Below are 72,089 nucleotides of genomic sequence, written 5' to 3'. Positions count from 1 at the left end.
TTGTTGATGTTCATCCTATATCCTCCTTTCAAGACCCTGTCCATTCCGTTCAGCTGCTCTTCCTGGTCCTTTGCTGTCTCTGACAGAATTACAATGTCATCGGCGACGTTCAAAAGTTTTTATTTATTCTTCACAGATTTTAATTCCCACTCCGAATTTTTCTTTTGTTTCCTTGACTGCTTGCTCAATATACAAATTGAATAACGTCAGGGACAGGTTACAACACAGTCTCACTCCCTTCCCAACCGCTGCTTCCCTTTCATGCCCCTCGACTCTTGTAACTGCTGTCTGGCTTCTGTAAAAATTGTAAGTAGTCTTTCGCTCCCTGTATTTTACCCTTGACGTCTTCAGTATTTGAAAGTGAGTATTCCAGTCAACATTGTCAAAACTTTCTCTAAGTCTAAAATTGCTACAAACGTAGGTTTGCCTTTCCTTAATCTGTTCTCTAAGAAGAGTCGTAGGGTCGTATTGCCTGACGTGTTCCAACTTTTCTACGGAATTCAAACTGATGTTCCCTGAGGTCGGCTTCTACCAGTTTTTCCGTTCGTCTGTAAAGAATTCGTGTTAGTATTTTGCAGCCGTGGCCTATTAAACTGATAGTTCGGTAATATTCACATGTGTCAACCCCTGCTTTCTCTTTTTTTTTAAAAAAAAGGTACTGTAGGATCTGCGAGGTCAGCAGACCATGGTAAGAGAAACAATGAGCCGAACGCAACTCGCGTTCACCTATTGATTTCATGATGCTATAGGCAAAGTTTTTTTGTCCCAAAGAAAACTTTGCCTATAGCATGATGAAATCAATAGCTGAAAGCGAGTTGCGTTCGGCTCATTGTTTCTCTTTACCATGGTGTGCTGACCTCGCAGATCCTACAGTTTTTATTAAAAAAACATAATTATTGCACAAATTAATAACTCGGTGGAGAAATATTAGTTATAAATTATAATAAGGGCATAAACTATTTCTGATATGACGGCAAAGTTCACGGGTTTAACAGCCAGGTGTTAGTGTCCAAGGAACACAATATTTCGGCAAGTGACCACGTTGCCAACATCAGGGGCGCTGACGAACTGACCACCGAGTAGCCGGCGCCGGGCTCCTCCTCCCCCCCCCCCCATCCCCGCCTCCACATGATGCAAACGCGGTCCACGTCCAGACGTGGAGCGTCCAGCATCCTTTCCGTGCGCCGTCCACGCCCAGGGGTTCATGCTGGCGGCGTCTTCTTGTATCTCTGTCTGTTCTCGAAGTCAGTACGTGGTAGGATGTCTTCTTTCTCCTTTTCATCAGTTTCAAAGCGGGTACCCAGGCCTTACCAAGGAAGTAACCGCTATCTCGATTGATCAACAGTTCCCTTACTCGAATCTCGACGGATTCTTTAATGACACAGTCCCAGTATTTGGACGTCTGTCTCAGAACCTCAGTCTGGTCGTAATTCATTCTGTGTAATTCCGAATGGCAATGTTCAGGTACAGCATCTACCGAGATTCTAATACAGGAACCGTTGATCAATCGAGATAGCGGTTACATCCTTAGTAAGGCCTGGGAACCCGCCTTGAACTTGATTAAAAGGAGAAAGAAAGCACCCCACCACGAACTAACTTGGAGAACAGGCAGAGATTCTAAGAAACTGCCAACGGCGCGGACCGCATTCGGAACGCCTGGTCGGGGGGGGGGGGGGGGGGAGGTAAGAGATAAAAGCCAGGCGCCGCCTACTCGGCGGTTATTTCGCCAGCGCACCTGATGATGGTATCGATGGTATCAATCTAACGGCTAGTCAACTGGATGAGAACGCGCTCTCAGTCCTTAAGAGAGGACTCAACTTTGCACCAACTCCTAAACCCGCACCTATCACGGATATCGTCAGTGCAGTGGCACATGCAGTTGCCCGGCTTTCACCAGATTCAGCAGAAGAAGTACGTCGCGAAACCTGTCGTGCTCTCCGCAAACTAAACCTGTGAAACTGAAAATCTCTAGCAGGAAGAGGGCGGGAGCTACGAGAAGATCCAGACATCGTGACCTTATATACACTCCTGGAAATGGAAAAAAGAACACATTGACACCGGTGTGTCAGACCCACCATACTTGCTCCGGACACTGCGAGAGGGCTGTACAAGCAATGATCACACGCACGGCACAGCGGACACACCAGCAACCGCAGTGTCGGCCGTCGAATGGCGCTAGCTGCGCAGCATTTGTGCACCGCCGCCGTCAGTGTCAGCCAGTTTGCCGTGGCATACGGAGCTCCATCGCAGTCTTTAACACTGGTAGCGTGCCGCGACAGCGTGGACGTGAACCGTATGTGCAGTTGACGGACTTTGAGCGAGGGCGTATAGTGGGCATGCGGGAGGCCGGGTGGACGTACCGCCGAATTGCTCAACACGTGGGGCGTGAGGTCTCCACAGTACATCGATGTTGTCGCCAGTGGTCGGCGGAAGGTGCACGTGCCCGTCAACCTGGGACCGGACCGCAGAGACGGACGGATGCACGCCAAGACCGTAGGATCCTACGCAGTGCCGTAGGGGACCGCACCGCCACTTCCCAGCAAATTAGGGACACTGTTGCTCCTGGGGTATCGGCGAGGACCATTCGCAACCGTCTCCATGAAGCTGGGCTACGGTTCTGCACACCGTTAGGCCGTCTTCCGCTCACGCCCCAACATCGTGCAGCCCACCTCCAGTGGTGTCGCGACAGGCGTGAATGGAGGGACGAATGGAGACGTGTCGTCTTCAGCGATGAGAGTCGCTTCTGCCTTGGTGCCAATGATGGTCGTATGCGTGTTTGGCGCCGTGCAGGTGAGCGCCACAATCAGGACTGCATACGACCGAGGCACACAGGGCCAACACCCGGCATCATGGTGTGGGGAGCGATCTCCTACACTGGCCGTACACCACTGGTGATCGTCGAGGGGACACTGAATAGTGCACGGTACATCCAAACCGTCATCGAACCCATCGTTCTACCATTCCTAGACCGGCAAGAGAACTTGCAAGGGAACAACAGGACAATGCACGTCCGCATGTATCCCGTGCCACCCAACGTGCTCTAGAAGGTGTAAGTCAACTATCCTGGCCAGCAAGATCTCCGGATCTGTCCCCCATTGAGCATGTTTGGGACTGCATGAAGCGTCGTCTCACGCGGTCTGCACGTCCAGCACGAACGCTGGTCCAACTGAGGCGCCAGGTGGAAATGGCATGGCAAGCCGTTCCACAGGACTACATCCAGCATCTCTACGATCGTCTACATGGGAGAATAGCAGCCTGCATTGCTGCGAAAGGTGGATATACACTGTACTAGTGCCGACATTGTGCATGCTCTGTTGCCTGTGTCTATGTACCTGTGGTTCTGTCAGTGTGATCATGTGATGTTTCTGACCCCAGGAATATGTCAATAAAGTTTCCCCTTCCTGGGACAATGAATTCACGGTGTTCTCATTTCAATTTCCAGGAGTGTATATGTCTTATTGCCTTGTTGTCTTATACAGGGTGTTACAAAAAGGTACGGCCAATCTTTCAGGAAACATTCCTCACACACAAATAAAGAAAAGATGTTATGTGGACATGTGTCCGGAAACGCTTAATTTACATGTTAGTGTTCATTTTAGATTCGTCAATATGTACTGTACTTCCTCGATTCACCGCCAGTTGGCCCAATTGAAGGAAGGTAATGTTGACTTCGGTGCTTGTGTTGCCATGCGACTCATTGCTCTACAGTACAAGCATCAAGCACATCAGTACGTAGCATCAACAGGTTAGTGTTCATGACGAACGTGGTTTTGCAGTCAGTGCAATGTTTACAAATGCGGAGTTGGCAGATGCCCATTTGATGTATGGATTAGCACGGGGCAATAGCCGTGGCGCGGTACGTTTGTATCGAGACAGATTTCGAGAACGAAGGTGTCCCGACAGGAAGACGTTCGAAGCAATTGATCTGCGTCTTAGGGAGCACAGAACATTCCAGCATATGACTCGCAACTGGGGATGACCTAGAACGACGAGGACACCTGCAATGGACGAGGCAATTCTTCGTGCAGTTGACGATAACCCTAATGTCAGCGTCAGAGAAGTTGCTGCTGTACAAGGTAACGTTGACCACGTCACTGTATGGAGAGTGCTACGGGAGAACCAGTTGTTTCCGTACCATGTACAGCGTGTGCAGGCACTATCAGCAGCTGATTGGCCTCCACGGGTACACTTCTGCGAATGGTTCATCCAACAATGTGTCAATCCACATTTCAGTGCAAATGTTATCTTTACGGATGAGGCTTCGTTCCAACGTGATCAAATTGCAAGTTTTCACAATCAACATGTGTGGGCTGACGAGAATCCGCACGCAATTGTGCAATCACGTCATCAACACGGATTTTCTGTGAACTTTGGGCAGGCATTGTTGGTGATGTCTTGATTGGGTCCCATGTTCTTCCACCTACATTCAATGGAGCACGTTATCATGATTTCATACGGGATACTCTACCTGTGCTGCTAGAACATGTGCCTTTACAAGTACGACACAACATGTGGTTCATGCACGCTGGAGCTCCTGCACATTTCAGTCCAAGTGTTCGTAACCCTCTCAACAACAGATTCGGTGACTGATGGATTGGTAGAGGTGGACCAATTCCATAGAGGCGTACCAATTCCATGGCCTCCACGCTCTTCTGACCTCAACCTTCTTGACTTTCATTTATGGGGGCATTTGAAAGCTCTTGTCTACGCAACCCCGGTACCAAATGTGGAGACTCTTCGTGCTCGTATTGTGGACGACTGTGATACAATACGCCATTCTCCAGGGCTGCATCTGCGATTCCATGCGACGGAGGGTGGATGCATGTATCCTCGCTAACGGAGGACATTTTGAACATTTCCTGTAACAAAGTGTTTGAAGTCACGCTGGTACGTTCTATTGCTGTGTGTTTCCATTCCATGATTAATGTGATTTGAAGAGAAGTAATAAAATGAGCTCGAACATGGAAAGTAAGCGTTTCCGGACACATGTCCACATAACATATTTTCTTTCTTTGTGTGTAAGGAATGTTTCCAGAAAGTTTGGCCGTACCTTTTTGTAGCACCCTGTATATACACAGCTGGAAATGGGAAAAAGAACACATTGACACCGGTGTGTCAGACCCACCATACTTGCTCCAGACACTGCGAGAGGGCTGTACAAGCAATGATCACACGCACGGCACAGCGGACACAGCAGGAACCGCGGTGTTGGCCGTCGAATGGCGCTAGCTGCGCAGCATTTGTGCACCGCCGCCATCAGTGTCAGCCAGTTTACCGTGGCATACGGAGCTCCATCGCAGTCCTTAACACTGGTAGCATGCCGCGACAGCGTGGACGTGAACCGTATGTGCAGTTGACGGACTTTGAGCGAGGGCGTATAGTGGGCATGCGGGAGGCCGGGTGGACGTACCGCCGAATTGCTCAACACGTGGGGCGTGAGGTCTCCACAGTACATCGATGTTGTCGCCAGTGGTCGGCGGAAGGTGCACGTGCCCGTCGATCTGGGACCGGACCGCAGCGACGCACGGATGCACGCCAAGACCGTAGGATCCTACGCAGTGCCGTAGGGGACCGCACCGCCACTTCCCAGCAAATTAGGGACACTGTTGCTCCTGGGGTATCGGCGAGGACCATTCGCAACCATGAAGCTGGGCTACGGTCCCGCACACCGTTAGGCCGTCTTCCGCTCACGCCCCAACATCGTGCAGCCCGCCTCCAGTGTTGTCGCGACAGGCGTGAATGGAGGGACGAATGGAGACGTGTCGTCTTCAGCGATGAGAGTCGCTTCTGCCTTGGTGCCAATGATGGTCGTATGCGTGTTTGGCGCCGTGCAGGTGAGCGCCACAATCAGGACTGCATACGACCGAGGCACACAGGGCCAACACCCGGCATCATGGTGTGGGGAGCGATCTCCTACACTGGCCGTACACCACTGGTGATCGTCGAGGGGACACTGAATAGTGCACGGTACATCCAAACCGTCATCGAACCCATCGTTCTACCATTCCTAGACCGGCAAGGGAACTTGCTGTTCCGACAGGACAATGCACGTCCGCATGTATCCCGTGGCACCCAACGTGCTCTAGAAGGTGTAAGTCAACTACCCTGGCCAGCAAGATCTCCGGATCTGTCCCCCATTGAGCATGTTTGGGACTGGATGAAGCGTCGTCTCACGCGGTCTGCACGTCCAGCACGAACGCTGGTCCAACTGAGGCGCCAGGTGGAAATGGCATGGCAAGCCGTTCCACAGGACTACATCCAGCATCTCTACGATCGTCTCCATGGGAGAATAGCAGCCTGCATTGCTGCGAAAGGTGGATATACACTGTACTAGTGCCGACATTGTGCATGCTCTGTTGCCTGTGTCTATGTGCCTGTGGTTCTGTCAGTGTGATCATGTGATGTATCTGACCCCAGGAATGTGTCAATAAAGTTTCCCCTTCCTGGGACAATGAATTCACGGTGTTTTTATTTCAATTTCCAGGAGTGTACGTTCCCGACAGCAGCGCTGTACTCTGTCTGTTTACTCGTATCTGTATTTGAATACGCATGCCTATACCAATTTCTTTGGCGTTTCAGAGCATATCAACTACAGAGACACACAAAATACGTCTGCTCAGTTCAATGGAGGCAACAGAAGTGGGGAACCTTGAGATTTCTGACATAACTTTCGCCCCATTTTTTTTATTTTATTTTCCGAACACATGAAAATTCTCCAATTCGTCTCAGCCACAGGCTTATTTATGTGATACTGTTGATCTGAATTTGCAGTTCATATACGTTTTATTACACTTTTTCAGAGACAACTTGAAATATTTCTTTGATAAAAGAGCGCAAATTAGCGCAAGGAAATTACTTCGAAATAATTTATACATGAAAATTTGTGACATTCTTCAAGCAATGCCTCAGGCGCCAGGTGCATGCTGGCGTATTCGTACGCACCGAAGGGTATGCTCTAGACATGTTTAGGATTTTTTGATGAGTTATTCATAATAACCGTTTTCTGGTGATTAACACGTCATGACGAGTCAGGCAGCAGTTAGAATGCAGGTTTGGTAGGGTCATTTACTGTAAGTAATGTTTAATTAATTCTTAAAATATTATATGTTTCAAAAATTTGATGAACGTTTTTTACGTACTATCATCAAAATTGGAATCCGTCATTTCTGTTACTCTTCCGGATTTCAAGATGCTTGCTGATCAACAGAAATCGGTTATCTTGTTGCTATTGGACTGGATTGCCATCAAGAATGATACCATTTGCTATAAATAGTGCAGTCTGCTATGTCTGGGTCGGCCGGTGTGGCCGAGCGGTTCTAGGCGTTTCTACATCTACATCTAAATCTACATCCATACTCCGCAAGACACCTGACGGTGTGTGGCGGAGGGTACTTTGAGTACCTCTATCGGCTCTCCCTTCTATTCCAGTCTCGTATTGTTCGTGGAAAGAAAGATTGTCGGTATGCCTCTGTGTGGACTCTAATCTCTCTGATTTTGTCCTCATGGTCTCTTGGCGAGATATACGTAGGAGGGAGCAATATACTGCTTGACTCCTCGGTGAAGGTATGTTCTCGAAACTTCAACAGAAGCCCGTACCGAGCTACTGAGCGTCTCTCCTGGAAAGTCTTCCACTGGAGTTTGTCTATCATCTCCGTAACGCTTTCGTATGTCTGGAACCACGCAACCGCTAGGGTCGCAGGCTCGAATCCTGCCTCGGCCGTGAATGTGTATGATGTCCGTAGGTTAGTTAGGTCTAAGTAGTTCTAAGTTCTAGGGGACTTTAAGTCCCATAGTGGTCATATCAGTTTTTGCTGTGTCTGGTTCGAGAGGCAATGGCAGGCTCGGCAGGGAAGCGGTAATTAACGGAAAAGAATTGACACAGCATTTCAGGATGGATCCAAGAACGTTTGTATACGTAGAAATAACTGATCATAAATCGGACAGTTGCCATGTGAAGGTCTGGAGGAAGCTTCATGATTTACATAGATTATTTGAGGGTTTATTGTTACGTTGCTAATAGACATTATATGAGTGAAAGAAATTAAGCTACGGACAGTCTATGACTGTAACTTGTAGGTCAGAGATATATTTTATTAATAATTTTCCGTCCTCATTCACAATATTTTAGTTTCATTTAGTAACTGCGGTCCTACTCATTTTGGAGCTTCAGTGACTGTTTTGTTGTTTCTTACGGTAAGTCGATTTGCCAAGGTTTTTATGAATGTTACACAAATTACTCCAATGCACCACTAGCGACCGTAGGCGTTAGAAACGCCTAATGCAGTTCATTAACCCCGCATGTTTAACATGTGTCATAAGAGGAATAAGGTAGTGAATCATCGGGTGAAGTGATTACTAATAAATAGGGCACATTCAGTTCAATACAGATCCAACCAGGCAGAAGCGTCTTGTTGGCTGATGCAGTAGTGTATGGAGTGTGCTGTCCGGAACTTCGTGGGCGGCGACAGGTAACAAACAGCCGCGACTCTCGACATGAGTGGCACAGCACGTGCTTCAGCGAGCTGCGTGGGTGGCCCTCGTCAGCCTACACGCCCCCGCGGGAAGTCGCTGCGGACTTTGACCCCGGGTCTGCAGCAACGCTTGATGACGTTCGTGAGCGGCCCACTTACAGCACGTCTCCTACACCCCTCACAAATGTTCAGCTCTGCTACACAGCCTTGAGGCCATCGGAGAATAATGAAGATATTGCATTTCACTACGAAACAACTCAGCGAAAAGGAAATTTTTATGATGAAATCTGTTTTACAAAGTTCATTTATATCATTCAACTAAGATTGAATCATAAAGCTTAATTATCACCTCGAGAGCTGCTACGACCATGGAATTTTGCGGTGACACAAGCGGGGATGGACAAAAATATGGCAACACCACGAAAAATACATGTTTCAACATAAATGGAAATGTTAGCCCGGCCTGCAGGTTGCACTGTTGTATTTAACCACAGACGGCACCTGTGCAATTTCCTCAGTATGTTGCAAGTGTGAGTCATGGTCAGAAAAGTTTTCTGTTTGGTTGTGAGTGCATCATGTCGGAGACAAGTGAATTCGAATGTAGGCAAAGTATTGGTGCTTGTACGAGGGCAGTTCAATAAGTAATGCAACACATTTTTTTTCTAGGCCAATTTTGGTTGAAAAAACGGGAAATTTCTTGTGGAATATTTTCAAACATTCCCGCTTCGTCTCGTATAGTTTCATTGACTTCCAACAGGTGGCAGCGCTGTACGGACCTGTTAAAATGGCGTCTTAACGGATGTGCGTTGCAAACAACGGGCAGTGATCGAGTTTCTTTTGGCGGAAAACCAGGGCATCTCAGATATTCATAGGCACTTGCAGAATGTCTACGGTGATCTGGCAGTGGACAAAAGCACGGTGAGTCGTTGGGCAAAGCGTGTGTCATCATCGCCGCAAGGTCAAGCAAGACTGTCTGATCTCCCGCGTGCGGGCCGGCCGTGCACAGCTGTGACTCCTGCAATGGCGGAGCGTGCGAACACACTCGTTCGAGATGATCGACGGATCACCATCAAACAACTCAGTGCTCAACTTGACATCTCTATTGGTAGTGCTGTCACAATTGTTCACCAGTTGGGATATTCAAAGGTTTGTTCCCGCTGGGTCCCTCGTTGTCTAACCGAACACCATGAAGAGCAAAGGAGAACAATCTGTGCGTAATTGCTTGCTCGTCATGTGGCTGAGGGTGACAATTTCTTGTCAAAGATTGTTACAGGCGATGAAACATGGGTTCATCACTTCGAACCTGAAACAAAACGGCAATCAATGGAGTGGCGCCACACCCACTCCCCTACCAAGAAAAAGTTTAAAGCCATACCCTCAGCCGGTAAAGTCATGGTTACAGTCTTCTGGGACGCTGTTCGATGTCCTTCCCCATGGTCAAACGATCAACTCTGAAGTGTATTGTGCTACTCTTCAGAAATTGAGGAAACGACTTCAGCGTGTTCGTAGGCACAAAAATCTGAACGAACTTCTCCTTCTTCATGACAACACAAGACCTCACACAAGTCTTCACACCCGAGATGAGCTCACAAAATTTCAGTGGACTGTTCTTCCTCATGCACCCTACAGCCCCGATCTCGCACCGTCGGATTTCCATATGTTTGGCCCAATGAAGGACGCAATCCGTGGGAGGCACTACGCGGATGATGAAGAAGTTATTGATGCAGTACGACGTTGGCTCCGACATCGACCAGTGGAATGGTAGCGTGCAGGCATACAGGCCCTCATTTCAAGGTGGCGTAAGGCCGTAGCATTGAATGGAGATTACGTTGAAAAATAGTGTTGTGTAGCTAAAAGATTGGGGAATAACATTGTGTATTTCAATGCTGAATAAAACAACCCCTGTTTCAGAAAAAAAATGTGTTGCATTACTTATTGAACTGCCCTCGTATGATAGCCGAAGTATTTGGTGTTTCGTGTGGCAGCGTATCGAAGATTTATACCGCATACGGTGAACGTGGCAAAATACCATCTGCTATGTGTGTGTTAACGAAAGTGACAGACACTCATTGAGGAAGACTGGACGAAAAATAAGTGGTCGACAACTGCAAAAGTCACGGCAGAAGTGAACGCCATACTCGTGAAAGCACTCAGCAGCAAAACTATAGGAAGGGAACTCCAGAAGGAGATTACTGCAGGGCGAACTGGAATTCTAGGACCACTCACCTGTGAATCAAATGGCTGTGGAAGGAAAACGTTGTGCCGAAGCCATAAAACGTAGAGTACGGAGTAACTCCTCGCCGAGTTTACGTCCCAACACTGAAACTTGGCGAGTGCTCGATGACTATTTCCGCAGCCATATCGAGGTATTTCATGGTTACTTTGCAACATCGCATTACTGTCGAGGATTATGTGCTAATTTTGCAGCTCAGGTTCATCCCATGGTGAAATGTATGTTCCCATATGGTGATGCTATGTTCCAAGGCGATAGCGCACCCTGTTCACACAGCTCGCATCGTCCAGCTGGCCACAATACTCATCAGATCTCCATAGTATTGAGCCTTCGTGACCTACTTTAAAAATAAGGGTGAATGAACGCTGACCTTCTCCAACATTGTTACCTGAAGTGGCCAAGTTTTTCCGGGAAGAGTGGTATAAGATTCCCTTGGAAGCCATACAGGGCCTGTATTTATCCATTCCGAGACTACTGTAGAATGGATGACTTCGTGGCGGAGATCTTGCTTAATGAAGTCAGTATTTTGGCTGTTCGGGAAACTTTCCTAGTCGCAAATCAGTTCGCCGTTGTTAGAGAATTGCCTGACACACAATGATTTCCAAATCCGATGGAAAAGGGGGAAGTCACAGGACTCACCTACCTCTACATCTACATGGATACTATGCAAATCACTAACTGCCTGCCAGAGGGTTCATCGAACCACCTTCACAATTCTCTATTATTCCAATGTCGTATAGCGCGCGGAAAAAACGAACACCTATATCATTCCGCACGAGCACTGATTTCCCTTATTTTATAGTGGTGATCGTTCCTCCCTATGTAGGTCGGTGTCAACAAAATATTTTCGCATTCGCAGGAGAAAATTGGTGATTGGAATTTCGTGACAAGGTTCCGTCGTACGAAAAACGCCTTTATATGAAGGTAGTATCTGTTCCCGAAAGAACAGATACCTTTGATGACCGTGCAGCTTTTGCTAGAATGAAATGATAACTAAATCCGCACCCTAGCTGCAAACAGGCGTTGATATACATCATTGAGGACATGTTGAAAATGTGTGCCATGTAATCAGGAGATCCCGGGTTCGTGCCCCGGTCGGAGCACACATTTTCAACATGTCCCCAATGATGTATATCAACGCCTGTTTGCAGCTAGGGTGTCAATTTAATTATCATTTCAAAAACGCCTTTCTTTTAATGATGTTCAGCCAAAATCCTGCATTATTTCTGTGCCACCCCCTCCCATATTTTTCGATAATACAAAACGTGCTGCCCTTCTTTGAACTTCCTGGATGCACTCCGTCAGTCCTGTCTGGTAAGGATCCCACACCACGAGCGTAGTGTAGGCAGTCTCCTTGGTAGATCTGTTATATTTTCCAAGTGTCCTGCGAACAAAACGCAATCTCTGGTTATCCTTCCCGACAACATTTTCTATGTGTTCATTCCAATTTAAGTTGTTCGTAATTGTAATACTTAGGTATTTAGTTGAATTTATGGCTTTTAGATTAGGCTGATTTACCGTGTGACCGAAGTTTCACAAATTTCTTTTAGCTCTCACGCACTTCGCACTCTTCGTTATTTAGGTTCAACTGCCAATTTTCGCACTGTCGGGACAATACGGAGGAGAAATAAAATTTGGTTACTCAAAGAAGCTGCATGTCTCACTGTAAAGAAGGGTGGGCAGATCAGTGTTTAACGTCCGTCGTCATCGACGTCGTTAAGAAACGGAGCACAGGCGCGGATGGATGGGGAAGGAAATCCGCCGTGCCCTTTCAAAGGACGGCCGCTCGCGAATTTGAACCGCCATCCTCTGTAAAGCGAGTCCATTTTGCTAATCACTTCACTGCGTCGCTCGGTATGCATGACTGTGCCCTGCGAGGAAACACGTGGGTCGTTTTCGTTTGGACAGATTTTTCGCGATGGTTTATCATGATAGCCTCCCATCGCCTCGTCAGATTTCAGTACTGTGCTCCTGTTATGGTTTACCTCTTACCAGCATTTTTCGCTCGCGCCATAGCATGGCATGCATCAGCGTGCAGGATGAAGGTTAGGTATTCGACGTTTCTGCACTCGTCAATCCACATGCAGGGTCCAGTCACGTTAATGCGACCACAGCCTATGTTAGACGTGAACGTGCAACAACCACTCATTTACATTTACATCTACATCCATACCCCGCAAGCCACCTGACGTTGTGTGGCGGAGGGTACTTTGAGTACCTCTATCGGTTATCCCTTCTATTCCAGTCATGTACTGCTCGAGGAAAGAAATATTGTCGGTATGCTTCTGTGTGGGCTCTAATATCTCTGATTTTATCCTCATGGACTCTTCGCGAGGTATACATAGGAGAGAGCAATATACTGCTTGACTCCTCCGTGAACGAATGTTCTCCAAACTTCAACAAAAGCCCGTAGCGAGCTACTGAGCGTCTCTCCTGCTGAGTCTTCCACTGAAGTTTGTCTATCATCTCCGTAACGATTTCGCGATTACTAAATGATCCTGTAACGAAGCGCGCTGCTCACTGTTGGATCTTTTCTATCTCTTCTATCAAACCTATCTGGTACGGATCCCACACTGCTGAGCAATATTCAAGCAGTGGCGAACAAGTGTACTGTAACCTACTTCCTTTGTTTTCGGATTGCATTTTCTTAGCATTCTTCCAATGAATCTCAGTCTGGCATCTGCTTTATCGAAGATCAACTTTATATGATCATTCAGTTTTAAATCACTCCTAATGCCTACTCCCAGATAATTTATGGAATTAACTGCTTCCAGTTGCTGACCTGCTATATTGTAGCTAATTTATATAGGATCTTCCTTTCTATGTATTCGCAGCACATTACACTTGTCCACATTAGGATTCAATTTCTATTCCCTGCACCATGCGTGAATTCGTTGCATATCCTCCTGCATTTCAGCACAATTTTCCATTGTTACAACCTCTCGATATACTACAGCAACATCCGCAAAAAGCCTAAGTGAACTTCCGATGTTATCCACAAGGTCATTTATGTATGTTGTGAATAGCAACGGTCCTACGACATTCCCCTGCGGCACTCTTACTTTGGAAGACGCCTCTCCATTGAGATGACATGCTGCGTTCTGTTATCTAGGAACTCTTCAATCCAATCACATAATTGGTCTGATAGTCCATATGCTCTTACTTTGTTCAATAAACGACTGTGGGGAACTCTATCGAACGCCTTGCGGAAGTCAAGAAACAAGGCATCTACCTGGGAACCCGTGTCTATGGCCCTCTGAATCTCGTGGACGAATAGCGCGAGCTGGGTTTCACACGATCGTCTTTTTCGAAACCCATGCTGATTCCTACAGAGTAGATTTCTAGTCTCCCGAAAAGTCATTATACTCGAACGTGATACGTGTTCCAAAATTCTACAACTGATCGACGTTAGAGATATAGGTCTATAGTGCGGCACATCTGTTCGACGTCCCTTCTTGGAAACGGGGATGACCTGTGCCCTTTTCCAATCCTTTGGAACGCTACGGTCTTCTAGAGACCTACGGTACACCGCTGCAAGAAGGGGGGGGGGGGGACAAATTCCTTCACGTACTCTGTGTGAAATCGAACTGGTATTCCGTCAGGTCCAGCGGCCTTTCCTTTTTTGAGCGATTTTAAATGTTTTTATGTCCCTCTGTCATCGATTTCGATATCTACCATTTTGTCATCTGTGCGACAATCTAGAGAAGGAACTACAGTGCAGTCTCACAGGAGGTTGATGGCAGCGCTTGCAGGGGAGATACATAAAGCGTGTCATGGGGATGCGGAAAACAGTGCAGTCGTTGTCGTAATGCGAAAACAGAGCGATTTTTTTTTTGACGTGCAAATGGAGTGAACAGTTCCTTTCAGGCCAATGGTTGAAGCATTTCCGAAATGTGTAAGTTTGTAAACTGTTCGTGTACCGCCGTGGTTAAAACATACCGTGCAAGACGAAACGGCGATATCCAAGACCAGTGTCGAGACAGATGTGGTGCAGCACGGGCCACAGACGACAGGGACAGGCGACGCCTGCGGGTACGTGCGCGGGCGAACATAATTGCAGTTGTTGAGCAACTGAACGCCCAGTTGAACCAAGAAGCTACCTGCAGTGTCTCCTCATAGACCGCTCGTCGAACACTGCTGCGTATGGGATTCGGTAGCAGGTGCCAGGTTCGTGCAAACGTGCTGACTACTGTTCATCGGTGACGAACGCTGGAATAGGCACGCCAGTACAGCAAGTCGATGTCCATTGAGTGACGATGATGGAAGCACGTTTTATTCTCCATCATCGTGAAACGTCTGAAAGCAACCATCCTTCGACGCTCGTCAGAAGGGGCCAGCCGCGAGAAAGGAGCGTAATGGCCTGGAGAATGTTTTCGTCGTATTCCATGGATGATTTCGTCATGCTGGAAGTCACTAAGAATCAACACAGGAATGCATTTATCCTTGGGGACCATGTCCATCCCTATATACGGTTTGTATTTTCATCGGCACGATGGCACTTGTAACATCCCCCTCACTTATCGACCTTAATGACAGTGGAAAATTAAACCGCGTGCACCTAATGGAAATTTGGGAAAAGCAATCGTCACCGAAGCTAATATGTCGGTAAAGAGGGAGGAAAGGTTACATCTAAATGAAAGGAAAAATGCAAATGGAATTGGTGGAAATTAATTATGAGAAAGGGTCAAGTTAATAAAGAAAGTAAATTTACGGTGGTTACGTTAACAATTAACTGGCTTTAATCGGATGGTTGAGATTTGGGGAAAATTACGGTCGCCAGTCCTATGAACAACTACTATTATAACTGAAAAAGAAAGGTTAATGCACATATAATTACCACTAAATGCGTGTTGTGTGAAAACTGAATGTTTGTCAGAACTAATAAATTTAACTACACTCTGACTTCATTTAGCAAAAGAATTAATAAAATCGGAAAATTGAAAGTTAATTAAGTGACTGAATTTAATACTGAACTTCGTTTCTGAAGCACTACGAAATAAAATAAAATAAGGCTAGTCTTGGGCTGATTCAACAATCATCTCAAAAGCTACTTGAATGTACGCAATTTAGAAATAAGAGATTAAACTTTGAACTTGAATTAAATGATTTTGAACATTTCACAATAGTAAAATTTAGTACGTACCAAGCTGAGCTGCAGTCACAGATAAGCTAAAATATGGTAACAAAACTCGCACCCTTAATTCGTGCTTGTGTAATCTAAATATAATTCTGTTTGTTTATTGTAGCCAGCTATGAATACTTTAACTGAACTTTGAAATTAAAGCAGTGAAATGGAATGATATTGCTTTAATGCTGGCGTTTGAATTTCAACGACACTCGGGTTCATTTCGGAAAAGGAAGGGACCCTGCCTTGTTATGCAATTGGGACTGTCAACAACATAGGTTCATGCTACGTTGCTGTATTTTAGTGATGCAAATAGAACAGTTTTAAAAGCTGAGGTCTGTCAAACAGTTGTAAAACATTACGTGATTTCAGTCTTCCTTGTTGGTTACTTGAAGATTTGAAGTCGTCGATCGAGGAGGTGGCGACAGTCACTAATTGTCGGCCGTCACTGTTGCAGAAGGTGGATGTTGGCGCGCCTTCTTCTCGACAAGGTCAACGGGAGAAACGGGCTCTTGATGTGTGCCAGCTAATGTTTCCCGTCCGCGACACCGAGCCAGAAACTATCATAGCAAGTCGAGCGCAATTACATGCTGCCAAACCCCGAAAGCGCGGCAACTCGCGGGAGTGTCACACAACACACCTGCTCCACCGCCCTACTCCAGCCAGACTCTGCTCTGCCTGCGCTCCACGCGACAGAGTTAACATTACCAAAGATCCTAAACACTTTGGTTCTCCACACGACCTATCGATAGCATAGTTTTCCCTAGGCAAGACCCAGTGTAAAAATGCAAATAATATTTACAAATCAAACCAATTATAGATCGACATAAATGCATAAATATATTTATACAAATCGTAAAACAATTACAATATATAAACACACAGTCATATCTTCAGGTAGCAAAACAAGGGAAAAAATTATAGTACAATAGATGGAATTAGGTGGATATGCATTTCCGGCGTTACACACTTACCAGCAGCAAAATGCAATGTGTCACACAGCTCGTAGTGGAGACGTGAGGTTCTAAGAGCACCAGGTGGATCGTACCGTCCTCCCCTGGCAACCAAACACCCCGTATTTAAACCCAGTCGAGAATCTGTGGGAGCAACGTGTCATAGATCCTCAACCAAGAAACCTTGTGTGGTGTCACCGCTAGACACCACACTTGCTAGGTGGTAGCTTTTAAATCGGCCGCGGTCCGCTAGTATACGACGGACCCGCGTGTCGCCACTGTCAGTAATTGCAGACCGAGCGCCACCACACGGCAGGTCTAGAGAGACGTACTAGCACTCGCCCCAGTTGTACGGACGACTTTGCTAGCGACTACACTGACGAAGCCTTTTTCTCATTTGCCGAGAGATAGTTAGAATAGCCCTCAGCTAAGTCCATGGCTACGACCTAGCAAGGCGCCATTAACCATTTCTAGAGAGAGAGTCTTACTTGTATCATCAAGAATGCTGTATACAATTGATGGATTAAAGTTAAGTATTCCAGCAGCTACGTACTTTTATTTATAGCATTCATTACGTATCCTGTTTCAGACCTAACGCAAGCCTGCGTGACTTGACGCGTGCATTTCGTCCTCCTCTAAATTAGTGTGCGTTGTGTTGGCTAATCTGCCGACACAACACCTTGTGCAGCTGCCCACGACATGACTCCATGTCCCTGTCTGTACCTTTCAGAACCCCGCCGACTCTCTTCCTGCACATCTCTTGGTGGCCCGTGCTGCCAAAGGTGATCGGTGCTCACATTAGTGTGAGTGGACAGCTTATTTCTATTGTCTTCTTCGCTTCTTTGTCAAGGGTGTTATGACAATCGACCAAGTCATATGCACTGACCCGATGTAACCTCCGTTTCACTTTACTCGTTAAGGCCTGTGCTATGGTAAGTTAGCGGGATTCACCTTATGAGAAAGGATTTTCGCAAAGATATCGACCGCATGTACCTGAATGGTGGCAAATCAGACTCACATCCACTCTGTAATAACAATGATACGTCAAGTAAGTTCGAAATGCAGTCACACGTCAGGATGGATCAAAAGCAAACCAGAAGATGCTACCAGTGTGACAATAATATGGTCGCCAGCCTAATTGGGCATTAACTGAGTTTCTTCCCTGTACAAGTTCGTATATATTCATGCAAAACAACAAGTTGTAACACTGCATAATATAGTAGAGTTTTAGAACCAGAAAATGTATTGAACTGATAGTTTCACGTTTTGCACTGATATGGAAAATCCTGAATACATAACACTACACCATAATCTTTACTACAAAAATTTATACTGTCTATTAATCTGATTAAAGTCGGGCATAGGTTACCCTAGAAATTGTACTTTCATGCCACACACAAAATGTCAATATTGATAAAGATAAAACACTGATAAATTTTGACTTTTATATTGACTTTAACGTTTGCTGGTCAAACCAGTTTTGAACACTTCAGAATTCAAATGAATTAGGTGGGTGACCCTGAAACTGTTATGGTTGCTGTATTTAAAAAAAATGAATACTGAACTTACTATTCGTTTACGATTTCCAATATGTAAGTTACTACTCTTTTCATCTTATTTACTGTTCATTTAAATGCCTTTAAATCTGTCTCGAAATAATAAACTTCATTACTATATCAATACTAAAGTTATCTTTCGACTTCGTTAGACCTTCGCTATTCATTTATTGGTTCATTAACAAAACATTTCTTTAAACACCATTCTAATATAGCTAGTACTGCAAATAATTATTATTAACACAATTTTTAATTTTCGTTTCGGGACACTCGGATTGCACAACGTTTGGAAAGGACCCTGTCTAGGTTAGTTGTGAGGATAGTTAAATGATGGAAAAGTTGTGGTAAAATTTAGGTTATTATTGCACCAAACAAACACAGTTCACTATCTGATCCATACCAATACAGTACTAAAAGTTTCAACCTGCTAGTATCGATGCGGCGGTGGCGGACGGCAAGATGGCGAGGCACAGAGCACACATACAACCTCAGCTATGGCTCTTGATGTTCAGGCACTATAATTCTTCTTAGCGTCGCAATACTTTTCCATTTAGTGCCTATGGAATTTTGCCATGCTGTGTGGGCGTTGGAACGGCATACCCGAGGCTCAGTGAAGCTATGTCTTCCAGGAGAGCCTCCTCGCTCCAGAAGGTGTTGCTAAAACCAGTGCCAAACTCGAACTACTACTGAGCCCGTTGTGCCGTGCAGTGCCCGCGCGTATTTTCCCGCGCTCGCCTGCCATCCACCTATTACTGCTCCCTGACAGACCTGGTATTCACCCGAGGTCTTGCAATCTACATATCCTAACACATTGCCTACGTATGGACCACATGCACAGTTACAATTTTAAACATCTTACAACAGTTTCGACATTTGTTACATTTCAATTCTATTACAATATTACTTGACATTTGACATAAACATTAATATTTGCATTGAAACTTATTTACAGTTTTCTTAACATACTGGCATGAAACAAAAATAAATGAAATCAGAACATCAATTACACAAGTTTATCGTAAAACCAGATGAAAAGATTTAGTTATATGTACAATAGTACAGAGTCGTTGTTGTTACACCGAGACGGCTGCAACATTTCAGTTGTTGCCTCGGCTCGGCAAGCTTTCTGGATGGCTGTGAACAGTTCCTCGATCTAGCGGTCGGCAACCTGTTGTCGTCTCCCCACTTTCGTACAACATTTTGAAACCTGATCTGAGGTTGATTTCAGTTTTTCGCACTGACGCCATGTTTGTGGCACGCCGATCATCCAACACGAGAACCTTGACGTCTCAATAGATTCCACTTCGCACTTCGTTCTTCGTCCGCCAGACTTGCCATTTAACCACTGTGTCATATGATGGTACATTATTGCAGCACAGTCCACCAAATTAGCATGGACTGCTGCAGTGTTGTTTCTCCTCAAATGCAATAAATTATTATGAACCAATTGATTAACCGCCGCTGCCCCAGTATTTATTCACTGAAATGTTTGGTCAGTCTTCTTCTTCCCCGTATCTCTGTCCATCTTCTATGTTACTCCCCCCTGTGCCCGTCTCATGCTCCCCTTTTCTGTGTCCACTATTCACCTCCTCCACCCCTATTTTCTGTTCATCTCCTCCTGGCTCTCTCTCTCTCTCTCTCTCTTGTGCATGTTCTACTACTCCCTCTCTCTGTTCATTTCGTTCCTCTTACCATTCTATCTCCACTTCCTCTTCCCTTCTCCCAATCCGTCTTCTTTCTGTGTCCATCTCCTTCTCCTCCTCGCTCTCTGTGCCGTACAACATTTTTTAGGTACATTCAACGACATTTGTGGACATTGTGTCTTCAATGTGTTGCGAATAAAGGTAGTGTCAAAGGAGTAATATTCAAATCTCATGCACTATGCCGCAGTTTTCCACGTATCTCATCTGAACCAACTCCCGTAAAATGATATAATCTGGCACGTATATTCAGTGCGATATGTCAACACTGTGTGCAGAAATGTTGTCAATTCAGTTAGTAGTGAAGGAGTAATAAATTACAACGTCATGCCTGGTCCGAAAATGAACAGCGAGAATGTAGAAAGCGAGAAACTTCTTTATTTGATCATTAAGGAGTGGGAAGTGGGGGAGGGCGCGTCAGGGAGATAAAGTTCAATAAAAGTTTTAAATTACGTGTAAATTTTGCCATCATGTGCTCTCGTTCTCAAATACTGGATCAAGAGAAGCTGAGTATCCGTTCGTCGTGTCCTACACTTCTTTTTCAACACTATCCTTAACCCTTTGACAGGCAGGTTGCTGTTAACCACACAACGATTCTTTCCGGACAGTAAATGATACGTGTGGTTGAAACAGAACCAGTAATTTCGGAGGAGATATCGAATATACATAAATATATACATCTTTCTAATATGTATGATCACCCTTTTGTTGCTGATCCGACTCTGATTAAGTATAGCGTATACGGTGCCCCTAAGTACGCTGAAGTTAGCAGTGGAAACCTCATAAAAATCCGAACTCAAAGACAAACACAGGGACATGACGGTTTTACATGTTTATAGTTAGTATATTTGATATTCCACTTCATCATTGGCCTGTGCCACCTTGTTTTGGACCCTTTAGCACCGTGATATAGTTCTGTGGTGAGAGGATTTCCATGTGCACTGCAATAGTGTACCTGTAATGATAAAATATATTAAGTACTATCATTTCGTGGAAATGATAGTTAAAGTCCTATGTCTATCCGCCTTAGCACCAAATATATTCGATTTCTCATTTTTTATTAGCTTTGTCAACGCAGCGCGAACTGCAGGGTGTAATCTTAAGCTCCCACACATCACTATGAAAATTGTCTGTCTCTGCACATGTTTTGAGAGCTTCCAGAGGCGTAACATATACAAAAGAAAAACATTTTACTTATCTTCATTATCTAGTAGTTGTTGGCTGCAGTTCTTCCGTGTACGGGTACATTCTTGAGGCTGTAATTTTTATGACTTTGTGGGTTCCTGTTGAACTGAATAACTGATGAAATTCTTTCTGTTGGTATGACTTCCTTTCATTTTGTCCCATTCTTATATATCACATTCACTTCAGAATCTTCATTTTCATAAAACTATCAATTACATTGTTGTAGACAAAATAAAAAAACACGGGAATTTGCATCAGAGGTATGCCCACTACTACCTACATTCCCCAGTACTCACAGTCTTGCAAAGAGTTTACAAAACAAAAGAGTTTACAAACTTTCCTGAAAAAAGAATTTTCACCAGGTTATATCATTATCTTATAAATGAGTCCAGAAATAAATTTAATAATTATCGTTAGATTCTGCAAAATTAATAATGGGAATTTTTAAGTATGTCAGAAATTTCGTGATTTCAAATATTTCTAAAAGAACAGTAATTTTGAATGTATGTACATAGTACTACCAAATTAATTTCTTTTTGTACATTTTAGCCTGAAATATAATACATCGCATGAAAAACCAAATGAAATTCTGTCAGTGAAAGAGGCGAGAATCTTCATCTATACCAGATTCAGGATTAATCCTGGTATCGGCTACTTCTATTAAAAAAAAACTCATGTTAGAAAAGGCTGTCCCATTACAAGGGGAGGACAAAAATATGGAATCAGCGTACACGCAACACATTACCATGCTTAATGCGGTGCAGGAAAATCGCTGGCTTTAAATACGGCATGCAGTCGACTCGGATTGGACGAATAAACGACCTGTTATATATTCGAGCGAATCGTGTATCACTCTCCCTGCAAAATTGTGCCATGTTCAGGCAACGATTATGGAGGTGGATAGCGATCACAAATATTTTTCTACAAAGTAGACCACAAAGGTTCATTAGTATTGAGATCTAGTGAGTCCGGCGGCCAGAGGAGATGGACAATTCACCCATGTTCTCACAAAACGAGTCGTGGAAGATGAGACCTGTGTGAAACTGGCTGTATCGCCTTGGAACACAGTGTCAGCATTTGGGCACAAACTTTGTACCGTGGGGTGGATCTGATCATCCAATATGATCACGTAATCCCTGGCAGGAATGCCACCTTGCAGAGTAACCATGGGGCCCACGGAATATCGCGATATGGTTGCCCAAATCATCATTGAAGCATGGCCATTTTTCACTCTTGGGACGTCCTACGAGATGGGACTATTCCATTCTAGCGTCATTCACGTTTTATGTATTCGGTATCACGTTTCCCTGTAGCGACCATTTGCGTCGTTGGTGAGTGGTTTTGAAATTGCAGCTTGCTTTACAATTCCCTTCTTATGGAGCTCTGTTCTTATTGTTTTGGTGCTGATACGGCTGGCAACTGCGACATTCTGTTCTGCAGTGACTTTTTCAGCTGTGGTCATCTTAACTTTCAAAACAGACATCTTCAGTAATCCTCCGTCTCTATCATTCATCACTCTAAGGAAAATCAATGCGATACTCTGTATAGCAAAAGTACGTATTTTAACGCTTCTTTGATTGCCTTAGACGCAGTGGTTCCCAACAGGTGGTCCGTGGACCCCCTAGGTCCGTAGAGGGGCCTATATTAAATATATTTCGTATAATAACAGAGTTTTTGTTTTGCTCGCTTCCTGCATGAGCAGAGCTTTAGCGAACGCTAACTACTACGTCTAGCGTCTTCCTAGAGTGTAAACAGATCGGTAGTGAGCATCAGCAACTTCTTATTCATACGGAAGTAAGATGGCTTTCTTGAGGTAGGATCTTGTCAAGATTTTTTTTTAACTTAGAGACGAGGTTTGTGTCTTCCTTCTTGACACAAAGTAAGCGCATTTTCTCACTAACTTCTCTTGTCTTTGCCCAGTTACGCACTTAGCTGATGTGTTTGAACACCTAAATGTGTTAAACTTGAGTTTACAAGGAAAAAATGTAGACATTTTCAAAGTTGAGGATAAGATTAGTGCTATGGTTAAGAAGTGTCAGATCACAGCGTCAAGGCTAGAACAGGTGTCACTAACTAACTTTTCTACTTAAAAACAATTCTTGGAGTCATCAGAGGAGAGTTTGTCTGACCAGATCAAGATCAATGCAGCCGAGCATCTACGCAGCCTAGCCACCACTTTTAGAGTGTATTTCCCTGAACCTAACCCTGGCGACACATGGATTCGAAATCCCTTCAGATGAGAAGAAATGGACAAAATCCAAGGCATCACTGAAGAAGAGCAAGATCAACTTGTGGATCTGTCCAGCTGTGGTACGATGATAAACATTTTCATCGGTGATAAAATTACAGACTTCTGGGCAACAGCACGCAAGGACTACAAGAAACTTGGAGATAAGGCAATGAAAAAGATCATTCCATTTGCAACCACATATCAGTGTGAGCAACCATTTTCTTCCGTGTGTTTCATAAAAACAAATATAGGAATCGGATCGACATGTGGTCGGATTTCAGAGTGAATGTTTCAAAGTTTGGAACCTAATAGTTCAGAAATAATGGACTCAAAGCTCAGATTGAACTCATCTTATTAAGAACTGAAAATTAAAACTAACTGCATACTGATGGAGTACTCTGTTTTAACTGTATTTTTTTCAAATTAATAATACCTCGTATGAAATTAGTGTTTTCTTATTTTTCACACATGTCTACTCACTGCAATCTTAAGTGTAATACACTTGAAAGACCAATACACTCAGTTTTAATTTTTTCCTGTCATTTTCAGTTCATACTCAGTTTTTATTTTTTTAAGGATTTTGTTATACGAAACACCCATATTTGAAGACAAAGATTTTTAGCAATAATCAAAAATTTAACAATAACAATGATGGCTAAACTGAAAAAGTTTTAAGCTCAATATGTTTTCAATAATAAATATGTCAATGTTTTTTCTAAGTACCAAAAATAGAAAACGTATAAAAGGCTCATAATTTGGCTTTCTTACGTACTTGATACTGTGTTATGCCAAGGTACCAATCATGCTCGACGAGGGGGTTATCCAGAAAATTTTGTTGCGAACCCTGCCTAAGAATAATGTTGAAAAATCACGTTTTGGATAGTGTCACAAAACATACATTATTGATTAAATGACGGAGATGACTACAACAAGTTGCTATTATTTGATTCAATACACTGTCGCTTATCACGGAACTCTACCGGTTCGTCGCCGTCAACAAATTAACAATCAGCAAAAGTGATCAAAGTGACACGTACAGCATAGCGAATGAAACCCATACGGTACCTGGTGAAACACACCGGAAAATTAAAATCAGTTTGAGTCTATCGTTACGAAAACATTACGCGAGGTGCCAGGAACTCAGGACAAACATCACGCAAACAAATTTAAAAATTTAAGTATGGAAGGAATATAAACGTTGTCAACATTTAAATGGTGTTACGTATTTTGGCGTACTCCGACTGTGAGTTGTGTCATTATGGTACGATAAATTCCTTACAAATCGGTTACCTCATTAGCGTTGGATGAGCATTTTACAACACATGTACGCCTATGGTTAGACATGTTAGATAAGTACACAAAATTGAGCATCCCTACGGTTTATTTTGCGTCAGGCCCGGAATATGAAATTTTTCCAGCAGTGTGCAAGAGCAAGAGAAAGCTATTTGTCCACTGTCATTTGACTGTTAGATTTTCAAGAAACTTGTAAGTTCATAATTTGAAACCTCTCGCACACTAATATTCCACGACAAACATTTCCTTAGTACCGCGAGCTGTATCATATATCTTTTCTAAGACAGTATGCTTAGTATAATCTATCATTGTATCTGCAAAGAAGCATTATCCCCGCACTGTCTAGTACATAGTGTGAAATGAGTGAAGCAAATGTCCACGCAGGTGTCGTGTAGAATACACAGAAAAACAGGATGGTCTCCTATCACTGGTATTTATCACTTTCACCCTTTTCTTTCTAAAAAAATGAGTAAAACTTTTCTCTTTTCATAGTTTTCAATTAAAAAGTTATATCTTGACTTATGTATTTCATCTTTCCCCTACATGTGGCAGATATCAGTAATTACACTGATCTTGAAGCAGTTCACATCTCTTTTTGTTTATGCTAGGCGTTCGATCTCGGTTACACAGCCTATTTCAGGCTAGTTTACACAATTGCTTGATACGTAGTAGGGGTGCTGCCAACTATGGAACTTCACCTAGGACACTTCAGTCTAAAAATGGTTGTGTAAACGATAACAGTGATCAGGTACAAATAGAAAGCGATATCGACTGTTTTACATCAGTTTTTTATAATTGCCATTGTTCTCTAGTCGCCGTTTTCGGTGTAGTTGGAAGATCTATATCAACCAGAGACTAAAATTTCATAAAATGAATTATTTAAAGAATCCTTAATTGGCTAACACTGGCGAAACGCTGTTTCACTCTCAGAAAATAGTTTACTCTTGATGAAAATATTGGCCTTGGTATAACGTACGCACTGCGCATGTTGTGCAAAAGAGAAATGCAAAGGTATCGCTTAACTTTTTGCCAAAAAATATTAAACACAAAAAGTAAGCAAAAAATTTTCTTGAAGACGTGTGAAAAATCAAGTTCTTTCCCAGTCAGGTAATTAGGAACTTGTGGATAGTTGCACAAGGTGACATATCGACACACAGAAGATGCTGGAAAAAGCTGGATAATTCTGAATATTGTCATAAGTCTGCTCTAGTGCACACAGACATGGTAGAAATTGCGACTTCTCCTATGATTATTTGTGTTTTCTTTCAACTCGTGATTAAACAGATCTGAAGACGAGCGTTAAGTGATGGTACTAGTTGTCATGTGTGAAAAATTGCTGCTAAGATTCTTACAATAACTATGTCAAAAACTGCATAGTTGCAGCGTCTCTAATGACAATATATCATCTACTACTATAGAAAAGGATAGTGTCTTGAAAAGTAGTTAAAAGATGAATATTGATGAAAGTGAAACTAGGTAATGGAATGTAGACAGTTAAGTAATGTGATGGTGAGGCAATTAGACTGGAAAACGAGGCACTAAAGATAGTGAACAGGTCTTGTTACTTGGGTAGCAAACTGAACTGATGATGGACGAAAGGCCGACATAAAATACATACTGAATGCAGTAAGTAACGCGTTTCTGAATATCAGGCATTTGTTAATAACTAATATAGAATTAATATATATATATATATATATATATATATATATATATATATTAGGAAGTCTTTAGAGGAAGTACAAGTATTTTTTGGAGTATAGCCTCACCTGCCAGACAGGAAGATGTTTAAAAAGGTGGCGCGTTTGGGCAGAGCACTTTTCTTGCAAAGATTCTTGCTAGAGCGCTACCGACAATGGAAGATTGGTGAAGCCATCTACTGAGGACTCTCACAAATTTCAACGTACGGTGAACGTCTTAGCGCGAAGGATATGTGCTACGGTGAGTAAATTTTGTTACTGAGATACTGAAGCTCCCAGGGAGCACACCTTTCAGAATTGAGACTAGAGAAATACGTGTTCGTTTATAGGAGAGCATTCTACTTTACATGGTACATTCGTGTAATTATAACACCTTGAAATTACTACTCTAGTTCCGAAGCTAATTCAGACACTGCGATGGAGGAGATATACACATTTCTGTTGGGGCACGTTTACTCACTTTTTTAACCTAATGAACGTCAAGCAGGAAGAAGTAATTCTATGAGAACAAGGACTGATAAATGCAAGAAACATCCAAAAGTAACAACAAGGAAAAATGTGGATAGACCTACTTCTCATGTCATCATTACTGTTCTGCCCAAATGCAAGTTCCCACACGGTAGCTCTCCATGCTCTCCAGTTTCTGCCATCCTCTTCAGGCCCCTCTAATTTCAGCTTCCATTTATATCATCTATCGTCTTGCACCTACTCTTTGGTCTCAATCTCCTCTCAAAAACTAGTCGTTCCAAAGCATCAGTTAGCAAGCACTCGCTTCTTAACGAATGTCTCATCCAGTTCATCTTCTTTTCTCTAACGACCTGCAGCAGTCTGATGAAAAGGATGAAAACTGAAACGATACAAACACTCTAAAAAAACTCAAGAATTGGTCTAGTGCATTAGGTCTAAAAAGTGGGCTCACGACGACGGTGCTACAGGTATTTTACTGTTTGAATAAACTGCAACTTGGACAGTGGTGAGGAAGGGGCCTTTATTTAACACTAACTACATCCTGCGGTGTTATCCGCGGATAAACAGACGGCTGTAAGGGAACGTTAATGCCGAAACTTACTACCTACGCATATGCGCCATCACAAAATTTCTCATGGAGGCATTGTGGCGCGACTCACTCGCTTCACAGTGCAACGGTGGCAGACCACTGGTTCCTCAAAACTCACTCGTTTACTTAGGGACAAAATTTGTATGTGATCGAGCTGCAAAGTGCAAAATGCGCCAGGAAAGGATGTAAATAACTGCATGGCTGTTTGCATCATGGCTGGCACGGAAAATATCATAACTTTCTCGGTATGTATAGAGAGCCAGAAACAACGTTCGGAAACTTCTTATTTTTCGTGTATGTGTAAAGATCTCTGACTCGACGCGCGCGAACGGACAACGTAGAGCTGCCCGTGCGAGAAACACGGGCTGCCTGGATAAATACCGGCCACTTTTAAAGTTTGTTCTTGACTCTTATTTATAGTGATCCAGAAGGACACTTTCAATGGGAACTGCAAGCATTTAAACTGGAATAAGTAGTTCGTTCGCATGATAGGAATTCTTGGTATCAATACTCCCTCTTCCTTGGCTCGGCCGGTGATGAAAGTATGCACGATACGCCTTCTCAGATCCCTGATGCGTAACCTGGTGCCAATGCACAATCGTGGTGCATCCAGGTTACGCATCAATGAAGTGTTCTATTTCGACTAACAGGGGCATTCAACACAACATCAAATGACGCACTATGTGTCGTCATGGGAATCTTCCCCATAGATATCACCATCAGGTACCACGCAGCAATGTACTGGCTTAGGATGGGGAGAACAGACCAGGTTCGGCAGATCACTGGTGTACCGACTGAGACAACACGCCAACTCAGAGCATGGCGAGTGGATACCTGGCAGAGCGAGTGGGCCAACAGCAATGAGGGCCGCCGTGTATACTACTTCTTCCCTGACATCCGGGAAAGACTAAAACTAAAACATATTGATCCCAGCCGCGGTATGGTACATTTCATCACAGGACATGGCCCTTATCCCACGCACCTGTACCGCGTGAGTCTGCAGCAGACTAATAGATGCACATGCGGGGAAGAAGGTTCCCCTGAACATACTGTCTTCTTCTGCGGACAACGCACGAACATAAGACACACACTACACATAAATCGCCTGAACACACAGAACGAACTATATGCCATAATACGCGGCCCGGAAAAGTGGACTGAACTCAACAAACTAACGGACGAAATCTCGAAGATCCAACAAATAGAATACTTGCGCAACAGACCCTACCGAAGGCAAGTCGGTCCATACAGACGTCACGATGCCCAGGGGGACACAGATATGATTAGCACCACGAGTGATGAAGAAGAAACAGATACAGACCAGGGCATAGCCGGCCGAAGTGGCCGTGCGGTTAAAGGCGCTGCAGTCTGGAACCGCAAGACCGCTACGGTCACAGGTTCGAATCCTGCCTCGGGCATGGATGTTTGTGATGTCCTTAGGTTAGTTAGGTTTAACTAGTTCTAAGTTATAGGGGACTAATGACCTCAGCAGTTGAGTCCCATAGTGCTCAGAGCCATTTGAACCATTTAGACCAGGGCAACAACATAGATATTGAAGCGTCCAGCGCGGATGATCCATAATTTCAACCAAGTCAAATTGAAAGAACAGAGTGGAACAACCGACAAGAGGTGCAGATTCACACACAATCCTAAAAACAGATTGCACTTTATATGTAAATAGTTAACAGCATCTCTATGTCTAATAAGAGCTTAAAGCTAGGTACCTCTTCAAAGGACCTACGCCTTCCGTTAAGAGGCAGCGCACAGTCTGTATGGAAGGATCTTAATTGTGGTCCCTCTCTTTTGAGCCCAACCCGACGGATACCTATGGTAGATCGGGGAAAACCACCGTTCAGGCTGTGTTGCTGGCGGGGCCGGAAGGTGCTAACTGCCACACCACGTATCATTGTAAGTCTCATTGCCTCAGCGTGAACTGTTTGTACAACCAACCTACACAGCCTATACCTCAACCTCCACTACACTAATAACTTCTGATCTGAAGCTTCAAGTTAGGCACCTCTTCAAGGGACCTACGCCCCCTGGTAAGAGGCGGCGCACGTCCTGGATGGAAGGATCTTAATTGTGGTTCCTCTCTTTTGAGCCCAACCCGACGGATACCTAAGGTAGATCGGGGAAAACCACCGTTCAGGTCGTGTTGTCGGCGGGGCCGGGAGGTGCTTGCGCCTGATGTACTCTACTAGGAGCCTTGTAGGCTCAACACAAACCGTTAGCGTAATTACCTTATTACTTTTACTACGAGTACCCTTTCATTAGCAACTTTGAGCCAAGCACAAAATCAGTTACCTCTCTATTGTATATCGTAAATAGTTTAGCAGGCGGGACATGGAGGTCTTAGTCTTAGTTTCTAGCTTTAACGTACCCTAATCTCTTCTAGTTAAGTTAGTTTTTAGGATGGTAGATGTTAAAGGCATGGTGAGCGACGGCCAGCGTCTTGAAGGTCATTCCAAGACCCGGGCCGCCGCCCACAACCAGTTGACGGGCAATATTATACCTATCCCTTCTCTATTCAGTTCTCTCCCTTCCTTCTTTCTAAATATTTAATTACGTTTTGTTTATTAATATCTTACTTGATTTTGTATTAGTTATAAGTTTTTCTAATGCTGCACAAAAAAAGATATCAAATGGATCTAAACAAATAGAGCCCGCCTCCACGTGGCGGGACACGGGCAACGGTGTAAGTGGGGACGGGAGCCGGGGTGGCGTTACTTTCAGTCACTCCGAACCCCGGACCCAGTCACAGCGGCTAAGTGGCAACATACGACCCACCATAAGAAATTAGACGGTGGGTCATAAAATATAAGCAGCTAGTGAAAAAAAAAGTACGCATCAATGAAGACAGGCACACCCACCTTAAGCTCCAACTGTTGGGACGGCACCCCCGACAGCTCCAAAGAGTTTAGAAACTTTGCAGATTATGAAGTTGCGTTATCCCTTGTCGACACTGTATATATTGACGTGTGGATGATCACCTCACCAGGTATTTGGACAATAATGTTTTCACTGATGTTCCCTACGGATTCTTTCTCAGGCGCCAAGATAACTCTTTCACATAACCACTTCCCGTTGTTCATGTTTTCATGTAAGCTCGGAGAAAACTCATTAATTAGGGTATATTCCGAGCTTTCAACATTGCAGAGGCGGCTTTAAAAGTTTACTAGGCCTTCCGCGTCCATTACCACGCGGCCCCCGTCGATCTCGGGGAGGTACTGAGCAAAGAGCCGGTATTCTTGGTCGTTGTAGAGTTGGACTCTCTTTAGTTATCATCTGCAATCTTTCTACGTGTGCCCACAGTGGTGAGGATTTGAGACACACGTAGATCTCATCTGCCACAGTGTCTCGCTTCGTTCGGTGATCGATAGCGTCTGTTGGAAACCGCCTGCGAGTAATACAACGACTTCACTCATTAACATTCGGTTACCACGGATGTCTTGCACGCTTCGGTCGAACGTCTCGATCGTACGTTTGTGCGATATCCATTATTTAAGTTTGCACTGCTGCAACGGAGCAGCGCTACCACGTCTCTTGGTTATATCACAAGTGAGTTTTTCCTTACTTGCGAGGTTCAGGGGAAGCTTGCACAACGAGTGGGCAGTTCTTCCTCCGCTGAGAAAGGTCGCGGCTGTGGCAAGGAACGCAACAGCTAGCGCGACATTCCTGTCCTTGAGCAGACAACGTAGGGCTGTCCGTGCGAGAAACATCAGGGATGTCTTGTCAGTGCCCCCAGGCGGGATCAGGAAATGAAGACCCCCTTCTCCGTTCTCCACATGACTAAAATATTTACTGAAAACGTACCTTTGCGCTGGTAATGGCAGGGGGTCAGTTTGGGCGGTGTGGGCCTCCAAGGCTGCTGTATCGTAACTGGGTTCCCTGAGCAAATCAGTGGATAAATCTTCCGATCGTTGTGGGGTGGACGCGCCGAAATTAGACAGCCGTTTTCTCACCGTCGAGAAAACTCTGCTCTCAATAAGCTACAGCGCCTCGTTAAAATACAGGGTGTCCCAGCTATCTTGTCCACCCACAATATCTCTGGAACAATAACAGCTATTGGAAACGACTTTCACCGGTATCAATGTAGGGCTGGGGCCCATGAATGTACATATTTGGGAACATTCAAAAACGAAAGCATATGTGTCTTTTAACACAAACTTATGTTTTTTTTTTGTAATGGACCTCCTATACTTTTTCTTCAGCAATCCATAGCATGACAAAGCACATACACAATGGCCTTGATTGCATCGCAATATTCCCATTACATCCCGAGATATTGAGACGCGAAGTTGACGCTTGAAACACCCGACATGCGCTGCTGGCGCACGTCCTGAGGCTCAGGCGTGAACCCCATGCTGCCCGTAATCGCAGCAGACCGTATTATTCGTTTCGGACCTCTTGATAAGTATGGAAGTGTGATTACACATGTCAATCACATCGCGATTGCGGGCAGTATGGGGCTCACGCCTGAGCCTCAGGACGTGCGCCAGCAGCGCATGTCGGGTGTTTCAAGCGTCAATTTCGCGTCTCAATATCTCGGGATGTAATGGGAATATTGCGATGCAATCAAGGCCATTGTGTATGTGCTTTGTCATGCTATGGATTGCTCAATAAAAAGTATAGGAGGTCCATTACAAAAAAAACATAAGTTTGTGTTAAAAAACACATATGCTTTCGTTTTAGAATGTTTCCAAATATGTACATTCATGGGCCCCAGCCCTACATTGATACCGGTGAATGTCGTTTTCCAATAGCTGTTACTGTTCCAGAGATATTTTGGGTGGACAAAATAGCTGGGACACCCTGTATATGTCATCGCTAGCCTGTGCTGTCCTTTTGAACTGATACGCGATTTTTTCGGGTAATCCTGTTTTATATTTATTCCACAGTGCCATAGGGTTCGGCAGTCCGCAGATGTTCAACATGATAGCAAAGAGCTGTCTCAATTTGGCTAACGACCGGCACAATACGGCGTCCTCTCCTGTAGCGACCCACTGGCCATCATCTTCCAAAAGTTCAATCGCCTCACATGCTTCCTGGAACGTTGCTTTTTCTTCTCCATCGACTGTTTCCGAGGCCTGAAAACTGATGGTGCTCCGGACTCGGGACAGGAGCAACTGTACACAGTAACAGTCAAAGTGTGTTACATGCGTGATGTAAATTCTACCCGGGGCATCTGTCTCCTTCACACTTTGCCAGCCTTCGACCGGTGTGCCCTGCACAAAACGTTCCCATTCTTTCCGTGACGCGTTCCATGTGTAACATTTTGACACATCGGCGTACAGAAAAGTTCTGGCAAAGACGTCCATCTGGCACAGACGGAAAAACGCAGTGACGGTGTTAGTGGGCGGTGTCCTCAATGAAAAACATTGGCTCGCCGTTGGGGGGGGGGGGGGGGTGCACCTGTAATCTGTCACGGTCGGGTGCCTCTCGTGAAACGCGAATCATAATATCCGCCATGCAGCATTTCGTCTTTTGGATCAGAATTAGCATACAGTCCTCCTGTGGCACAATAAATACCGCCTGGTCACTGCCTTTGCTTATGCATTTGCAAATGTACAGTCCTGGAAATGGAAAAAAGAACACATTGAAACCGGTGTGTCAGACCCACCATACTTGCTCCGGACACTGCGAGAGGGCTGTACAAGCAATGATCACACGCACGGCACAGCGGACACAGCAGGAACCGCGGTGTTGGCCGTCGAATGGCGCTAGCTGCGCAGCATTTGTGCACCGCCGCCGTCAGTGTCAGCCAGTTTGCCGTGGCATACGGAGCTCCATCGCAGTCTTTAACACTGGTAGCATGCCGCGACAGCGTGGACGTGAACCGTATGTGCAGTTGACGGACTTTGAGCGAGGGCGTATAGTGGGCATGCGGGAGGCCGGGTGGACGTACCGCCGAATTGCTCAACACGTGGGGCGTGAGGTATCCACAGTACATCGATGTTGTCGCCAGTGGTCGGCGGAAGGTGCACGTGCCCGTCGACCTGGGACCGGACCGCAGCGACGCACGGATGCACGCCAAGACCGTAGGATCCTACGCAGTGCCGTAGGGGACCGCACCGCCACTTCCCAGCAAATTAGGGACACTGTTGCTCCTGGGGTATCGGCGAGGACCATTCGCAACCGTCTCCATGAAGCTGGGCTACGGTCCCGCACACCGTTAGGCCGTCTTCCGCTCACGCCCCAACATCGTGCAGCCCGCCTCCAGTGGTGTCGCGACAGGCGTGAATGGAGGGACGAATGGAGACGTGTCGTCTTCAGCGATGAGAGTCGCTTCTGCCTTGGTGCCAATGATGGTCGTATGCGTGTTTGGCGCCGTGCAGGTGAGCGCCACAATCTGGACTGCATACGACCGAGGCACACAGGGCCAACACCCGGCATCATGGTGTGGGGAGCGATCTCCTACACTGGCCGTACACCACTGGTGATCGTCGAGGGGACACTGAATAGTGCACGGTACATCCAAACCGTCATCGAACCCATCGTTCTACCATTCCTAGACCGGCAAGGGAACTTGCTGTTCCAACAGGACAGTGCACGTCCGCATTTATCCCGTGCCACCCAACGTGCTCTAGAAGGTGTAAGTCAACTACCCTGGCCAGCAAGATCTCCGGATCTGTCCCCCATTGAGCATGTTTGGGACTGGATGAAGCGTCGTCTCACGCGGTCTGCACGTCCAGCACGAACGCTGGTCCAACTGAGGCGCCAAGTGGAAATGGTATGGCAAGCCGTTCCACAGGACTACATCCAGCATCTCTCCGATCGTCTCCATGGGAGAATAGCAGCCTGCATTGCTGCGAAAGGTGGAAATACACTGTACTAGTGCCGACATTGTGCATGCTCTGTTGCCTGTGTCTATGTGCCTGTGGTTCTGTCAGTGTGATCATGTGATGTATCTGACCCCAGGAATGTGTCAATAAAGTTTCCCCTTCCTGGGACAATGAATTCACGGTGTTCTTATTTCAATTTCCAGGAGTGTATTTAACAGCCTTCAACGCGTAACAAAACTCCACTTTACTGTGGGCATTAAATACCGGGTGACCAAAAAGTCAGTATAAATTTTAAAACTTAATAAACCACGGAACAATGTAGATAGAGAGGTAAAAATTTGCACACATGCTTGGAATTACATGGGGCTTTATTAGAACAAAAAAGAAGAAAAGGTCACAAAATGTCCGACAGATGGCGCTGGACAGCAAAACGTCAGTGACTGCGCATGACAATCGTGTATAAAAGGAGCTTCAATGAGAGAGAGAATCCATCTCCGTCGGTAATTCGTTAGAATACCGCCCTTCGATTTGTGCTTTCACGGTACCAATCGAAGTGATAGGTGTTCCAGGTGCCAGCCAGCCAGCCAGCCAGCCAGCCCGTCAACGTGCAGAGGTCCAGCCAGCGTCGGTCCTCGCCAGCTGCGGTCACCGCCAGCACCCAGCAGCGGCTACGCCAGCAGCCAGCGGCGTCCCCGCCAGCGACACGCAGCGGTCTTCGCCGGCCCCGGCCAGCATCCAGCGGCTACCAGCGGTCCCCGCCGCCACCGGTCCCCGCCGCCACCGGTCGCAGCCAGCGGCCAGCTGTGGTCCTAGCTGCCCCCACCAGCCGCCAGCAGCAGCAGCAGCAGCAGCAGCAGAGGCGTCCCAGCCAGCCAGCCAGCGGCAGCAGAGTGGGGCTTAGGCCCCAGTCTCCATCGTCTTTCTCCGTCCCTTTCTCCTCTGTGTCTCTCGTCGCCCTGCCCGTCTCTCGTTTGCTCCTTTGTCTTGTACTGTGTTTTTTTTCCCCTTATCATAATGTCAACCCCCACCACCTCTTTTACAGCCACCACCACTGCCATTGTCTACACCTCCCCCTCCGCTGCTGCCACCACTATCGCGTGGTGTGCTGCTTCACTCCCCCCTCAGTCAATCCCACCACTCCTCACTCTCTCATCTCCCTCCCTATTTGTTGCCCCGTCCCCGGCTCCTCCCTCCCGCGCCTCCTCTGATCCTTTCCCTCCACTCCCTCCCTCTGCTCCTGCCGTTTCTGCGGCCCCCGCCAGGGTGGTAGCCCGGCGGGCCACGGCCCACGCTCCACTCTCCCCTTCATCGTCATCGTCTTCACCGTCACCTTCGCCATCGCCGCCTCCAGCCCCGGGACCTGCCACTCCTCGCCACATTCCAGTTGTTCCCATCCCCCACACCGCCTCCGCCGCCGTCAAGCACCCCAGTGGCACCCCTGCCTCCCCTGCTCCCAAAAAGGCTCCGCCTCGTCCCCCTTCCCCCACCCATGATGCCATGGATGTCTCCCTGCCCGTCCCTGCCCCCTCATCCTCCTCTACCCCCTCCTCCTACCGCTACCTCCTCTCCCGTCCTGATCCCTCCCTCCTTGAAGCCCGGAATCTCACCCTCTTCCTTCGCCAGCATTGTCCTGGTGCTCCCATCTCCCTCCTCACTCCTCGCCATGATTCGGTGCTCATCTCCTCCCCCAGCCCTACCCTCCACACAGACCTCCTTTCCCACATCCCTGTCACCCGCTTTGGCCCTCATGCCTCCCTCACCCTTGCTCCTTCCCCACCTCTCTCCCGCCAACCCCAACCCCCGCGTCACCCGCCGACCCTCACCGCCATGATCAGGAGGTGTTGGCGGAGCTTCAGGCCCATCCCCATCTGGAGGTGCGTGCGGTTCGTTGCATCCACAATGCTGCCGGCCCCACCCGCCTTATGCGGGTTTTTTCTGAGCACGCCCAATCCATAGACTGTCTCCTGAAGGAGGGTGCCCTCCTTTTTAACAAACGTTACAAAGTCGACCCCTCCTGTTCCCATCCTCAATCCCTCCGCTGCCAAAGGTGGTTGCGGTATAATGCGCACCCAACATCTGAGTGCCACGAGGCCCCCACCTGCCTGCACTGTAGGCAAGCCCACTTTTTATGGCAGTGCCCCAATCTCCAGTCCCCCCTCTCCTGTAATACCTGTAACCTCCCTCATCCCACCTACTCCCAGAAATGTAAGGCCCGACCCCCTCCTACCACTCCCAAACTCACCATTCCCGTCCGCCCTCTGGACGCCCCCACCCCTCCCGGCAACTCCTTTCGCCCACCCCCTACCGCTGAGGACATCATCAGATTCCTCACCATCGTCCTTCTGAATGTCCATCCTTTTCAGCGCCCGCACACCCTCCAACAGATCTCCCTCGCCGCCCGTTCCGTTTTCCACTTAAAAATGTATGCCACCTACTCCAACAACCAGGCCCATTTCACCTTCTCCCGTCTTGACACCCTCATTTAAATCCCTATCATGGCGCGACACCACCGTATCCTTTTCAACAACATAGGCTCCCTTCCCGCCAACAAGAACCTCTTCCTGCACACCCTTGCCACCCACAGCGTGGATGCCTTCCTCCTCAATGAAACCTTCCTGCAACCCCACAACACAGTCCACACTTCGCCCTACCTCCTCCACTGCTACGATAATCGCCTCCCGATTGCGCGTGGCGGAGTTGCCATTGGGCACCACCGCCAGGTCCCCGTTCGGCTCCAACCTCTCCTTCCCGACCCCACCGAACACCTGATCCATAGTCTCTTCTTCCCCGGCCTTACCGTTACCTGCGCCACCATCTATGTCCACCCCAATGCTCCTATTCCCTTCGACTTCCTCTCCCACATCGACCGTACCTTCTCCTCCTACGTGATCGCCGCTGACCTCAACATCCATAGTCGTTCCGCTGCCCAATTACGGCGGTGGCATCGGTTCCTCTCCACCCTTCAAGGCGACCTCATCCCCATCCCCCAGCACACCCGTCCCGAATCCTACTCCACTCCCGATGTTATTCTCTCCTCCCCAAACCTCCATGGTCGCATAACGGTGGATGTCCTGGAGCCTATTGGTAGTGACCATCTCCCTGTCCTCCTCACCATTTCAGATGGACGTCGCCCCCGACCCGACCCTCGTAATGACCCCCCCCTAAGTACGTCCATGACTATTCCCATGCCAACTCGAATGCCTACTGGGATACTCTCTCCACCCAGGTCGATAGCCACCCTTTCACCTACCACCACCCCGATGATGTCACCCATGCCGCCTCCTTTCTCCAGCAGACCTTGTCTGAGGCCGTGGAGGCCCACGTCCCTACTGTCGCCATCCACCCCCACCGTCCTACCTTACCGCCACAGGCCGTCCTCCTCCTCCATGAATCCCACCGTCTCTACCGTGCCTTCCTCCACATGCGTGACCCGGACACACTACGATGCCACCGGCAACTTCAGCGACACATTCGTAATTTGCTCACGGCTAAGAAACGCCGGGACTGTCGACAGACATGCACCCATTTAAATACTACCCTACCTATCAACTCGTCCAAGTTCTGGTCAGCCTTCCGTCACCTTACCGGAACTAAACCCTCCCCCTACTATCCTCTTCTCCATGATGATCACCCCTTCCCTGACGCCCTTCGTAAGGCCAATCACTGCCTCCTACCTGTCCGATGTGTTTTCCATCCCTGATGATCCCCAGTTCGATTACTCCCTCTTCCCGGATGTCCGCAATCGAATTGACACCTCTGTCCTTCCCCTCGCTCCTGGTTTCCAGTTCTTGGACAACATTGCACACACGGAACTCAATGCCCCTATCACTACACAGGATCTCATTGCTACACTCCACACAAAACGCACCACCGCTCCTGGTCACGATCATGTCACCTACCGTCACCTTCGTGAAGCTTCTGTTTCTTTCCTCTCCACCCTGGCCAGGCTCTACAATGTAGTCCTGGCCACCGGTTACTACCCCGACCTGTGGAAAACCTCCCGTCTCCTCATGTTCCTAAAACGTGGCAAACTGCCGTCCACCGTCTCCTCCTACCATCCCATCAGCCTTACCTCCGTCTTCAGCAAGGTCCTGGAATCTATCCTCACCCGACGCATCCACCAGCATCTCCGCCAGCACTGCCTCCTTCCCGTTACCCAGTGTGGCTTTCGGCCATCCTTCTCTTCCGACGACCTTCTCCTTCACCTCACTCCTCTCCTTTCCGACCAGCTTAATTCCCGTCGCTCCGCAATCTTCCTCTCCCTTGACCTCGAACGCGCTTATGACCGCGTATGGCATTCCGGTCTCCTCTTCAGGCTCCAAACTTTCGCCCTTCCCATCAACTACGTCCGTCTGATCGGCTCCTTCCTCTCCCGCCGTCCTTCCTATGTCACCATCCATAATACAGATTCCTACACCTTTTTCCCCTCTGCCGGTGTGCCCCAAGGCTCCGTCCTCTCCCCCCTTCTGTACCTTTTGTACACGGCGGACATGCCGCAGCCGTCACCCCCCATCCACCTTCTCCAGTTTGCCGATGACACCGCCTTCCTTGCCCTTGCCCCACCCTGCAGCACTCCCAACACCTTCTCCAATCCCATCTTGACCGGTTCACCGCTTGGTGCAACCAGTGGTTGCTCAAGGTCAATCCCTCCAAAACCCAGGCGATCATTGTAGGCAAAACCACCCCTTCCTTCCGCCTCCTTGATTTTTATCTCACCATCTATGGCCATCCTATCGCCCTCACTCCCACCCTTAAGTACCTTGGCGTCACCCTCAACCGTCGCCTCTCCTGGACTCCCCACCTCCGGACAATCCAAGCCAAGGCACGCTCCCGCCTCAGTCTCCTCAAGCTCCTCTCCGGCCATACGTTGGGTCTGGACCCCTCCACCATCCTCCACACCTATAAATCCCTCATCCGCCCTATCCTTTGTTATGCCCATCCGGCTTGGATCTCCACCCCCCCTACCTTTTACAAATCCTTCCAAATCCTAGAACGCCATGCTCTCCGCCTCACCTATCGCATCCGTCTCCCCTCCCCCACGTGGATCCTCTACGATCTCATCCCCTTCCCCCACCTTCTCCTTTTCCTTGAAAGGATACGGATCCTGTACACCTCCCATAAACTCGATCCTCCTCACCTGCTCGTCTCCCCGATCCTCTCCCACCCCCACCCACTGCCGCGCCTGTATTCCCACGTCCCACCCGGTCTCCATCTCTCCACCCTCCTTACCCTCTCCCAAGGTGGCTTCCGCCAGCTCCCCCCCCCCCCCCCGTGATGATTTCCTCCTCCCCTCCATCTACCCCTCCTATCAACTTTGACCCTCCCCCCCACTTCCTGTGTCCTTTCCTTTAGGCACCCTCCCTCCCTCCTTTCCCTTCCCTTCTCTTTCCTCTCCCCCCTTCCTCCTCCCCTCTTCCCCCAGGCTTCCCCTCCCCCTTCCTCCCTCACCCTCTCTCCTCTGCCCATGGCATCTCTTCTCTCTTCTCTCCCCTCTCCCATTCCCCTCTTCCTCCCCCTCCTCCTCCTCCATTCTTGGCAGGTCCCCGGACTCGTACACGCTCAGTGGACTTTCGCGCGCCGGAGATCATCGCCATCTGTGTGTTGTGTGTGTGCCTCGATTTGCGTTTAGTGTTCTGTCACCGTCGCGCCTCAACTGTTCACGTGTGCCGTCGCCGTCATCCGTGTTCTGTGCGCCGTGTCCCCAAGTGTTACTATTTTTTCGCATCCAGCGTGAATGGCTTCTTGTTTATTGTTTTTTGTATCTCCTTTTTTTGCTCGCCGTTTTACTGTATTGTCTGTATCACCTATATGTCATGTTATTGTTCCACTTAAGGCTGAAGAGCAGCGTACCATGCTGCTGCCAGCCCGCCTGTATCAGGTGATTAAAATTACAATAAAGGAAAAAAAAGAGAGAGAATCAGATGCGCCAGCAGTTGCAGAATGTTGACTTTACCTGTAAAGGCGCTTTTAGTGAAGCTGTATTATCGGAATGGGGAATGTGCTAGTTCAGCGTTACGATCCTATCGCCATTGGAAGGGGATTCGAACGGGTAAAGGTCCGTTGACCAATGCAGCTGTGGCGAGAATGATTTCGAAGCCACGTGTTGTTTAGACGATAGACCCCGTACTGGCCGACCGAGCACAAGGCGTAATTCTGCCGAGAATGTTCAGGAAGAAATGGAGACTGTAGCGGGTTCGTCTATGCACGGGGAAGTCAGCGCTCGTGCAGTCGTACGTCTCACCGGCATTCCATACACTACTGTTAGGTTGGCACTTAGGCGTACCCTCCGATCCTACTCGTATAAAATCCATCGGCGTCATGAACTGTTGCCTGTCGATTTAGTGAAGCGGAGGGCATTTGCGGTGTGGGATTTTCAAAAGATGGCGGAAGATGACAATTGATTGAGTAACGTGTTGTGGACCGACGAAACTCATTTCATGCTCCGAGGGTCTGTCAACGCCCACAACTGCAGAATTTGGGCTACTGAAAATGCTAGAACTGTCGTGGAAACTCCATTGCACGACGAAAAGGTCACGGTATGGGTTGGATTTACCACATGTACTGTTATCGGGCCTTTTTTCTTCGAGGAAATGTGTGATTCTGGTTTTGGAACTGCTACCGCGACTGGTGAGAGGTACGCCGATATGTTATAGAATCGCTGATAAACACCTGCTGGAACGTACGATGTTTATGCAGGATGACGCTCCACCCAATATTGCTAGACGCGTGAAAAATCTCTTGCGCGCGTCGTTTGGTGGTGATCGTGTGCTCAGCCGCCATTTTCGTCATGCTTGGTCTCCCAGGTCCCCAGACCCCAGTCCGTGCTATTATTGGCTTTGGGGTTTCCTGAAGTCGCAAGTGTATCGTGATCGACCGACATCTCTAGGGATGCTGAAAGACAACATCCGACGCCAATGGCTCACCATAACTCTGGACATGCTTTACAGTACTGTTCACAACATTATTCCTCGACTACAGCTATTGTTGAGGAATGATGCTGGGCATATTGAGCATCTCCTGTCAAGAATATCACCTTTGCTTTAACTTACATTGTTATGCTAATTATCGCTATTCTGATCAGAAGAAGCTCCATCTGTCGAACATTTTTTCAACTTTTGAATTTTTTTGGTTCTAATAAAACCCCATGTCATTCTAAGCATGTGTGTCAATTTGTACCTCTCTATCTTCATTATTCCGTGGTTTATTAAGTTTTCAAATTTATACTAACTTTTTGATCAACCGGTATTTGGGAAAGTTGTGGTGAGTAATGACCGACCCAGCTGTTGTCCAGCACGGCTTCTTGCGCCATACCTTTCACTTTCATTGTGACCATACATCCTCCGTCCTCGGATGGTCTGTGCAATGATTATCGTTTGAGTCTCTTGTAGCAGTGGCCGATGATACCTTTTGGTGCATTCCCTGCCCTTCATGCTGGGATACATAGGTTTCAGCGTTCCGCAAGGACTGTAGAGTAGGCTGTTAGTGACCCTGTCATATAGCTGTTCGTCCACATTGGGGTCAGGCAGCTCTGCTGATATCATTTGGTTCAGCTGCAGTTACTGTTTCACCCAAAGCAGCAAGTACATTTCGGGCAAGCCGCGCCCTTGCCACTCACTGGAATACATAAAGCTCTGCACTTCACCGAAAAACTTGCCCTTTCGTACGCTGAGCGACCAGCTTTTGCACATTAATCTTAAAAACTAGCGCTGCAATATCGTGGTGCTCTGTCGGTTACTGCCCGACCGTCGGTTCTTCCCTGATTTCCGTCAAGACTGAGTTGCACGTGAAGAAGAAGTGTAACTCCGGCCGGCTATAGTTTCAGAAATAGAACAGTATATTCGTGGGGTACGTCAGACAGTTCACGAATGAAGACAGAATGATGACCATCCGTCGTAAGTCGGTGGGAATTACACTGACATCGTTCGCTATTGCATCTTGTCCCTGGACGTAAATCTCTGCATACACCTTGCTTTGGTTTAGCGCTGTGAACCTTCGATGCACACTCTCGATCTTCCCGTACGTGTGTACACCATGCACGCCACTTTTTTGTTTGGGTTAGGTTGCCCAGTAGAGGCGCGTGCTCGCGATCCTGGTGAGCCGGCCGGTGTGGCCGAGCGGTTCTAGGCGCTACAGTCTGTAAGCGCGCGGGCAGGTTCGAATCCTGCCTCGGGCATAGATGTGTGTGAAGTCCTTGGGTTAGTTAAGCTTAAGTAGTTCTAAGTTCTAGGGGACTGATGACCTCAGCAGTTAGGTCTCATTGTGCTCAGAGCCATTTGAAGCATTTTTTTTTCTTTTTTCATCCTGGTGACATAATCGTCGATCTTGCGCAGCTCAGTGACCCTCTGGCCGGTGGAATCGGCGCCCGCGACCACATCCCCGACCTCGGCCACGGCTGGTGAGTTGTAGCGCCGTGTGTGCTACCCGCTAGGCACATGATCTGTATGGATCACCACCTTGCTGCTCTCACTGGGCATGTTCTCCAGAGCTGATTGATACTCGTGCACCAATTCGTTGTGATAATGCAGAACTTTCTGAATTTTCAGTGCAGTCGCCCGTTCAACACCCTGAATAATTTGACACTGTCCGTCAGTCTCCCCCACGTCGTCTCTCATAAACTAGTAAAAATTGTGCTTCACCATTGGATGGCGATGAAAGTCACCTGATTTTATGGCGCACTTGCTCGTTCACCGAAAAGGTAAGTGAAAAGCCAGGCATAGTGAGATTTCTTTCTGCCCCAAAGGTGGTCACGTGAAAACATGACTTCTTTTGTGCGTTCTAGGAACTGTTGTAACTCATCAGTCTCTCCAGAAAATAATTCCTTTAAAGGATCCACCGACTCTTCTAATGTAGATCCTAGTATTGTGCCCACAGAGCAACACATTCCCGCCTTTTCCTCCTTGCATTTCAGTGCTCCACAAAATCTGCGTGCCTTGTTAGTAAGGTCAATTTTGAAGAGCCCGTGGTTACTGTAATCCAAAGTTAAATCATAGTCCAAAGCACATTTTTTTACAAAACCCCACTTGTTCATTGCAAATATTTGCCCTCGCTCAGCTTGTCACTGAGCAACAGCGCGTCGGCATGTGTCTGCATCTTCAACTGTTTCAGAGGCACTCAGAGATTCCATGAGTGCTGCGTTTGTCTGATGTCGAGAAGCCGCATCTTCGGCTGTCACAGAAACACCCTGAGATGCAACACGATCACTTTCTGCTGACGTCGAGCATCAGCCTGCGCAGCGGTTTGACTTGTTCGAGCATTTGCCTGACGCACCACCTGCTCAAATCTCCGCTCTTCAGAATGTGCAAACGATTGCTGCTGTCCAGTTATCTTCATAGCTCGAGCTCCTTATCAGTTTTGTGACAGATTCGACTTGCGTTTCCCTGACATTAAAAATTTAAACAGCAATACCTGAACTGAGGAACTAATGTCGCAACATATCCGACCTAAAGAACCTAACCTGTGCAACGTTCTCTGGCAGCACGCATCAAAAGTGAAAGTCAAAAGGACATTTCGATGTATAATGCTCACTGTAACAAATAATTTATATGTATTTCTGTTAATTTAGTTTCAAAAGGACACTTAATTTTGTGAGGAAAAAGATAATTATGAATTTTGCTATTGCAAATGATTATTCAAAGATTGTGAAATACTATCTGTGGCGGAGGATGTGACAACCACCACAAAAGAAACGATATGTAATTAAAAATGACAAAGACTGTACAAGAATTAGTTAAGATATAAAGAGGCAATTTGCTGTAATAGAATCGCTCGTCTTCTGCAAGGACTGAATGGGAGAGGAACCCGTGACGTTGCATTAGCCTCTTAGGTAGTCTTCATTTGTCACAAGTCGATGATCGACGCCATTTGTAGCTGCGATTGTAAAAGGCGTGTAAAGATTTTAATTGTTTCTGTTAAAATATATTTATCTGGTAAAATCTGTTTGTCACAATTACTGCAAAGTTCGCACCGGACATTACCCATTTTATTTAAGAAATTTCAGCATTTTATTGCATATCGCTGGCGGTGCGGAGCTGCAGCAGCGGCAAATTTAAATATACGATCGCAATAACGACCACATCCTAAAAAGGGTACAGGTAGAGGTGAAGGAAAATAATCAAGTGTTTCTTTTCACAGGATTCCAGACGCTGAATTAAAAGGGATAGTAGATTTTATCTTGTGCATTCACAGGTGGATACAAGCTGCAGCTTTTGTAAATTTTCATTCAAAAAAGTGATAAATTCTGAACATATCGTAAAGTGTATTTAAAAGTGGATAATTTTCAAGAGAGCTTAGCAATATAAAAAAAGAAAACATTTTCATATGATAAAGATAGTCTTATGCTTCAAAGGTAGTCGGGGTATATCCGGTTAAACAAATAGCTTTAGTACTTGAATGAAACTCAAACTTGAAACATTATTTTGGAATATTCAAAGAAATTCATTTTTATTAATCTGCAACAGAATATTTCATACGTAAAGTAATAATCACAGATGAAATATTTACTGCAACCTTTCATTTCTCATGTCCATCCAGGTATATGTTAAGTTCAATCTCAAAGGTATCCCAATCAAATTAAACGCAAAAAGCAAAGAATGTTTAAAACCAGACGGTCAACTCCCGAATAATTAAAACAGACAGAATCGCATTAAACCTGATAACTAACTACAATGACAACAATATAGTAATCCGAAACATATGTCAAGTTAACGAACGAAATGAACTGCAAACCTAATGGAGAACCGAACGGTCGAGACCCTACTAATTTTAAGCAAACGAATGTAAGAAACAACAAATCCAACCTATAAACAAACTATCGATATCCTACAAATACCAAGTTAGCGAACGAAAGGAACAACAAACCTAACAGGAAAATCAGCTATCCAGATCCCACAAACCAACGAAATCATCAAAGAAACAATGAATCAGTCATGTCCAAGTAAAGCCACGTCAGTGCCCTAAAAGCAAACATGCGAATGCAAGAAACAACCGAAATTCATTGAAATCCTAAGATAGAGAGTTTAAAGATCCTGATAAGACATATAGGTGAAAAAAGATGGGAGATGGCACTGAAGACTTGCGCTGTACATTGTTTAGAAGCCAGAGTGGACAGGGCCTGCCACAATTTTAAGTAGCCCGAAACATTAGCAGAACACCGTTTACGATTGCTTCTTGCTCATTATTTCTGTCGTGTGCATGCAACAACTGTTTTAAATACTAAAAACTACATTGAATACACGAATAATATAGGGTCGGCAAGGCAATTTGGAACGCGTTTCTGTTCTTGAGTGCATGTTTACTCTAGTAATACGACATATTTCGCCTCCTTAACGCAACCTCTCTTTTTCTGACTTATTTCGAATGAGAAAGTGATGTGAAAATGATGGCTTTGTAACCCATTTAATTCCGCTTTTACTGTGCTTATATCGATATCAAATGAAGCTGGAACTCCGAAATTAATGCTTGTCTGCTTACTGGTATTACTTCTTATTACTCACAGTTTCAGCTTTCAACTTCTATGCACAATATTTTTAACGTGTATGTTAGCAAAAACTCTTACCTAATATTCTTTTTTAGCCATAAACGTGTACAATAATAAAAAAGTAACGCATGCTACCGTATCTTGTGCATGTTCACAAAGTGCATGATTATTGAAATGTCAAAGAAACAAAACTGCTTAGAGAGGAGATATACACTACTGGCCATTAAAATTGCTACAGCACGAAGATGACGTGCTACAGACGCAAAATTTAACCGACAGGAAGAACATGCTGTGATATGCAAATGGTTAGCTTTTCAGAGCATTCACGAAAGGTTGGCGCCGGTGGCGACGCCTACAACGTGCTGACATGAGGAAAGTTTCCAACCGATTTCTCATACACAAACAGCAATTGACCGGCATTGCCTGATGAAACGTAGTTGTGATGCCTCGTGTAAGGAGGAGAAATGCTTGCCATCACGTTTCCGACTTTGATAAAGGTCGGATTGTCACCTATGTAAGGAGTCAGGCAAATCCAACAACTTTCATGAAAACCCTGACATGATAAGCAAATCCGCCAGTATGTAACGTAACTCCGAATTAATGCTGACATTAAATTAACCAAAGCATTGCGGTCAACGAGTGAGCAAATGGAATGCCGCAGACTAACACAAGAATGCCTAAATGCATGTCATACCTTCGCACCGTGAAACAGACGCAGTTCCGAGGGGAGAAACGAGAACAGATGCCGAGAGCAGAATCGTGTAGGCTAGGAGGCCCTACCTTAAGGGACCGATACCCACGTCACCAGCTGACCGCCAAAACCACCCCCCAGCCCATGTTAAAAGATAGAGCCCTCCAGAAGAACAGTATAGATCTTATGATAACACTAAAAGGGCCACACCAGCTGCAAGTTCTGGCGTGAGTCTTTTTCGCGTCTCTGTTACGTTGCAAACGTTAAAAACATTGCCCCACCACGAAAAGTATAACGTTTCTCATTGGATAGATAGAATTTTGTAGGTGGAGCTTAAGGTTAACATTGGGATCCTGATTGGTCAGTTGAAAACACAGCCAGATAGCTTTTTTTAAACCAACGTCGGTAAATTGTAGTAAGGAGAATTTAGGGAAGAGTTGCTTCCGAGACGGCGAGGTGCGTGGAGCTGTGCCGCCCGCCGCCCCCTGACGCTGCCTAACCAACGACAAGGTAATGAACGCACGCGATGCCGCATGAGAGCACATAAGACTTCGCTCAGAACTGCAGAAGTCTCATCTGTTACACCCCATTTTTGCATAATACTAATGTCGATCGTCAATTAAAGCTCATGGTATTCACATTTGTTACTAGAAGTTAAAATCTGAAACACGATGATTTTTCTGTTATATAATTATTGAGAAGCCACATCAGCCACTGTAATTTACGACAAGTTAAGTAAGTAATTAAAGATAATTGAGGGGTCACTGTAGATCATTTTGATAGTTTTCTCTTTTATGAAACTTAACTTAAACCTAGATTATAGATGTGATATGGCGTAGGTCATCCTTTGATCCATTGCAGAACTTGGAATCCCATTCAGGGAATATTCGTTCACATTTTTGTTGAACGCAGTTGGTTTTTATCATCCTGTGTTAAAATGTTTCCGTTTATCAACAGTCCAATTTATAAACAATGTTTTGTGAGTAGAATAAATCTTCCAATGGTAAACTTAACTGCTTTTTCGATGTTATTTTACCAGATAACTAAAAATAGGAAAGCCTTGAACCCCTCCCACTAAATTTATTTAGTATTAAGATTCTTTTACAGGGAGAGCAGTGGAGCTGACGCTGAAATCATTAAGTATTTTATTATATCATCGCTAGTCTCACTGAACTCTTCTGAACTCCACATGTTATGTTTGATCTAGCGTCTCCTTACCAGCAACAGGTCCCAGGTTCAAACTAGTCAATTTCCTAAAAAACACGCTCAGAGCACCGTTGTGCGAAAGTGATAGGCAGACATGACTTAGAACAAAGAGACACCACGCAGAATTTTTGACGTATCGCGATTGTGGTTTATCGTATCGCGACATTGCTGCTCGCGTTGGTCGAGATCCAATGACTGGTAGCAGGGTATGGAATCGTTGGGTTCAGGAGGGTAATACGGAACGCCACGATCGATGCCAACAGTCTCGTATCACCGAGATGACAGGAATCTTATCCACATGGCTGTGACGGATCGTGCAGCGACGTCTCGATCCCTTACTCAACAGATTGGGACATTTGGAAGACAACAACCATCTGCATGAACAGTTAGACGACGTTTGCAGCAGCATGGACTATCAGGTCGGAGACTATGGCTGCGGTTACCCTTGACGTTGCATCACAGACAGGAGCGCCTGTCACGGTGTACTCAACGACGAACCTGGGTGCACGAATGGCCAAACGTCATTTTTTCAGAGGAATCCAGTTTCTGTTCATAGCATCAAGATCTTCGCATCCGTGTTTGGCGACATTCGCGGTGAACGCACATTGGAAGCGTGTGAGCGTCATCGCCATACTGCCATATCACCCGGCGTGATGGTATGGGGTGCCATTGGTTACACGTCTTGGTCACCTCTTGTTCGCATTGACGGCACTTTCGACAGTGGACGTTACATTTCAGATGTGTTCCGACCCGTGGCTCTACCCTTCATTCGATCCCTGCGAAACCCTACATTTCGGCAGGATAATGCACGACTGCATGTTGCAGGTCTGTATGGGCCTTTCTGGATACAGGAAATGTTCGACTGCTGCCCTGGCGAGCACATTCTCCAGATCTCTCATCAATTGAAAACGTCTGATGAATGGTGGCCGAGCAAGTGGCTCGTCACCATACGCCAGTCACTACTCTTGATGAACTGTGGTATGGTGTTGAAGCTGCATGAGGTGGTAGGTCTGGGTTCTGATTTCTCAGGATCTATGCACCCAAATTGTGTCAAAATGTGATAACATGTCAGTTATAGTATAATATATTTGACCAATGAATACCCGTTTATCATCTGCATTTCTTCTTGGTATAGCAATTTTAATGGCCAGTAGTTTATATAAAGATATATAAAGTTCTTGTTTTCTTAGATTGTCAGTGCATTACTTCCACTATCGTTTTCAAGTCTTCTCAGTTTGAAGTCTTGCCTATGATGCCAGTAATAGCAATTTACAGGGAAAAAGAATAAATAATTTTTGCAACATCTTCCAGCACTGCCAAATGCTATAAAGGGAATGATCTCAAACGCTTAAGACCCCATGATAGTCATCTTTTTTTGTAACGATAGGTTAACCTATAGAGTCTGGTACTGTAGATGCAAGGAAGAGTTTGTGTTTATGGGTGGCCAACATCCTTTTTCTACAACACAACTGCAAATGTGGATTAACATGGTTCTTTATTTACGTGAACAGGAAGCTGCTTATCTTTGACAGAGTCCATGTGCCGTGGTACTAGCTCTTCTATAACAGTGCACCTTAGCTTCACTGCTGGTGAAGTACAAGCCCCGCTATGCAGTAAATGACAGACGCCAAACTGTAGTGCGAGTTGCTGCGTCAGTGACACAGCTAGTGACCGAGCAACTGCACTAGTGCCTGGGACCGAAACCTCCTGTCAGCGGCGGCGATCTAATTTCTTGTAGCTGAAAGGGCGTTGGTGGCATGTTTGCTTGCGAGTCTGTCTTTGGCCTCTCTCCTTACAGGCGCACTTGATCCAGGTCCTACTATCGATCTCTTTGCTACATCTTTGCTGGCTACATCTCACTCCAGCATATTGCCTGTATAACATATAGGCCTACCTTTCCAACAGTAGCCTATTTTCTTCTTTCCCTGAAATATCTCTTGCCAGTAAATCTGACAGTTTTTCAGGAATAACCAAACACAGCGGAGTTGGCCCATTGAAACGTCCCCTTAGAAAAATTTATACAAGACTGTGCTTAAACTGACACACAATATCTTTAGCGCAACGCAATCTGACTTTCAAAAATCCCTGCAAAAGAATGGCCCTGACTAACATAAACCTATACCTTTCACAAATCACTTACCTCACCAAAAATCTCCGTTACTCGAACTACTGCAATATGGCGAGTGCCACTACTGCAAACTAAATAAAAGATTGAAACTACTGAAGGCACTAACTACTGATAGGCATAGTTAGCAAATGAAAGATTTTAATAGAGAACAAACAATGTATTTACCTTAATAGTCATCAAAAGTCATAATATATACAGCAGCTCATGACATCCATTTTTACAAATTTCAAAGCTCCGCCATTTCTCTCCCCACATCCACCACTGCTGGCGGCTCACCTCCAACTGCGCAACGCTACGCGCTGTTAACATCCAGCTGCCGCTGCCAAACACTACAATGGCAGACAACAATGAAAACTAGCCACAGACTGCACACAGCACGGCCAGTGATTTTCATACAGAGCGCTACGTAACGTTGCCAATAAGAAAACATAAACAGCCTACTTACATAGCCCCCATGCTCCCCACAAAAATTTTACAAATTGTTTTGGGCAGTGGCCAATAATTATTTGATAAAATTTTTCATAATTACAATAACAAAGATATCAAATGCACACACTTATTGATACAATGTTGGTCAAAAGCTAAAATTTTCTCACAGCCCATAAAGATAGTCCTGATCATTCATCATTATAGTAAATACAGTTTTTTTTTCACAAAGTCTCATTAGTAAAAGAAATTGCACACAGAAGTAGTGGATTTCCATGCAGTCTTGTAGAAGTAGTGCTGTCCTTCCAACTGAAAGACAGTGCTGACTCTTGACATGCTGACAGGTAATGGGCCACAACAGAGCAAACCCACAGCAGAGTCATTCGACGTTTTGAAGAGGATTGGTAGGTAGGTCATCACAGAGCAGACCCACTGTAGTCCTGGTAGAGAGTATGGTATTGGTGTTGGTGGGCCACCAGAGGTGCAGACCCACTGTAGTCCATGTAGAGACGGCCAGCAGCCATCTGCTGTGACTGTGCAGGTGCACAATCACCATCGAAGAGTCTTGCAGAGAGGATAGCAAGTCCATAAACCACCACTTGTGCACGCACAAAGTTTTTCGAATTGTCCTTAGAAGTCTTGCAGACAATATAGCAAGTCCATAAACCACCACTTGTCCACTCAAGAAATTTTTGGAATTGTCCTTAGAACCAGCAATGCTGTTATCCAGTCCCTTGCTGAATTATTAACACACATGTAAACACTAACAGTCCCTACTTCTCACATATTGTCCATATACTATGACCAACAGAAACGTGTGCAGTGAAATTTAACTTACAAGTTACTTAATTTGATGAACTGGTGTCAATTACAATATTATAACATGAGAATACAATTACAAAGGTACAAAATACATCATTAAAGAACATAACAATACAGATAACATTTGTAGTACAAGCTTTACAAAAGAATAGAAATAACATATACATCAGTGTTACAGGAATTATGACATGAGTAAATACATAAAAGATCAGAATAATTAGTGAAACATCAGCTTTATTTATTTTATTTTATTTATTTATTTATTTAACCTGATCAGATTAGGGCCATCAGGCCCTCTCTTACATCGGACCAGTGTTTCACACATGCAGCATTTCACACATCAGAGCTACATCATGACAATACTTTAAATAAGAAAATTAGATTACTCTAGTCACAATATGAATAAAGAATAATGACTAAGACCTAATAAAGTAAGTACTGGCAGTATTTTTACGACAGGTACTGTACATACAAATTATGATAAAAGTAATAATAGTTACAGTAAAAAAATTAAATAATTATGATAAACATGAGAAAAATTGGCAATAGTAATGAAGATTTGTGCAGATGTACATTAATATCTTGGTGTGTAAAGTAGATGTTTACTAGTATAGCGAGTTTTGGGGGAGGGAGACTTAAGGAGGGGGAAAGAGGGAAGTAATGAGGTGAAGTGCATTCGTGTACAAAGGAAATAATTACTGTTGCTTAAGTAGATACGTCATTAACTGTTTTTTGAAGCTGGATATGTTTTTAAGTTCTCTAACATACCGAGGGAGGTTATTCCAGAGTCGGGTTCCCGCTACTGTAAAGGACTTGGAGAAGGCGACTGAGCGATGCAGTGGAACAGAGAGGATTTTATTATGATGGGAACGTGTGTTTCTATCATGTTGTTCAGACATAAGCGTTAAGGACGAGGAGAGATATGGGGGACAGTGTACATTTATAAGGCAGTAGATGAGACAGAGTGTATGGAAATCTCTGCGTTTGTCTGCACGCAGCCAGGACAATTTTGCATATGCTGGTGAAATGTGATCAAAAAGTCGAATGTCACAGATATATCGGACACAGGCGTTCATGACCAGTTCCAGACGTCGCGAGTTTTCCTGAGAGAGGCCTTGTAGGATAATATCGCTGTAATCAATGATTGGGAATACAAGCGTTTGTACTAATTTCTTTTTCAGATCGAAAGGGAAGAGTTTTTTATATTTTTGTAGGACATGGAGGGATGCTGATGCTTTTTTGCACACTGCAGTTACGTGCTCTGTCCAATTTAGATTTTCATCTATTATTACTCCCAAACTCTTTGCTGAGGGAGAGAAGTTAATATTTGTTCCATTTAGGATAAGAGATGGTACGGATTCCCGATGTTTTGGGCTAATGAGCTTAGAGTGACCAACAAGTACCGCTTGGGTTTTAGATGGGTTTAGTTTTAGTCCTATGTGCTGTGCCCATTTTGATAGTGCATCGAGATCAGTATTGAAGTTTTCAATAGCTTTCTTCAGATTGTTTGGTTCCGCATTTAGATACAACTGAAGGTCATCAGCATACATATGATATTTGCAATAAGTCAGAACCGATGACACATCATTGACATACAGAGAGAAGAGTATGGGACCTAGTACTGAGCCTTGGGGAACGCCTGACACTACCTGCCGCCATTGTGATTTTATATTCCCGGACAGGACGCGTTGCTGACGAGATGTCATGTATGAGCGAAACCATTGCACTGCACTTGGTGCGAAATTTAGAACGCTAAGTTTGGCTAGTAAGATGTCGAAGTCGACAGTATCAAATGCTTTGCTGAAATCTAAGAAGCAAATGATAGTCGCTTCTTGTCTGTCCATGGCAAGTTTCAGGTCATCTGTCACCTTTATTAGTGCGGATGTTGTGCTTCGATGTTTACGGAAACCTGATTGGTATTCGTCTAGTAGTTAGGTAGTTGGTGAGCTGGTCATGGACTATATATTCTAAGGCCTTTGATAGTGCAGGAAGAAGGCAGATGGGGCGGTAGTCAGAGGGTGCTGTGGCGATGTCCTTTTTAGGCAGTGGCTTAATTTGTCCCAGTTTCCAGGCCTCAGGGAAAACACTTGTGATTAATGAGTCGTTGAAAATGTCTGTTATAGAGGGCAGTAGTTGATCAATAATAAGTTGTACCATTTGGATAGTGATGCCATCATGTCCAGTAGATGCTGATCTAATCCGCATTATGGCTTTCTTGACGGTATTGCAAGTGACGTGCCGTAGATAGAATTTTTCTTTGCTACAGTCGTTCATCCCCATGAAGTAATCAATGATTCTCTGTTTGTTTTGCGGTTCAATTGTGGTTGCAGGTAATGTGAAGAATGGGTTTAGTTCTTCAGCTGGGACCATGGGATTTTCTGCAACTTTTATTTTGCCTAAACCGAGACTACGGAGATTTTTCCACAGGATAGCTGGTCTACATCTATTGTCAGCTAATGTACGGGCATGCCTGAGCTTAGCGTTTCTCACCGCTTGACTGACTTTGTTTCGCTTCTGCTTGTATTCAATGTGATTTTCAGGTGTAGGGTGTATCTTGTATGCTCGATGAGCAGCGTCTCTGAGATTCATGAGCTGTTTTAGTTCATCAGTCAGCCAAGGTGCAGGTTTCCTTTTTACTTTTCTGGCCTTTATTGGAGCGTATTTGTCATATAGTTTAGTAATTTTGGTAGTGAAATCTTGGAGTTTGTCGTTTATGTCCATGAGGGGAGTAGAGGTCATCCCCCAAACTATTTCTTGTGCCTCAGTTTCGAGTTCAGGCAAATTTATGCGTTTGAAGTCTCGGTATGTAGACAGTTTTTGTTTTTTTCTAGGACATTCTAATGAATACGTCACGAAAATGATGTCATGGGCCGACATGCCAGGTGCAGATATTTGAGAGGTGCGGATTATTCTGTTTGGAGATTTCGTTGCGAATATATCTATGAAAGTGTGACTGGTAGTCGTGTGATGAGTAGGTGCCAGCTGAAGTAGCGTCATATTTGAGGAAGAAAGCATCCTCTTAAATTTCCCAGTGGAAGGACTATTGCACAGAAAATTAATGTTAGTGTCACCTGCTATAATTACATGTTCATATGACGATTCGAGACTAGAGAGGGCAGTTTCGAAGCAGGCGAACCCGCCTACTTTAGGAGGTTTGTAAAGGACACATATTAAGCACTTTCTGTTAAGGGATTTGATCTCTATGAACATATATTCCTCTTGTTTATCTACACTGTTGTCGGATGTGTGTAGTACAGTAGGTGACAAGTCAGAGCGTAGTACGCCCCTACTCCGCCCCCTCGTCTGTTGCATCTGTCGTGCCTGAGGAAGATATAGCCATCTAGGTTTACGGAATTTGTAGGAATACTTGGTTTCAGCCAAGTCTCTGACAAAAGTATTATGCGTATATCAGTAGTCTGAAATATATATTTGAACTCGTCGAAGTGAGCTGGCAGAGATTGGACATTTGCATGTGCAATATGCAGCTTGGTGCGTTCGGGTGTTGATTTCCCGAGGAGACTGCCGACAGATATTTGCGGGTCGTGGTTAGCGGTGACAAGAGGGTCTGGCATGTGGAATGCGGAAAGCGTGTGAAGGAGAGGGGGTGAGGGAGTGTCCTCCCAGTTCTGAGCAGGGAGAATGGCCGAGAGTGGGAGGGGGTGGGTCCCCGGGGAGGCAACTTGAACTGTGGCCAAGGTCAGCGAGGTCTGCAACGGTTCTGGAAGTAGCCGTGGGCTGGCAGGGGAAGGAATTTCGCTAAACACAACGGGAGTAATCTGCACGAAACGGTAGAGTGTGATATTAATTGCACTTATGAGGATAACAACTAAAGTATGATGGTGGGTTGCTAATTAAAGATGGAAGTGAGACTACCTTATGTAATAATTAACAAAAATTACATGAGAAAACAATTATAGATTAAATTAGTTATGTGGAGAAACGGAAAGTTGATAATACAAATAATAACAAAATTACATTAGAAAGCAATTAGAGATAAAAAAATAGTTATGTGGAGAAACGAAAAGTTTGATAACACATTAGTTAAGTTATGGTTGACAGTGTAAACAATATAAACATACAGGTTAGTGGCAGCAAGATTAAACTGATTTAGCTTCTAAAGCACAGGCTTTCAAGTTCATTAACACTGCAAATTGTTCTCTTTCCGTTTTCGGTCTTAACCATTATCCTGCCGTCATTTGTCCATACATTCTGTAGCCCAAATTTCGAAATCGCTCTCTTCAAAATGTTTAATCTTTCAGATGTCAGATCCTCGCGTACTATCAGACCCGACTTCACGAGATTCTTCTTTGCTCTGAAGATTTCAGATCTTTTCCTATAGGACACAAATTTCACTATTATAGGTCTTGGTTTTGTAGAACCTGGCGACCTACGACCCACTCTATGACTTCTGTCAAAGTCACTCAGAGTCACCTTGCACGCCTAGCTTTTCTTGGACAAGGTTTATCACTTGTTCATCTGTGTTCTCTCTGCTGCTCTCTGGAATGCCGAACAGTCTGAGATTATTGTGTCTCTGATATTGTTCGAGCTCGGCCGTCTTCTCAATCAATTTCTGTTCGAGCAGTCGTGCTTTCTCCTCACTTGCTTTTAACGATGCGTCCAGTGCACGGATCTCGCTCGCATTCGCCTCCGGAGTTTTCTGTATTTTGTCCGTCACTGCTGCAGTGACAGCATCAGTGATGGTTTGAACAACGAGCCCGAGCGTCTCCTTAGCCTGCAGCGCGGCACTCACCTCAGCCTTCACGAGTGCGGCGATGTCAGCGATGCCGGGCGAAGCGGCCGCAACTCCCGGTGTAGACTCCACGCCTGCGCTGTCTCCGGCCTGGCCGTTGGCTGCACTGCGCGTTTTTCGGCGATTTTCCATTTTAAGTGCGATTCCGTGTAATTGGTGCTCAGTATGTGATGTAAAATACGACACTTGGCAGTAGATATACGGCTTTTGTATATGTAGACTAGCCTAACTGCTTAAACCACCTCCAGATTTCACGTAAACTTGCGAGCCAAGCTAACGCACGTCACTCACTCGCCGCCATATTGGGACTTTACACATGAGCATTAAAACAAAATAGAATAAATAATGTCTAAGCATCCTTACAAAGTAATAACATATTATTAATGCCAATTATCTTTGAGGATAACAGTATTCCTCATCATAGTGAATGTAGCTTAGTATTAGAAGAAGAAAAAATTCTATGAAACTACACAGAGACAGGAAGAAAACAAATACACAATGGTACACAAACACATAGTGGGATAACACAAAAGGAAAGGACAGGGTTCGTTTTCAGTGTAACATTTGGTACTGCAGTCCAACCCAAAACTTCATTCCATAGATCGTTCGTCTTATTTCAACCTTTGCTTCCATAAAAAAAATCCTATTCATCATGCTTTCTGTACTTTTCTCGTATAACCTCTCAGTGCATTTCTTCAAATTCATCGCAACTCATTCTCTTATAGGCTACCCCCTCTTAAGCTAAATTAAATCTACTGAGCTCAGATGGTAAACTAAGGGACGAGGCAATGCAGTAGCACAAAATAATTAACACGAACAGCGATGACAAAAAATTCAAATTGGCAAAGTAAGCAACAATATTACAACTAATATGCAATGAGCAGCAAACAAGAGAAATAAATCAGCAATAAACTGGCTTAGCAGAGTAACACAAAGTCAAATTCAGTAACACTATGCCTGGCAAACAGCAGTAACTTATAACTAAACATGACATAGCTCAAGCAGAAAAATATTAGATTAAAGACAACAATGCAGACAAGGGAAATGTATATTCACATCTTAATGTCGATGTCATTAAAGTGGTGCACCACAACAACTTATTGTAAAAAAAATATTACCATGTACTTGAAAAGAATATTATGTATGCAGTTACTGTTACTAGTCTCTTCTTATTGTTCTTTCCTTTCCAAGTGCTCCTTTTTCGAAGAATGTGGATCATAAAATAACTATTTAATAGATCTATTGACAGAAAGTGTTCACATTAGCAAATGCATTTAAGTTTATTTTATAAAACTAATGCTGCAACACAGCTGGAAACCAGATATTAAACAAAATGAGCAATCTCTCAACTACAAAGACAATAGATGTAAAATGTTTCACATCATTTCATTAGGCATTTCAGTAAATATCATAAATTACGAGCTCCGCAGTATGCCTTCAACAAGGAAATGTCAATAGTGAGGATAAGGGCCTCCCTTTTTTTTCTACCTGTGACTCTGAAAGGCACACTAATGGCTTTTATTTTTCGGGCGTCTGCCGCACAGCTGGGTGCCCACGACGCATTACGTGAAGGTGGTCACTTAACCTTCTTACCGAAATATTTATGACACCAGTTTCCGCTACAGTGACAGTCTCATATAAAAATATTTCACAGGTCAAGAATTTGCGTTACAAATCTGTAGAAACAAAATGCTATTGATATAACAGTGTCCAAAAAATTTTCGTCGGCATTGTGATACATTCACGCATATGCACACACATTTCATAACTCTTAAAGTACGATTCTTGGTTTCCAACAGCCTTTTTCACAAACCAGAGTCCCTAAACACTACTTATTATTCCTTACCTTATTCGTCGACACTTCTTCTATATTTCATCATAACAGATACGTAGCATAATCAAATTCCTCATATAACATCGGCTTATTGATCATAAACATACCTCAACAGCATAATACACATCGTCGTCGTAATAATAACATCATAACACCTCAGTCAACTCTCAAAATCGTCGTAGCTTCCTCAAATAATTAAAAAAAATTCTCTGCTCATGTCAAAAGTGTCATCTGCCTCAAACGTACTTTAAAAATCGTGACCCCATGCCAAATATATCATTCAAAGCTCTCATAATATCACAATGGGTCCGAAAAAATATGAACAGTTCACAAAGTACAGACAAAATACAATTTCGTAAGTGTGAGGTTATCCAACGGTGTAATTGCGTAAACATGTGTCACTGATGTAGTAAAATAGTTTGTCTCTCTCAGTTTAATGATCAGATAGCTGTGTAATTTATGTATTAGAGAAATATGGTACCGATGTGTAAAGTTGTATAAGCAAATACCATGTTAGCTAGGGATCCTTGTGCTTGCCACACACATGGTAAACAAAGTAAGCGTGTACCCCCCTGAGGATTATTGTAATTATACCCTCAGGTGTTACAGATTACAGCAATGGAATGAAATGTATCACGGAAAACTTTCTTTGTAATTCAAAAATCTTTAAAAATAAATGTTTTAAGTACAAAATTAATCACTGAAATGGGTGTCCTGTCGCACTAAATGTGCATCTTGTTGTAAGATAATCTCTGTGAAAGTGTCGTAGTTATTTTCCTCCGAAAGCTAAGTTCTGCAGAAGCCAATGTACTTACCTCATGATAAACAAAAGTGAAATGCTTTGCGTAGAGATATCTTAGTTATTACACTTATTGTTGTGATGATGAAAGTACTGTGCTGTAACGTATTGTTGTGCTTCGGAAAATGCTGTCTCCTTTTAGCTATACCACAAAAGTTACTACTAAAACATGTTTTACTTTCCAGAATAATTCAGAAAAACTGTGCAGATATATAACAGATACACCGCAAAAGCAACATTGTAAATTGTCACTCATTAGTAACGTCGTGATATAATCGTGTAGCTGTCACATAAACTAACCACTGTGTCATCTGGTATCTCTCAGAAAGTACTTTAATTCAGAATGTATTTTCAAGTGAACCAAAATGTTGCATTAAAATCTCATTAGCAGTACTGGTAAATGTTCTAAGTATGACAGCCTTATAGTCGTTACGTAATCGTGCAACTTCCAAGCAAGAATGTACACACACAATAACACTGTGTCGTCTGTTCACAGTAACAATGCATTCATAATTTCTGTTTAAATAAGTTCTCTTGGTTCTTGACTGGATATTTAACTTCAAACATTGTTGCATGTTAACAGTTTCTAAGATTGAAAAAGAGTACTAGTAACGTGAAGTGAAAAATTTTATAGCAAAGACTAAGTTAAAAAGCAGATTATCTCTCAATAAATGGTTTTACATGTGAAATGTGGTGTAACCCTTTGCTCTACCTAGTATGCAGAGTTTCAACTTTAACGCAATTATCATGTGGTATACGTCGGTAAAGAATACTGGAATTTTGCTCAAGGTTAGCGTCTATGTGATTTTTCCCTGAGTCAGCGGGCGCAACTGGCTGCCTGTGATATAAGTCATTGTCTGTTTCTTTGTTGGCCCGCATCGTTACTGGGATTAGGAGGCCTAACTTGTACAAATTGGCCTTGCCGAGAGGGCCCAGCTCTGTTAGAATCCCATCAGTTCTGATGAAATTCAGGTCTGTCGTTACGATCATATCGTCTGTCGTCATGTCGGTAGATTCCATAGTTTCTTTCTTGTCTGTCACGTGGTGGAGAGTTTCTCCCTGAGTCGTAACTGCGCGCTGGACCATTGCATCTAAAGTTATTCTGTCTCCCTTGATAATAATTATTTTGGTTCCCATATTGTCTGTTTCTCTGCTTGTCTCTGTGATAGTCATTACCGCGGAGAGGTGATCTTTCCCTGTAATTATTACTACTCTGCCAACGGTTGTCATATGGGTGGTGTCTGTTTTGGTCATGATTTACGTTATAAGAATAGCCTTGTCGTGTATTATTTCTGCCATCACGTAATTGTGACAGATGTGACCTGTAATTGTTGTACTCCTGTTTTCGCATTCCGCGATTGTCAGTGTCAATTTCCACTTCTTGTAACAGTCCCTGAAAAGCTTCAATGTCGTCTTTGCAACGTCCTGCTAAAATAATATGTAGTAAATGTTCAGGCAGTTTGATTAAGCAAATGCGGATGAGTTTTGAGGGGCTGTATGGGTTTAGAGATACTGATTCTTATGCAATATGTCTTCAAAATATTTCATAAGAGTGGAAAATTCAGATTGTTCGAAACGTTTCATCATTATGATGCTATGTTTTACTCGGTCTTGTGTAGCTTGATACCAATATGCTGAGAGGAACGCATGGTAAAATTCTCCTTCACTGTGACAATCGTGAATGACCGATCGCATTCTTACAGCTGGTTCATTCTCCAAGTAGCCACACATAAAGTCTAATCTGTGTTCTAATGACCAATTGGGAGGAAAACAATGAGAGAATTGATGGAGCCACGCTTGTGGATGAATGTCGTTGGCAGAATTCTTAAACGTTTTGAATTTACGTGTAGTAATGAACAGCTTATAGTCAAAATCATCGTGTCGGCGAGTCGCATGTCGGTCATTGTTACGTCGTTTCGGCGGTTCCATCTCAAAATTCGGTGTACCTTGCCAATTTCTTTCATAATTTCCGAAATGCCCTGTGTTATTATTTTGTGGCTTTTCCATATTTCTAAGTTCCTCTTCCCGTGTTGGAGCGTGAGTGTCCTCTGAAATATGAAATTTTTGTATTACTTGTGCCAACTGATCTTGTACTTCCCGGATTTCTCTTTGGTGTTGCGTATTAATTTGATTCTGATTTTCTTTGAATTTCCTAATTTGTTCGCACTCTTCTGTGTCAGTGATGGCTACAGGTCTTGTGTCATTCAGATCATCATCTACCTTTGCAGATAAGTTAGTGAACTGATCCGAAAGTTCGGCTACTGTCTCCGATAGTGTACTTATTTCCTCAGTGTGTTTTTCTGAACCAAGTTTCAGAGTGTCCATTTGTGTTGAAATCGTATCTACTGTGTCCTTTCAGTTTTCTTGAGTTTTTGCAAGTTGCGTAACCGAATCGGCAGATGCAACTGAGTCAACTTTAGCTTGCAAGGTGTCGTGATTTTCATGAACAATAGTTTGGAGTTCTTTTATGGCTGCCTCGTGATTCTGTAATGTATTTTCATGCCGCGAAAAAATAGGTTGAAAATGCTCACAAATTTGTGTTTTTACATCATTACAGACTTTTTGACATTTCAATTCGATTTTATGTAACTCAGTAGTCAAATCTACAAGTGTTTGTTCAAGCGTGGTGTGAATATTTTGTTCCATTGCGTCTAACTGTTGCTGTGTTTGTCTCTGATTTTGTTAAATTGTGACTAACTTTTGAAGCTTTTGTCCCATTTGTTGCATTAATTGTAATAACAATGCACTGGTGTCTGAAACATGTTCCTCAGTGCTTTTCGGCAGTGAATTTGCACCGGCAACATTCACATTTTGACAAGCGGAAAATGTGTCTTGACTCATTTGAGAAAACGGTGAGAACCCAAAACCTGAGTCTACTGTATTTGCAATATTGTGTTCTGTCATTCCCGATTCCTGAGGCGAGCTGTTGCCGACCGATAGATCGATAATGCTTCCCTGTTTACTACCTGTTTCACTGTCTACACCATTATTTGACGCCCGCTCCATTTCCCTATGCACAGTTACCAAATTAGTACTTTGAATATTAGTTAATTCATTACATGGTGGCGCTAACACACTGCTTTCGTCTTCACTGTCATTTCTCAGTTTACTTTGGAGCCTAGTATTACGTTTTTCACACGCCATTATTGTCACAATATTTCACACGACAACACAGAAAAACACAATTTGAAGAGCAAAAATAGGGGAACACATTAACATAGCACTGAAAATAATGGGTAAATGATCAAAGCGCAGCTGCGAAATACTTGGTGCAAATCTACATGCATGCCACAACTGTTTTACTGTACAACAATGAAAGACTGCAACTACAAAGGAGATTCTCTCCACAATTACGCAATAACAATAAACAAAATCTACACTAATTACACAAACTACAAGAACAAATCAGAAGATTCCAGTGAGATATCCTCGGCTAAGGGTCGACATATGAAACGTCCCCTTAGAAAAATGTATACAAGACTGTGCTTAAACTGACACACAATATTTTTAGCGCAACGCAATCTGACTTTCAAAAATCCCTGCAAAACAATGGCCCTGACTAACATAAACCTATACCTTTCACAAATCACTTACCTCACCAAAAATCTCCGTTACTCGAACTACTGCAATACGGCGAGCGCCACTACTGCCAGCTAAATAAAAGATTCAAACTACTGAAGGCACTAACTACTGATAGGCATAGTTAGCAAATGAAAGATTTTAATAGAGAACAAACAATGTATTTACCTTAATAGTCATCAAAAGTCATAATATATACAGCAGCTCATGACATCCATTTTTACAAATTTCAAAACTCCACCATTTCTCTCCCCACATCCACCACTGCTGGCGGCTCACCTCCAACTGCGCAACGCTACGCGCTGTTAACATCCAGCTGCCGCTGCAAACACTACAATGGCAGACAACAATGCAAACTAGCCACAACTGCACACAGCACAGCCAGTGATTTTCATACAGAGCGCTATGTAACGTTGCCAATAAGAAAACATAAACAGCCTACTTACACCATCTATCATTTTCATGATAAATCGTAATGATGTGGAACGAATCATCATATGTTGATATCGATTTCCTATATAAATATGCCTCCTTGCTGATAATTTATTAGTTTTTTAATATTTTATAACTAAAGATAGATACATGTATTGTATTGTGTTGTATGTTAACCGGGGACCGAGAAACGACATAGAGGCTCCGTCTCCGTCACATCTGCAGTGGTCCACAGCCCCACGACGACTACTGCAGTTCACTTCACCCCTCCACTGCCTCACACCGAACCCTAAGTAACTGTGTGGTTCGGCCCCTATGGGACCCTCCCCCCCCCCCCCAGGGAACATCTCACACCAGACGAGTGTAACCCCTTTGTTTGCGTGGTAGAGTAATGGCGGTGCACCCGTACGTGGAGAACTTGTTTGCGCAGCAATCGCCGACATAGTGTAACTGAGGCGGAATACGGGGAACCAGCCCACATTCGCCGAGGCAGATGGAAAACCGCCTAAAAACCATCCACAGACTGGCCGGTTCACAGGGCCCCGACAAAAATCCGCCGGGTGGATTCGCGCTCAGGACAAGGTGCTTCTTCCCGCCCAGAAAGCTGTGCGTTAGACCACACGGCCAACCGGGGGGGCTAGATACATGTTGATCAGTACATCCTACCAATCACTATGTACACCTAAGAGTAACAGTTGATCTTCTGCAGAAATGGAACAGTTATCGTAGAGATACTTCTCAGATGAGTTTCAAACTTTAGTTTTCTGTTTGTCAGGCATTTTATATCAATGGGTAAATGATCAAAACTTTTGGTTGCAGCATTGTGAACCACTGCTTGTGCTATAGGCAACCTTAATGTGGCGCAATTAACGTCATTTTTTCTTCTGGTATTGTAATTATGTACAACATTGTTCCTGTTGAAGTGGAGTGCACTATTTATAACAACCTTCATGAGGGAATAAATATGCTGTGATACTGTTAGACTGCTACTCGTACTCCAAACAGCAGGCAGGCATGATGAAGAGAGTGTTCACGTAAGTTTTCAGGCAAAGCCTTCTTCAGAACGGAAGCGAAGCACACATACACATTCATACAATCATAAAATAAAATTCGCAGAGACATTGCTGCTGTTTCCGGCTGTTCTAGCCAGATTATTTTTTGAAGGGGAAGAAATGTGAATAATGAATAATAATCGGCCGGAGTAATTTAGGACATGCTGCCCTAATAATGTGTTGTGAGCGGACAAGACTGTTAATACAGTATCGCTCCGAAGTTGGAGCGTTTGCGATTTGGAAAGCAATGGAAGCCAAGGTTAAAATAAAAGTAAACAGCGCAACCATAATTCATGTGTACAAAAGAAAATATTCCATGAACGGGTCCACTTACGACAGAAATGTGAAATCTTTAAACTGTAGACTACGACCGGGTTGATTAGTACATCCGCAAACAACGACAGCTGGCATTTTTGATGAAATAACTACGCCTCCACACAATCAAAGCACCCAACACGGTGGAAACAGGGCATGGACACGTCAGACTGACGTCACGGTGAAGTGTCACCACGGTGCACCACGGAGATATTACTGCAGTGAACCTAATGTTTTGGTCTACTTAAGATGGCGGACGTGGGCTTCAAGTTTTTGACGTAATGCCGACTTCCTTGTTTTTTTACTCCATTATCACAATCTTCGATCATCTACGGTCAAAGATTGCAGTCCAATACATTTCAGTGACATCGGAGAAAAGAATATTTAAGGATCTCAATAATATCACAATCAAATACATATTCTACATTCTGTGAAATATATTCATGAGCGCACACACATTACATTGTTAAGGAATTTAGTCGTGATTTTATTGTGAAGTAATATTTCTGCTTTCGTAAATTTCTGTGTGTACTTCCTTCATTTGTTTAAAAAAATCAAAATGGACGCTAATTAAACGCTAATTTCCACAATTGGAACTGTGTTAGGACACTATTGCGTTTCAAGGCGACAGCTCATTGAATTTTTATCATAAACTCAAAATCCTTGGTAGGATTTGTTGCAATTAAATGTAAATTTTAGCCGTATTGACAGTAATAGCCATCGTGAAATGCCAATACAATATTTTAAATTATTATTATTGTGTGTTCGACGTAGCTACGCGTTTAAAAACATATTACGAACGTGAATTATGTGTGAAGATAGTTCGCCTCGTACTGCAGATACTTTTTTTCCTTCGCGTTTGTAGAAGATTTTGAGAGTTTCTTGCTTAAAATTGAAATAGTTATTTCATTGCTACTCGCAAATATTTAGTTTTTTATTCCGAGTTCGTTGATTTCCGAGTTCGTGGTTAGGCAGGAACCGTAGAGTAACACCATTTAAATTGCTGAAACTTAATCATTTACCACATTACAAGTCACAAATATTTCGTATTTTACTACGTGTGTCTTTAATTCCGAGGTTGTACCCTAGAGTAATATTTCTGCTTTCTGAGGTTTATGTACGAACTTTCTTCCTTAGATAAAACAGTTAAAAACTCGTCTCTAGCTAAACTTGATGCATTCAAATGATAGTTACTCTCATGTATGACTTTTTAGTCACGTTACTCATCCCATGGGAACAGTAGTCACGTTTACCATCCCACTGTTTCGCTACTGGCAAATGCCGGGATGGTTCGTTTCAAAGGGCACGGCCGAATTCCTTCCCCGTCCTTCCCTAATACGATGAGACCGATGACCTCGTAGTTTGGTCTCTTCCCCCAAACCAACCAACCATCCCACTGTAACAGTTGTTTGTTACGAAATAAAAGGCAGCCTGTGTGTTAGTTCAGGGTTTAGGCTATTTACATTCCAAAGTTCGTCTAAATCCGTCCAGCCGCGTCAGCGTGGACGGGTAACAAGAGAAGGAAAATAAGCAATTTCTGATTCGGTGCATCACAAATTTTATAACATTTTCATGCAAAGCAACGTCATCTGCCCTAACGTGTATGCCTGTTACCAGCAGACAAGCTCGCATACCCGAATACAGCCACAGTACAATCCTACAAAATTTGCACGTAAAGTATGTCTCTCTGTTTGTGGCGCAGCATTTAAATAACATCACCGTTGTGAGTCTTAAAGGCGATTCCACAGATTACCAGGAGTAAAGGAACTGGTCAGCTTTCTGATGTTGGTAACAGCTGATGTGAGCAACTTCGTAAAAGAACGCACGTATAAAAGGGAAATATTAGTAGGAAGCAACATTGTAATCATATCAGTTCCTAACATGAAGCTCTTATAACCTTTTAGAAACGCGGAAAAAGTGATTGCAGCTGGACGTAAATCAGGGTAATACACAATTCAGTTTCGTAACTAGACGTCTGCCCGCGCGACTACGCGGGGTGTTCTAATGTTGCTATTTTATCTAAAATTTGAAAAAAATCTCTCACACCGGCCTGATTTAGCTTCACTGATCAGGATAGTAAAAACATGCGTATATTAAGGGAATTTTCATTGACAAAGCAGGCTTATCACATTCACACAGTTCAATATTGTTCTATCCTGATTAAATTGAGCTTAACTTAAATTCAATAAGGCAGTGAAGCCATTTCGAAGTCTCGGTGCGACGAAAATTGTCAGTCGATCTCCTGGAAACATTTGTAATAATTATTAACTTTCGGTGATCACATGGGGAAGACCGGAGATCTGCTGGTAAGACCGTGTTAGCCTATTTATTTGAAGTAACTGGATATCTTGAGCATACAAAACGGCAGGTTCGTCCAGTGTAAATCAGACGTTCCCCACTGAACCCGTGCAACACAGCGTAGTAAGCAGACACTGTCAATAATAATCAATTAAATAATACGCGAACACACTTACTTCAGTTTAGTTCATGTATTAAATTCCTTCTCATACAGAATCTCATCAAGATGGCGACTCGCCCAACAATACGTACATATACATCCTCTTTCACGACTCATTGGCAAGCATTTCCCCATTCTTTTCATAAGAGAAAACATAGATAGCAGAGAAGCTATTCCATGTAGTAAATGGACGCTCCAAGGAATAATTGGGCTTGAAACTACTTTGCATTGATAATCGGTAAGATAAGAAGAGATATTTCGAGATATGTACTGAGTTATATAATTTATAAAATTTCTGAAAATATCGCGGAGAGACCGCTGCAAGAGACATTACAGTAGCTCTTTAAGGGTGTTACTACCAATATGGCTTTAAATGAAGTTTAATTAGAGAAACTCATAGCAAGAATGTTGGGCTTGTGATAATTCTTCACTGTCCTTTTCCATGAAACGAAATACTGTCATAATACAGTTTCCAATCTGGAAATTAGTGTTTTCTGCAATACTCTTTTTGTTTGGCCTTTCTGTTGCGACTTTTTATTGGTCTTTTCTTACAGCTCAATTAATATTTCATGTTTCACGTTTATCTCTCTAATAAATGAATATCTTGTACTACAAACGTTTAAAACTAGACTTTTTGTTAATTCCGGTTATAAGCTACCTCCAAGTCAAATTTCATCCAATCCATCCAGCCGTTTCAGTGTGATGCCGTAGTAAACATACACGTAAACATTCGCATTTTCTTTAATATATACGGGATTCAAACTTCTTTTAGCAGCGGAAAGTTTGTCATTGCCAATAAAATTGTTGTGTTTCATCACGTTAATTGGTGTAAGTAATGCTGTCATTTTATTTACTGCCAAAAAAATGTATTTAGAAAATTTTATATGTTACTGTGTTTGCTTTACTTGTTATCGTGTTCTGTGATATGCATGAACGTTCCTCTGTAGATACCTAAACTAGCCCCTTACCTTTATACGAACGTGTCTTGAATATTTACAAATTTTTTGCACTCCTAAAATGTAACGGTGAGCTACAAGTATATGCACCAAGCTATGCTCTAATAACCATATTATAAGACTGAGCAGTTTTGAACACGATGGATGCTTGCTTGTGCTTACGCCATAGTCCCACAGCGATCGCAGGGTCGGCGTGGTTAAAACGGATTTGGCAAGGTTAGTTTTAGGGGTGACCAGATGCCCTTCCTGCCACCACCCTATACCGCCAGGGATAGAATCAGTGTACCCCAGCTGTCTGCATATAGTGTAAATCGTGAAATAGTGCGATAGTGTTTCAGATGTCTGCGACGCCTGTATCCGAGGCGGAACGTGGGGACCAGCCCGATATTCACCTAGAGGGATGTGGAAAACCGCCTAAAAACCACATCCAGGCGGCCGGCACACCAGCCCTCGTCGTTAATCCGCCGGGCGGATTCTAACTAGGGCCGGCTCACCTACCCAAATCCAGGAAGCAGTGCATTAGTGCTCTCGGCTACCCTGACGGGTCAGTTTTGAACACGACGTATCTAAGCGAAAATTTTTAAAACTTTCGTGAATGAATCAGCGTTAATGTGCTCTGGTCTACCTTACGAAAGTGAGACGTGAACTACAAAGATGAAAGCTGGAGATTAGAGGGGCAGATCTAATGAGTAGTAAGGAGGTACTGAAACGAAATCGTGAAAAAAAGGAAATATGGCACAGCTTGACTAGAAGAAATGATTGGTTCACAATAAGCGTCCTGAGGCTTCAAGAATTAATCTCCTTCTTAATGGAGAAGAGTGTAGGGGGTTAAAAATTATAGAGCGAGATCACTGTTTGCTTACGGTAGGGAGCTCTACGTGGATGTTGGTTGCAATAATTATGCAAAGGCGAAGAGGTTTGTACAGGATAGATCAGGGAGGAGATCTGCATCAAAGCAGTCTTTGGGCTGAAGGCTACAAAGACAACAACAACAGTATCGAAGTACGTGGCACCATCTCTGTTGCACAAGCCGGCGATACAAGTAGGAGCATCACCAGAATCGTAACCGGATACGACGGAGGCGCACTAGACCATCGTGGATGTGGGTAGTAATCGACACCATCTCTGTTGCACAAGCCGGCGATACAAATAGGAGCATCACCAGAATTGTAGCCGGATACGACGGAGGCGCACTGGACCATCGTGGATGTGGGTAGTAATCGATGCCCGTCGTATCGGTGAGACGATAGCATCGTGGCGTGGCGCAGTGCGGCGCTTCTTCACCCGCTGCCAAACCCACAGCTGGCGTGAGTTACCGACCGGAGGCGTCCCCGGCTTACGGCTGGATCCTGCGCTGTGCTGTGCGATCCCGCGCTTTACCCCACCACACCCCACACCCCTCGCGTCGTATCGGTCGCACGGCAGCTTACCAGCCCTGATTCATGGGCCCAGGCGCTGCCATCTGCGACTGTCTCGATACCTCTGCCAAGGTGTTGCACACGCTCAGCGGAACTTCTGCAGATGATGGAGTCTCGTTGTATACCCTCAAAAGATGAGATATGATGTAACAGGGAAAGGTCGCAGCCAGGATTTTGTCAAAAGGAGAGGTAGTCCGATTAATTAAAGAGCACTTTAAAAAGGCTCATCTTTTTAATTTATTCTGAAGACACGTTTAATTATTTTTCAATTTTATGTGCACATTTGCTTTTTCATGGCCTTCATACACACAATATATGGTGTATAAAATTAAGTGTCAGCAAAGCTTTTCTTAACACACTACTGACCGATAAAATTGCTACACCACGAAGATGACGTGCTACAGACGCGAAATTTAACTGACAGGAAGAAGATGCTGTGATATGCATATGATTAGCTTTTCAGAGCATTCACACAAGGTTGGCGCCGGTGGCGACACCTACAACGTGCTGACATGAGGAAACTTTCCAACCGATTTCTCATACACAAACAGCAGTTGACCGTCGTTGCCTGGTGAAACGTGTTTGTGATGCCCCGTGTAAGGAGGAGAAATGCGTACCATCACGTTTACGACTTCCATAAAGGTCGGATTGAAGCCCATCGCGATTGCGGTTTATCGTATCGCGACGTTGCAGCTCGCGTTGGTCGAGATCCAATGACTGTTAGCAGGATATGGAATCGGTGGGTTCAGGTGGGTAATAAGGAACGCCGTGCTGGATCCCAACGGCGTAGTATCACTAGCGGTCGAGATGATAGGCATCTTATCCGCATGGCTGTAACGGATCATGCAGCCAGATCTCGATCGCTGAGTCAACAGATGGGGACGTTTGCAAGACAATAACCATCTGCACGAACAGTTCGACTACGTTTGCAGCAGCATGGACTATCAGCTCGGAGACCATGGCTGCGGTTACCCTTGACGCTGCATCACAGACAGGAGCGCCTGCAATGGAGTACCCAACGACGAACCTGGGTGCACGAATGCGAAACGTCATTTTCTCGGACGAATCCAGGTTCTGTCTACAGCATCATGATGGTCGCATCCGTGTTTGGCGACATCGCGGTGAATGCATATTGGAACCGTGTATTGGTCTTCGCCATACTGGCGCATCACCCGGCGTGATGGTATGGGGTGCCATTTGATACACGTCTCGGTCACCTCTTGTTCTCATTGACGGCACTTTGAACAATGGACGTTACATTTCAGATGTATTACGACCCGTGGCTCTACCTTTCATTCGATCCTTGCGAAACCCTACATTTCAGCAGGATTACGCACGACCGAATGTTGCAGGTCCTGTACGGGCCTTCCTGGATACAGAAAATGTTCGACTGTTGCCCTGGCCAGCACATTCTCCAAATCTCTCACCAATTGAAAAGGTCTGGTGAATTGTGGCCGAGCAAGTGGCTCGTCACAATACGCCAGTCACTACTCTTGATGAACTGTGGTATTGTGTTGAAGCTGTATGGGCAGCTGTACCTGTACACGCCATCCAAGCTCAATTTGACTCAATGCCCAGGCGTATCGAGGCCGTTATTACGGCCAGAGGTGGTTGTTGTAGGTACTGTTTTCTCAGGATCTATGCACCCAAATTGATTGAAAATGTAGTCACATGTCAGTTCTAGTATAATTTATCTGTCCAATGAATACCCGTTTGTCATCTGCATTTCTTTTTGGTGTAGCAATTTTAATGGCTAGTAGTTTATATATACCTGGTGATCAAAAATTCAGTATAAACTTGAAAACTTAATAAACCACGGAATAATGTAGATAGAGAGGTAAAAATTGACACACATGCTTGGAATGACATGGGGTTTTTTTAGAACCGAAAAAAACAAAGTTCACAAAATGTCCGACGAATGGCGCTGGACAGCAAAACGTCAGTAACTGCTATCGTGACGGGTGAGAGGTACGCCGATATGTTACAGAATCGCATCATCCCCAGTCTTGCTGATGAACATCTGCTGGAACGTACGATGTTTATGCAGGATGGCGCTCCACCCCATATTGCTAGACGCGTCAGAGATCTCTTCAGCGCGTCCTTGGGCGATGATTGTGTGCTCAGCCGCCACTTTCGTCATGCGTAGCCTCCCAGGTCCCCAGACCTCAGTCCGTGCGATTATTGGCTGGGGTTACCTGAAGTCGCAAGTGTATCGTGATCGACCGACATCTCTAGGGATGCTGAAAGACAACATCCGACGCCAATGCCTCACCATAACTCTGGACATGCTTTACAGTGCTGTTTACAACATTATTCCTTGACTGCAGCTATTATTGAGGAATGATGGTGGACATAATGAGCATATCCTGTAAAGAACATCATCTTTGCTTTGTCTTACATTGTTATGCTAATTATTGCTATTCTGATCACATGAAGCGCCATCTGTCGGACATTTTTGAACTTTTGTATTTTTTTGGTTCTTACAAAACCCCATGTCATTCCAAGCATGTGTGTCAATTTCTACCTCTCTGTCTACATTATTCAGTTTTCAAATTTATACCGGCTTTTTGATCACCCGGTATATATATATATATATATATATATATACAGGGTGTTTCAAAAATGACCGGTATATTTGAAACGGCAATAAAAAGTAAACGAGCAGCGATAGATATACACCGTTTGTTGCAATATGCTTGGGACAACAGTACATTTTAAGGCGGACAAACTTTCGAAATTACAGTAGTTACAATTTTCAACAACAGATGGCGCTGCAAGTGATGTGAAAGATATAGAAGACAACGCAGTCTGTGGGTGCGCCATTCTGTACGTCGTCTTTCTGCTGTAAGCGTGTGCTGTTCACAACGTGCAAGTGTGCTGTAGACAACATGGTTTATTCCTTAGAACGGAGGATTTTTCTGGTGTTGGAATTCCACCGCCTAGAACACAGTGTTGTTGCAACAAGACGAAGTTTTCAACGGAGGTTTGATGTAACCCAAGGACCGAAAAGCGATATAATAAAGGATCTGTTTGAAAAATTTCAACGGACTGGGAACATGACAGATGAACGTGCTGGAAAGGTAGGGCGACCGCGTACGGCAACCACAGAGGGCAACGCGCAGTTAGTGCAGCAGGTGATCCAACAGCGACCTCGGGTTTCCGTTCGCCGTGTTGCAGCTGCGGTCCAAATGACGCCAACGTCCACGTATCGTCTCATGCGCCAGAGTTTACACCTCTATCCATACAAAACTCAAACGCGGCAACCCCTCAGCGCCGCTACCATTGCTGCACGAGAGACATTCGCTAACGATATAGTGCACAGGTTTGACGACGGCGATATGCATGTGGGCAGCGTTTGGTTTACTGACGGAGCTTATTTTTACCTGGACGGCTTTGTCAATAAACAGAACTGGCGCATATGGGGAACCGAAAAGCCCCATGTTGCAGTCCCATCGTCCCTGC

Source organism: Schistocerca cancellata, chromosome 9, assembly GCF_023864275.1.
Source record: "Schistocerca cancellata isolate TAMUIC-IGC-003103 chromosome 9, iqSchCanc2.1, whole genome shotgun sequence".
Taxonomy (NCBI): domain Eukaryota; kingdom Metazoa; phylum Arthropoda; class Insecta; order Orthoptera; family Acrididae; genus Schistocerca; species Schistocerca cancellata.
The sequence above is the reverse complement of the archived record's forward strand: the minus strand, read 5'-3'. Positions refer to the sequence as shown.